Source organism: Bactrocera dorsalis, chromosome 2, assembly GCF_023373825.1.
Source record: "Bactrocera dorsalis isolate Fly_Bdor chromosome 2, ASM2337382v1, whole genome shotgun sequence".
In the NCBI taxonomy this organism is placed as follows: Eukaryota; Metazoa; Arthropoda; class Insecta; order Diptera; family Tephritidae; genus Bactrocera; species Bactrocera dorsalis.
Genome location: NC_064304.1, coordinates 52374387 through 52446475, shown reverse-complemented (window position 1 = coordinate 52446475; position 72089 = coordinate 52374387). Strand labels below are relative to the sequence as shown.

Sequence of the window (72089 nt, the reverse complement as noted above, 5' to 3'; positions counted from 1 at the left end):
TTAAGACTTTTTTCCAAAATCACCGTCGACTATGGACTTGTAATCGATGAAATAAAATTCATTTAAAGAAAGAGAAATTCAATTACGGTATGTAAAATAAATTTCCAAATTTAATAAAATAATAATAATAATTTCGGCAGATATTTTATTTGTAGAAAAATTTTAAAATCTAAAAAAAAGCAAAATTTATCAGAAGCGTTAATTATACTAAATTTGAGTTAACACCACCATCAGGAAGATTATCATTGCGGTATAGTATTCGCTTACATAGTATGTACATATGTATACAGTATTGTTAATAAACTTTGATACTTATTTATGGGTACTTATGTATGTGTACAGTATTGTTAATAAACTTTGATACTTATTTATGGGGTTCAATGCGAACGAAGCCACAGGAAAAGTTAGTGTACAATAAATTTCTAAAAGGTAAATAACAAGTTTAACAATGCTTAACCCTTGTGTTGCCACCCGGGTACCCACCGGAGTGTATTTTGTTGAATAATATTTTTTCTAAAAAAGATAGGCTAAAATCCTCTTAGATCCCCATGGTTTAACCGATTATCTAGCGAATTGTGCATTATACATAGTTTAAATTTTTTTCTAACTTCAGAAATGTTACATTTGAAAATAAAAACACGTCTCAGCCACCCGGGTACCCCGACAGAAGTTCGGCGCAGTTCGTATAATACATTATGATTATAATTTTATTTTATATCTAAAGGGAGTAAATAAGTATCTATAAGATAACTACAACAAATTATGTTCATTTTTAATTATTTATTGATAAAAAAATGCTGTATATAATAATAATTTTATTTTGCGACATGAAGTTACAAAAAAATTAATGAATTTTTTGCTTTCTGCACAGTGAAATATAAGTAATAATTTAAACAAGGAAATTTGAATAACTAAATTTTAAGAATTAATTAAAAATTTAAGAAAAAGGAAAAATTACTCATTGCATACGGGCTTATCGCACTCAACGCAGGATTTCAGTGTCTTTCGGCGTTTGCGAATGAGCTGCTCGTTACAAATATAACAAGATCCAACAACAGCTTTCCTCCCAGTGGCGCCTCGACATTTGTCATTTCTGGGTACCACCTCTGCTATTGGCCCTTCAAAGAAACTTTCGACTGGGATTTTGGTAGAGTGGTTTCGCATTATTTGCTGATTCGGGACACTCTCTTCGATCATCGGCATTGCTCATTCTTCTCACAATTGTCGAAGGAAAAGTGTTCGTCTGTTTGTTTTCTTGCAAAGCATGCTGTTATTCTGATAGTAGATGAGATAAGCAGGTACACCTGCAATGTCGAGGATGTTGAAAAAGAAAGCCAGCGGCCATCTACACGTTCGCTGTTGGGGGGAGTACCTCGTACACATTTGATCCATGGTGTCAACGCCAGCTTTTGTTTGATTATAAAACAAAATCATTTCTGTTTTTTTGTGAGAAATTTCATAAGCATAGTGCATCGTACTAATAAGTATTACAGCTTTGTTTTTCTTTTATTCTTGATTTAGGACTATGAAGGTGTCTGTACATAATTTATATGGTACATTCAAGTAGAGGTTAAACAATAAAATGGTTTTCAAACTTTCCATAAAGATTAGACAAATATTTTGCAGAGTGAAACCCAAATTTCAGTTCTATTATATAAATTAATTTGTATGTGCTTTTAGGGTTAATGTAAATTAAAGAAAAAATTAATATATATGGTATATATTATAAACGTATATTAGAGCGGATTGTTTTACAGGAAGAAAATAAAAAATTGCGCATGGGAGAAATGTTGTGCAGATCATTCTGAACAACTTTGCGTAGGAGACAACGGGTCCATTTTTGAGACAATGATTTTTAAACCAAATTGTCTTAGAGGTAATGACAACTCTTTTGTCAGTTATTTGAGATATCCGTAACCAAAAGCTCCAAAAACTAGAACGGGTAAACAGGACAAGAGTATCCCCAGAAGCAGTGCTAATGAAACCGGTAGAAGACCGCTGTTATGTCGAGGTGATACAAAGGGTACGGCAATACGTTATGGTGAATCAAAACCACAGGTCCAAAATACGCTTAAGAGCAATTTACGCAGTATAGCGTCTGTAAGTGAGCTAAATAGTCCAGTCAAAATAAGCTAAATTATGACTGAAGTTTGCATTAATTCCCAACAAGCAGGATTTTTTTGCAGGCTTTGGATCCATCATTAGAAATGACATGTGAAAAGTCCCCATCGATCCCACTTGTGGGTTGTTTTTTATTCAAGATCGAAGGTCACAAATTTGCCTTTTATTCGAATATCTCTGAAACAATGAGAGCTACCGAAAAATACGAATATTCATTCATAAAAATGTCAGAAGTTTGCTTTATTTGCAATGAATCTTTCACTGAAAGTGAAATTGTGGTAGTTGATCGTGGGCTAAAGACTTTAATGGATTCAAGTACTGAAAGGGGTGATGGGTTTGATGAATATTTGAAGGGCAAAACATCTGTAACGATACATAAGCAGTGCCGTAAAGCATACACCCGGGAAGAGTAGCATCCCTGCAGCTTAAAGACACCGTGAGGCGGAGATAGCTACCACATCTGGGATTAGTCCTCCTCGTACCAGAGCACGAGGTAATGATTCGTCTTTTTGTTTCAAGAAATACTGTTTGTTCCGTGGCAATGAAGCAGATAAAACGGCTGAAATGAAAAAAAGCTCAGCATCTTCGACGAAGAGTGTCTCAAGTTTCAACCCTTGACTTCAAGAAAACCATCTTGAAGGAAGCTCAGACTCGTTCTCTCTCAGTCGATAGACACTGACACTGATAATTATCCTCCACCTACTCAGATGTTCCAAGATATCAATAGGGATATTCCAGAATCTTTGACTTATTTGTTAGAGCAAATAATTTTGAAAAAAAACCTATGTAAATTGGAACACTTGAAATTAATATGTACAAATGTCAGCCACTGTATTGTGGCCTCGGTCTTTCAAATCACGGTTACAATTAGGTCTCCCAATTTATTTTTATCGACGGTTTGGATCAAAACATCTTATTAAAATTTTTTCATTTTTTGGTTTGTGTGCATCGTATAATGAAACTATGATGTATGAGGCATCAGAACCATCAGAAAATGGAACAATTATTCAATGTGATGCAGACAATGCTGACATCAATGTACATACTCTAGACGGTCATAACAAGCTCCACATAATGGGTATCATTCAAATTATAAATCCGAAAGCAGCAGTTATAGCCGAAAACTCCATATCACGAGTAAACAAAGTCCTTTCAGCGAAAGATTTTGCAGCAAAAGCTCATGACCGATAAAAGTCTATCAAAATGATGGTGCAGTTGGATACAGTAAAATAGTTGCACAAAATTTGGATTATGAAAGTAACATAGTCGTTTCTTTACTGAAAAAAGTTGATATTTTGTGGTTGTATGGAAAATGGAAAGATTTACTTTTCAAAGTCTGAAATTCTTTTTAAACCAATCATTCATCAACCAGCAAGTAATTACAATACTATCTACACAATACAACTTTGGAAAGGGCAAAACATTATAATCACAATGTATGCATTATTACTTTTGATCACACTTTGTATGCAAAAGCTCGAGAAATCGTATTAGCAGTACCTGAAGGATCTGAGGTATCGATAATCGTAATAGGACTTAAAGGTTCTAATTTACTCATGCCTTTTTTTGGAGCAATTGGACATACGAGGGCTGCTATATATATTTCTGGCCTAATAATGAAAATAGGCATATTTATCAACGAAAATGTTTTTTTTTTTATTTTGTTTTTTTTTTCGCTGGATTTGGCTCGTCTTGGAAGACCCACACGGTCGATTGCTGTTTTGTTTCGGGCTCATACGCATAGATCCATGATTCGTTACCTGTGAAGATCTTATAGACGTCTTTTGAAGCACCGCGATCGTATTTTTTCAGCATTTCTTTACACCACTCCACACGAGCTTTTTTGAGCGATTGTCAAATTGGCCGGGATCCAACGAGAACAAACCTTTTTTACGGTCAGGTGTTCATGCAATATCGAATGTATGCTGGTAGGAGAAATGCATAGGCATGCCTCTATCTGAAGGTATGTTACATGATGGTCTTGCATTATCAGTTCACGTACGGCATCGATGTTTTCTGGCACAACGGCTGTTTTTGGACGACCTTCACGGAATTTGTCTTTGAGCGAGCGTCGGCCACGATTGAATTCGTTGTAACAGTTTTTCACAGTGCTATAGGATGGTGCTTCATAGCCATACAAAGATTTTAGTTCATCGATGCACTCTTGTCGTGATAATCCACGTCGAAAGTTGTGAAAAATGAGCGCACGTAAATGTTCACGAGTTAATTCCATTTTTTGGCCGAGATGAATATTTTAATTCCCTGTAAATAAAACAATTCACGATTAAATGACAAAACGTTCTGAGTGATGTTATGCTAAAAAATGTCAAACTTTCCAATGGAAATGTCAGATTGCACCTGGCAACACTTAGTGTTGCCTAGTTCAGAAATATATATAGCAGCCTATGTATTATGCAAGGAAGTGGCATAAAAGAGGTGCTTCCTTTGATTTATGCCACTAATTCATTAGACAAAATGTTGAATGGCCATGCTTATGCAAGAGCAGTTAGAGCACACACATAACTCCATCTCACTTAAGCAACAATAATAACAGAAGAATTTGTCATCGATGAAGAGATGCAGGCTAATCTACAAGATACTGTAGACCTTAAAATAAATAACAAAATTTCGTACGTTAATATTGAGAATGGCAATGAGATGGTTGAGGCATTACTTGAGCAGTTCATTCAAAAATTAAAAGAAATATGAACAACGTGGACAAACTGCAAAATTGTGGACGCAGTATTTCTACATGGTATCAATTGCAAAGGGGTTTATAAGAGCTGAGCGTATGGGAGATTGGCAAACTCATTTGAATAGCATTCGAGAAATGCTTCCTTACTTCCACGCATCAGGACATTACAAGATATACTACAATTGGAAAACTTGATTGATGATCTTGAGGTTTTCGAGAGATATACACGGAAATTTTTCCCGTTCTGAAAAATAGAGTTATGGAGCTTCAACGGATATGGTCATTGAGCAATCGATGATGAAGTCAATGAAAACAGATGGAGGTATTGCTCAAGGAAGGAGTACGTAATTGTAAGAATGGACACAACAGATCAGCATGTCGATGCAAGGTTTTCCCGCGTAAAGGGAGATACTGGAGACATCAAGAAACTTTGTGAATGGTTTTCATCACATAATCATTTTTCTGAATTGAACAAAATTATGTCTATTGCCAATGGAGTCGTCGGGGATGACAAAATCAATTGCCATAATGCTTGTGAAGAGGGTATTGCGTGTATGAGTAAAATGATGGGCCAAACATTTAATAATACTAAATTGAAACGTGCAGATAAAGTACTACCTCTATTATCTGTGAACAGCACTATGAAGATTCGTGATAAGAAGGTTCCAATAGATCCTGTATTATAAATTCAACGCATGAGTATTAAGAAGACATTTAAAGATGAGCTTGAAAGATTCTTCGAGTACGAATCCCTTTACCGATCTTTGATGCAATTGGAATGCGTAAAGCGGCAAATACACGACACGAACATTTGCGCGAACATTCCCGTTATGTCATGTTTCTGCGAACTTTTCTGTCGTGTATGGTGGTGTTTGCCAGTTCGCGCGAATGTTCGCCAAAAATCAAAACATTTTAATTTTTGGCGAACATTTGCGCGAACTGTTCGTTCGTGTATGGCGAAATAGCTCATAATCGTAGTAATTTCTGAACGGAACAGACGTGCGCGGAAAAGTAAAATGGATAATAAAAAATTTCTAAGTGAATTTATTGAAATTTATAAATCTTTGCCATCATTCTGGTAAGTAAAAAACAAAGATTATTGTAACAGAATTAAAAAAAAATAATGATTATGCGACTTTAATCGAAAAATTAAAAGAAGTAGATCCTGATGCCACAAAGGATACAGTCATAAAAAAAAATAATTAATAATAATAATTAATAAATAAATAATTTCTACGCTTAATTGCCACAGCGAGCAATATTGCTGCAGCACAATTGTTGTCCGTATTCATCGCTGTCTGAAAGAGAACTAATGTTCGGCCAAAAGTTCGTATGGTGTATGGCCAAAGCTGCGAACAAGATTGCGGAATGTTCGCGCAAATGTTCGTGTCGTGTATTTGGCGCTTAAGACACAGAAGACAGCAATTTATGATTGCTTTCACTGTATGAACATTGATATCGAAAGTGCAAATGCTACCTACATATATCACTGATGAAGAATATCTGTTACATCGTGTTGTGTGGGATCGAGAGAACACATTTTGGACAAATATCTTCAGTATGTTCGCAGACAACGTCGTCGAGTTAAACAAACATCTTTATCGTTGGATATCGTTTTTGATCGATCAATGATTGTTCCGACAAACCAACAGCAGTTTCTTGCTAATCTTTTTCTTTACTGGCGTGGAAACCGCTTACGCCAGGGATGGGCACATTTTTAGCCCGCAAAGTTAGCAAAGTGCGCACGGGGGCTAGATGAGGGGAATATCAGTTTACGGAGAGAAGGGCATAACAAGTTGAGAAAAATTGCGAAAAAAATGAATTACATTCCTCCGTAACTTGATGTTCATCGCAGAGTCAGAGATAAAGAGATGTTTAACTCCTCTCTCACTGGAAGTGAGAGAGCAATTGCTAAACGTCAAAACCACCTAAACTCGATCAACTGTCAAAGTTTAGGTGGTTTTGACGTTTAGCAATTGGAAGCGAGCGATGGCCAGATTGAAATCTTACCAAAAAAATATGTAAACGGAGAGATTTTTTGCATCGTTTAAGACCACTTATAAAAATGAAAAACAATGAAAATTAAATAAATTTGTGAAATTTAAAGGTATTTGATGAAAGGTTTTGTAATTTGAAGCATCATAGTATTGTTTTCAATGGGTAATGATTAAAAACATTTAATGATTGAGAGCTAACAAGATTAAATCCTTTATTGGGTATTGAAAGGTCAAAATTCAGTTCTTCTAATATACTTTAAAAAGATTTTAATAGTTTCTCCATATATTAAATAACCACTACATAGTAATTTTTATTCGTAGTAAATGTTGGGTGTTTTAATTTAAAATGCCCAAAAATTCTTGTTTTGCCCGATCTGGCCATAATGGAAAATGTTATAAAAAACGCTTATTTTGAGGCGCTCTCACACTGGAATAAGTTAAACATCCCTTTATTCCTGGCAGAGTGGTTGCGGCAATACTGACATTGTACACAAATTTAAGGGTGGAAATTTACTTCATATCGGAATTGTACAGTTGTGTGAACAAAAAGGGGTAAACATAATTTGCAGAGTTTAGAGTTTCGCATTAAAATTTGTTTTTATTTACCTTTGCATGGTGGGAAATTTTAATCACTGTTAGGAAAAAATATATATATGTTATGTTATGTATCTAAAAACAATTTTATTTAATAAGAAAACAGCATATTTTAAAACTTCACAACACCTTATGGTTGTTTCTATTTTGTTCACACCACTGTACATGTGATAGATCAGTCGCTCATTTGTAAACATGCTGTGGGAAAATACGTTGCTCTCATTTGTAAATATGGAGTGGTAAAACGTTGCTCTCACTTCCCTCTTCATGTTTGCCCTCACCTAGCCCTCAAAATGTGCACTCGTGCCCGCACGGGCAAAATGTCACTGAGGGCTAATGTGCCTATCCCTGCCTTACGCGATCATAGCCGAGTTAATAATAGCGCGCCAGTCGTTTCTTCTTTTCGCTACGTGGCGCCAATCGGATATTCCAAGTGAAACCAGGTCCTTCACCACGTGGTTCTTCTAACGAAGTGCAGGTCTTCCTCTTCATCTGCTTCCCACAGCGGGTACTGCGTCGAATACTTTCTGAGCTGGAGTGTTTTTGTCCATTCGGACAACATGATCTAGCCAACTTAACCGCTGTCTTTTAATTCGCTGAACTATGTCAATGTCGTCGTATATCTCTTACACCCCATCGTTTCATCTTATGCGATATTTGCCGTGGCCAACGCGCAAAGGACCATAACCCTTTCGCAGAACTTTTCTCTCGAAAACTCGCAACGTCGACTCATCAGTTGTGGTCATCGTCCAAGCCTGTGCACCATATAGCAGGACGGGAATTATGAGTGATTTATTGAGTTTGGTTTTTGTTTGTCGAGAAAGGATTTACTTCTCAATTGCCTACTCAGTCCGAAGTAGCACCTGTTGGCAAGAGCTATCCTGCGTTGGGTTTCCAGGTTGACATTATTGGTGGTATTTATGCTGGTCCCTAAATAGACGAAATTATCTACAATTTGAAAGTTATAACTGTCAACGGTGACGTGAGAACTAAGTCGCGAGTGCGACGGCTGTTTTTTTGATGACAGGAGATATTTCGTCTTGCCCTCATTCACTGCCAGACCCATTTTCTTTGCTTCCTTGTCCAGTCTAAAAAAAACAGAACTAACGGCGCGGGTGTTGAGGCGGATGATGTCAATATCATCGGCATACGCCAGAAGCTGTACCATCTTATAAAAGATTGTACCTGCTCGATTAAGTTCTGCAGCTCGAATTATGTTCTTCAGAACAGAAGAAGTCACACGGTAGTCTGAAACCTCGTTTGGTATCGAATGGCTCGGAGAGGTCCTTCCCGATCCTGACGGAGCTTTTGGTGTTGCTCAACGTCAGTTTACACAGCGGTATTAGTTTTGCGGGGATACCAAATTCAGACAACGCGCATACAGGCAGCTCCTTTTGGTGCTTTGAAATCGACGAAGAGGTGGTGTGTGTGTCTATTCTCCTTTCACGGGTCTTGGGTCTTTTCCAAAATTTGGCGCATGGTGAATATCTGATCGGTTGCTGATTTGCCAGGTCTAAAGTCACACTGATAAGGTCTAATCAGTTTGTTGACGGGGGCTTTAATCTTTCACACAATACGCTCGATAAAACCTTATACGCAATGTTGAGGAGGCTTATCCCACGGTAATTGGCGTAGATTGTGGGATCCCCTTTTTTGTGGATTGGGAATAGCACACTTAAATTCCAATCGTTGGGCATGCTTTTCGTTCGTTTGTTGTAATTTCTATTCGAATTTCTTTATGATCGGGCAATGGAACGTCTGCTCCATCGTCATCGATTAGGGAATCGCCTTCTCCTAGCGTTGTACTTTCATTGCCATTCAGCAGTTTGGAGAAGTGTTCCCTCCATAGTTTTAGTATGCTCTGGGCATCGGTGGCTAGATCACCTTTAGGGGTTCTACAAGAGTATGCTCCGGTCTTGAAACCGTTTGGTAGTCGCCGCATTTTTTCGTAGAATTTTCGAGCATTACCCCTGTCGGCCAGCTGGTTAAGGTCTTCATATTCACGCATTTCGGCCTCTGCCTTTTCCGACTGTAAATGCATCTCGCTTCCCTCTTCAACTCTCGGTATCTATCATATCCCGCACGTGTTGTGGTCGACCGTAGCATTGCGAGGTAGGCAGTCTGTTTTCTCTTCGCTGCGACAAGGCACTCCTCGTCGTACCAGCTGTTCTTTTGCATTCTCCGAAAACCAATGGTTTAGATTGCAGCTGTACGTAAAGAGTTTGAAATGCCGTCCTACCGTTCCCTTATACCGAGTTGTTGACGACTGCTCTCAGAGAGCAGGAGTGCACGTCGAGTAGAAAATCGTTCGGCTATCTGCTGTGATCGCAACTTCTCGACGTCGAACCTTCCTTGTGATTGTTGACGTGCGTTCTTTGTTGCACAGAGGTAGGTGCGAATCTTGGCTGCAACAAGGTAGTCGTTCGAGTCGCTGTTAAGATCTGGGAGCGCACGCACTTCTAGAACACTGGAGACATGTCTTCCGTCTATCACAACATTATCGATCTGGTTGGTGGTATTTCGATCCGGAGACAGCCAGGTAGCTTGATGAATTTTTCTATGCTGGAATCTAGTACTACAGATAACCATATTTCGGGCCCTGGCGAAGTCAATCAGCCTCAACCCGTTTGGCGATGTTTCCTCGTGGGGTCTGAATTTACCGACGAACGGTTTGGGCATCGTTTCTTGCTAATACTCACAATAAATATCGTTTGATTAAGATATAGATTTGTTAATAATATTAACTAAACGAATACCTAGTGATAAGATCATTTACTTTTTAAAACCTGGGAGAGGTCAAGTTCAAACAAAAATATATTCTTCGCAAAGTTTAACTGCATATCCAAAATGTCAGCCTCATATATTATTCCTTCATGTGATAACTGGCTGTGATACATCAGCGATTTTCAAAAGAGGCAAAAATACAGTATTCAAATTGTTTGAATAAAGGCTTCATTGGCAAAATTATTTACAAATATTAACCCGTCAGCAGATGTTATACTCACCAATGGAATTCATGTTCTCCTTGCTATGCATGGAGCTCCAAAAAAATGGAATCGATAGACAAGAAACAATAAGAGAGAGCAGTTATCTTGTCTCCCTCCAACATCTGCTTCTGCTTATCAAAACTTGTTTCGTGTGTTCTACCAATTGCATGTGTGGCTAGGCAATGATCTAAATCCTGAAGACTGGGGCTGGAAATGGATGAAGAAAAGGCCAATCCAGACTTTAGTGCTACCTTGTCCAGAAAAATTACTCAATACAATTTTTTGTAATCGCAAAAAAGGCTGCACAAACATTTGCGGGTGCAGAAAAGTTGGATTATATTGTTCGTCGGTATGTACCAATTTTCAAGGCCAATTTTTCACGAACAATTAGGCTGTTCACGATAAGGTGGTTATCGGGTTATGTGGTTATGTGATTAAGTAAACAACAACAAAATGCGGTATGACAAAATAACCAAAGTTGACCAACCTAGACCCTTGTTTACAGATTATGTGGTTGTTTGCTTATTTCCAGTGTAAGAAAGTCGTTGGAATTTTACTAAATGGCAGCACAAAAATAAAAATAATAAAACTAAGCGAATGGCATTTCTATTTAGATCTTCTTATTGGAAAATCTGCTGTTAACAGCTGTTTTTTGTTTACAATCAGCAAATTAAAACCGAAATAAAAAGCATCGAAAAGCATCACAAAGCATTTTCTCGCCAATGAATAGACTTTGGAACATGTAGTTCATCTCCCCGTCTACTACAGATGATAAAAGATTCATCCATTGCATTATGACACTGTTCAGGGCGCAAGATGTCTGCAAATTTTATACAAAGAATTTTTTGAACCCTTAAAATTCGGATTATTTAATGAGCACATACCTTCAATAAAGTCCATATCCGGAATAGCAGAACTTATTTTAAATCCGATTATTTTGCTTTTTAAACTTTGTTTAGGCATTTTATAAGTAGGAATTTCACTGAACTAAAATTGTAAACAATGAACAGAATGTAAATTTTCCTTAAGAATGAAATGAAGATGCTAATCCATTGTGACGTCTATACAAACCAAATTCCCGACTCCCTGGAGCTGATAAATGTGGATTTTCAGGATGTTCCTGTCATATTTTACGCTCCTCCCTTACTGTCAGTAACTTTGGTCGTCCACTACGGCTCACGCTTTCTAAGTTACCGCGTTCTTTGCACCTATTTACCACACTTTCAAAAATTTGGCGACATCAACTATATTTATCACTAATATATTTTGTGGATATACCTTCATTGTGAAGTTTCAAAATAATTTTTTTCTCAGCAGTACTTAATTCTTTACCTTTAGCCATTTTTAGTGCGCCCAATCAAGATCACAATCGAAATGAATACAAAAAAAAACTAAATTAATCATGGAGCGATTATTCAATATCTGTGATTTCATTGAGTGCTATTTTTATAAACGAGAAAACTTGTATTCTATATTTATTTTTAAATACATCACATAAGCTTTCAAATTTGGTTTAAATAGTAAATAAAATTTAAAATAAAATAGAATTAAATCTAAAAAAAAAAATCGTATACAGTTGCAACTTTTGGTTACTTCTTAAACACTAATATTATATACATAACTACGACGTATTTTGGTACCATTTAAAAATATTAAAATTTTGGCTTTTTCATCTTCGTCCAAAAAAATATTGCGCTGGTAGTTCCACTGTAGGGTGGGTTCAAAACCGAACATGTGCGTTGGTACCAAGAGGTGCTACTTAATTGGTGCGGAGCAGAATATTATATTTAGTTTCACATTTATTCATATACATAATACTTAGTAAGAAAACAAATGCAATCCATTAATCATAAATATTTATGTATGTTCAAATATATTGAAATATATTTACATGTAGTATGCATGCTACAAACATACACATACGTATAGTCATTTAAGATAATTTAAAAGATTTTATATAAGGGATGAAAATACTCAAATAAAATCAGAATGAAATATGACGTGTCTATCAATTTTATTCCCCGACCATAGGTAAGATAACATTGTATAGTTCGTCATCGTTTGGAAAATGCTTCTTTAAATTTCTTAACGTTATACTTGTACCACTTCAAACATCTGCCAAAGTTCACTTATTTTATAAGAACGTTACACTTAAAAGTTAAAACCGCAATTACGAAAAATCGCTTATACGTATTTAGATATATCTACAAGAAAGCTGCTATATTTCTGCTATTATGCTATTTTGATCACAAGTAACATTAAACTACGAACTGCTTTCGCAATCACAATTCATAGAATTGACAGTAAAAACTCACCGGTAGTGAAATATTGCTTCTCACTAACGTCTACTACAGCTGTCATCAGACGATGCATAAATTTAGTGTAGGAGGCTTTGCCACCTTGTCTGCAGATTCATCCCGATGAGTGAAAGGACATGCACAATTTACAACAAGGCTAAATTCCATCACATTTGTTTAATGATCAAAACACCGCCATCAGATTGATCACTTTGATTGATCGCACGAACGTTCTACCCGATGTACCAGCTTCGACTCGGATCACTATCAGCGAGGCACGCATATGCCTCTGCGTAGCGAAGCATATCGAGAGCTGGACGTCGGAAAGCTGCAATCACAATAGATAGCCAATGATCATCGAACTCGGCTCTCAATCCAGCTTAACCAAACCAACTCCTATACAGAGGACATGTACGAACTGTGGGACTCCATCTTTCGATTCCTTCATACCGCTGCAGAAGAAGTGACAGGTTGAAGGAGAAATACTTGGTATGATGATAAATGCCGCGTATTTTCAACAAAAGGAATATAGAGGCAGAAAGACGTGATTAGGAAGAGCTTGAGATGCAGGCTAGCAGGAGTTTGGCCTGCTGAGCAGTTTAAAGCTGGCGGCGAGGAGTTGGAAAGGCGAATATTCCAGTTCCTAAGCATGATTTGTTCGGATAAATATATGCCCAATGATTGGAAAATTAGTGTACTCTGACTAAGTAAGATTCCGCACTCTGCGCTAGTTGCCGCGGTATCAGTGTTCTTAACATTGCGTATAGGGCTCTTACGGCAGTATTATGTGAAAGACTTAAGCCCATTGTAAATAAACTGATTTGACCTATATTTACATTTTCACAATTCGTCAAACACTGGAAAAGATCCTTGATAAACAGATCGACACCCATCACCTTTTTGTCGATTTTAAAGCCGCTTTCACGCCGTTCACTTAGTATTCACACAGCAAACAAACTAGTCACAGCATGCGACGCAACGATGAGTGGGACAACACATCGCAACAGGCGTACTGGTAAAATTAAGAAATTTCATCGCACAAATAAGCTTTAGTTTCAGTTAGAAAGCCTACAGCGGGCCAGTCTTCCAAAAAACGCCTGAGAGAGGGATGTAAAAAAGAGAAAAGAAACTGTTTTTGAAAAGATCTGTGAGGAAGCAAACTCAGTCCATTGGAGAATTGACGTCCAATACGACACCGACGAAGACATAAAGACCTAATCTATTTCAGTGCATTAACGCAAAGCTCAGTTTATGCTTTCTAATGAGCTTAATTATGAAGGGGTGCTAAGAAGTAATCAATCAAAAATTGTCAAACTAATCACATTTTCGGATGACCTTAAAGTAGAAGTAGTGGCTAAAAAACAAGACGGCCTAACGACCATAAAACAGAAAAGTTTTTGCTCATAAGCACAAGAAAAGTAGAGCAAAAAATATCGGTCACCAAAGGAAAGTGAAATATTACTTCACATCCGCATCTGAAGTATCTGGGAGTAATATTCGACTTAATGCCCAAATTAAAAAAAACAGGAGTGCCAGTCAGATAAAGCAAATAAAATTCGTAACGCTTTATCACGAATTTCTAATCGCAAACGTAATGAAATCCGTTATTTTGTACCCAGCTCCAATAGAGTTCCAGGCGCACGCTATATATGAAATCATATGCTAGATCAAATAACGCTTTCCGAATGGTAGTACGAACCATCCGAAATATACAGAGTGGGTAGAAAACTTTGAGCACGTATTGTTTTATTGTTCTCAGATTTTAAGTATAGAAGAAAAGCTAAATATTATATTGTATTTTCAGCGGTAGTTTTCGTTTCAAATTTTTGTAGCATTTTATTAGTCAGTTCTCTATTAAATAGAATGTTGTCAACGAAGCGGCATAGTTTCTTCTTCTTTACTGGCGTAGACACCGCTTACGCGATGATAGCCGAGTCAACAATAGCGCGCCAGTCGTTTCTTCTCTTCGCTACGTGGCGCCAATTGGATATTCCAAGCGAAGCCAGGTCCTTTTCCACTTGGTCCTTCCAACGGAGTGGAGGTCTTCCTCTTCCTCTGCTTCCCGCGGCGGGTACTGCGTCGAATACTTTCAGAGCTGGAGTGTTTTCATCCATCCGGACAACATGACCTAGCCAGCGTAGCCGCTGTCTCTTAATTCGCTGAACTATGTCAATGTCGTCGTATATCTCGTACAGCTCATCGTTCCATCGAATGCGATATTCGCCGTGGCCAACGCGCAAAGGACCATAAATCTTTCGCAGAACTTTTCTCTCGAAAACTCGCAACGTCGACTCATCGGTTGTTGTCATCGTCCAAGCCTCTGCACCATATAGCAGGACGGGAATTATGAGCGACTTATAGAGTTTGGCTTTTGTTCGTCGAGAGAGGACTTTACTTTTCAATAGCCTACTCAGTCCGAAGTAGCACCTGTTGGCAAGAGTAATCCTGCGTTGGATTTCCAGGCTGACACTGTTGGTGGTGTTAATACTGGTTCCTAAATAGACGAAATTATCTACAACTTCAAAGTTATGACTGTCAACAGTGACGTGAGTGCCAAGTCGCGAGTGCGACGACTGTTTGTTTGATGACAGGAGATATTTCGTCTTGCCCTCGTTCACTGCCAGACCCATTTGCGTTGCTTCCTTGTTCAGTCTGGAGAAAGCAGAACTAACGGCGCGGGTGTTGAGACCGATGATATCAATATCATCGGCATACGCCACCAGCTGTACACTCTTATAAAAGATTGTACCTGCTCGATTAAGTTCTGCAGCTCGAATAATTTTCTCCAGCAGCAGATTGAAGAAGTCGCACGATAGGGAGTCGCCTTGTCTGAAACCTCGTTTGGAATCGAACGGCTCGGAGAGGTCCTTCCCGATCCTGACGGAGCTTTTCGTGTTGCTCAACGTCAGTTTACACAGCCGTATTAATTTTGCGGGGATACCAAATTCAGACATCGGGGCATAAAGGCAGCTCCTTTTCGTGCTGTCGAAAGCAGCTTTGAAATCGACGAATAGATGGTGAGTGTCGATTCTCCTTTCACGGGTCTTTTCCAAGATTTGGCGCATGGTGAATATCTGGTCGGTTGTTGATTTACCAGGTCTGAAGCCACACTGATAAGGTCCAATCAGTTTGTTGACGGTGGGCTTTAATCTTTCACACAATACGCTCGACAGAACCTGAATTTACCGACCGTAGTGCCAAAGATACCTTCTTTGCCCACCCTGGCGTTGAAGTCGCCAAGCACGATTTTGACATCGTGGCGGGGGCATCTCTCATAAGTGCGCTCCAAGCACTCATAAAAGGCATCTTTGGTCACATCGTCCTTCTCTTCCGTCGGGGCGTGGGCGCAAATCAGCGATATGTTGAAGAACCTCGCTTTGATGCGGATTGTGGCTAGACGTTCATTCTCCGGAGTGAATGATAGTACTCGGCGACGGAGTCTCTCTCCAACCACGAATCCAACACCAAACTTGCGCTCCTTTATATGGCCACTGTAGTAGATGTCACAAGGACCTACTCGTCTCTGTCCTTGTCCCGTCCATCGCATTTCTTGGACGGCGGTGATGTCAGCCTTTATTTTCACGAGGACATCAACCAGCTGGGCAGCGGCACCTTCCCAATTAAGGGACCGGACATTCCAGGTGCATGCCCTCAAATCGTAGTCCTTATTTCGTTTGCCATGGTCGTCATCGAAAGGGGGGTTTCTCATCCGAGGCTTATAGTTGATTTTCATTGGGGGTGTTTTTTTACGTGGCGGGTCCCAAACCCAGCGCACAACCTTATGCAGGGTATGTTTCGCCTTCTCACGTTAGCTCGCCTTCAAACGGATGTTCTTAGGCTACCCAGAGGATACTTGGTCAAAGACCGGAAGTCGTGAGCTGCTTGAGTCACATGTAAAAGAATCGTTTCTGGCCACTCCCAAGTGAATGGCAATCAGAGAACTTTCCTCACTTGCGTGAACTTCTACACATGACTCCATCCTCCGGCATAGTTTATTATGATTAAATTTAGACATTCACAGCAGATTAGTCGTCGGTCAATCCAAATCTAAGAGGAGACTGAGAATGCCATGTTACTATCACGAAGGAATTCTAAGCCACGTTGCAACTAATTAGCTCTAGGCATAAGAAAATGATGAACTATTACAGGTACACAAGTGCATATCTCGGTTAATTTTGTCAAGCCTTATGAAACCCATAAAAAATTTAACTCTATTTTCTTATGTCCGAACCACAGCCTGGGAAGACGTGAAATTTTGTACAATTATTAGCACATTAATTCTTACAGATTCTTACAAAATTATAACATAAACTGCAATTATAGCATCATAAATTTAAAATTAAACAAATAGATGACTTAGCTAAAAAAGAATTAAGGTTGTTAATGAAGGATGTTCTAGAGCGAAAACACTTAATTAGAATTTTCTCAGATCTAGTTAAACTCACGCACTGCATAACCAGAAAATTTGGTTATATCATTTCTACAGTAAAATGGGGAAACAGATCCAATGCAACGCAGTGGAATATTGAAATTAATTTTCCCTAGCAAATAAATAATAATTGATGAAAGGCAGAGAACAGACAGTTGATTATATATAAGTTTATATATATATCGAATATGTCGGTCATGATATGATATATGTATATATAAATATATAAGGCTTGTTAGAAAAAGGAAAATGGTAATACATACATATGTATTTAGCATATAAGAGTTGGAGGTAATATCGATCCGAGTTATGTAAATTCATCTGGATGTTATTTGTTTCATGGAAGCTAGGTAATTGTATCTATTTTAGAGATAACTCACATTTTGCCGATGTATAAAGTCATCTGGAAGTTCGGAAAACATTGGATTGGGCATATGGAAGCTAAGCAAAGTATTGGCCCGATTCAATCCATTTTTACACACAGACATACCATTGCCAGGAAAGGATTAGCCATGATTTATACATCTCACACATTGACCGATATTTGAGGTAAAAAGTTAACTATACGTACTGTGGTCCAAATATAAGGTGGCATAATTTAAAGTCATTTGGGTAGATTTTTATCCTGTTATATTAATAGTTTCTTGATTTTTACACTGGAAAAAAAATTGATTGGATTTTAAAATGGTGTTGTATGGGAAGTAAGCGTGGTTACAGTTTGATTTCGCCCATCTTTGAATTGTTTAAGAAGAAAAAGCAATTGGTCAAGTGGCTCCCAAGATATGTGCGTGTGTGTAAAATGGGCGATGCCACGCTCATCGTCCAGCTTTTACCTTGGTTCCTTTTAATCTTTGCCATACAATCTCGAGTATAAAATTGTCGTATATAGTTACGGATTTATTGCGCTTTTAGTATTTTTGAATAGTAACATTATATTGGGAGTGGACGGGGTTATCTTCCGATTTTATCCAATTTTTTAGGGTCGGTAGGTGTGCTTAAGGAATTTGTCCAGGCTGCGACATGTTTTGTTTACATACATATGTATATGGATTATGCTGATTGTTGTTAATGAACAATGCCTGTTTTTGGGCACAGCTTGTGGAACCGGTAAGGAGTTTATAACGACAGAAAATCGCATCGGCAGATGTATCGCCAGGCATTGCGAATTTTTGTTAGATAATGGGCAAATGACGAACATTTATAACAAACATGTAACATAAAAAAGGCGGGTTATCTACGGTGTTGAGAAAAACTCCAGTCATGGTTTGAGATGAGTGCATGATATTCTTGTCAACTTGCCAGCGGAGCCGCGGTCTTAGGCCTAGTACATTATACCCAATTTCGTTTATAATATAATTTTGTAGACACCAGGATATATGTATTTCACACACTTTAATTTTTTCTAGTTGCTAGAATAAATACTGTATCTGTATTCCAACCTAGCTCTTATTTAATTGTTAATATTTAAATTGAGGTGATTATCAATGAATTCAAATGTCTACTACTTCCCACACCGTCCTGACCCACAAACTCGAAAAGTATGTGAGAAAATAGAGTTTATCAAGTACAAGTACAAATAATTCAACAGGTAAGACGATAGCAATGCGAAATATATTAAAATAATAATCTCTTTGCAGCTAACTATACTCGTTTACTTTATATATGATCACTCTCTAGTATTGTTGAAGTCAGTTAGAAACGTACATCAGTCGCGAGTGCACGACGAATGTTTACTCACTTTAATCAAAACAAAGCGCTTTTCGTCTTACTGTCATACCCTACTTGATGTCAACAATCCCATTCCGTGGCTTTAATTAAAATAACTACGGTGTGAACAGGTTTCAGGGGGGTTATCCGAATTTGGCCAGCTAAGTGATTCGTGTAGTGATTTGTTTAAACATAAAGAGTTATAAAGAGATATGCCTATGCATATGCTCACCCTAAATAACGTCATGTTCTAAACATATTAACCGACAGTGTTTATAATAAAAGTTTTTAGATTAAACATCACTGCGTGGTCGACCATTGTATTGCTATAAATGCGAGTATTATTGATTACATATTATATACGTATTTATATACGTTAATAAAAGAGCTAATGAAAAGTATTTTTTCCACTACAATTAAAGAAAATGCATTGATCCTAATTGATATTAGTCATGTGATTTTAAATTGATTAGAGCCACACAAAACTGTTTTACAGAATGCTGTAGACTGTAAACACACACTTACGTACATACATACATATGTACTTAGGTATAAGTATGTAAAGAATCTATGATGTGCAAACATACTACTATGAATAGTGATAGTGATCAATTCACGGTCGCTTTCAATATTTAAGTAATGGATTATGCAAATCAAACTCAAGTAATTTATCGTTGCTAATGCTTTAAGTCACGAGTGGAACATTACGCTTAAAATTTAGCTCGTTTTTTATGCCTGAAAAAACTTGTATGAGATGTACTTATGTGTATCTGTATAAGCGGTTAAGCATGTGACATTAAAGCTTAGACGTGTATATACATACATGAGCGAATAATTGCGTAGGTGGTAGTGAAACTTAATGAATTTTTCAGAAATTTATGCAAGCTTAGAAAAAACTTTCTTTACTGCAAACAAATTGAACGAAATTAAATATGAATATTTCAAAAATGGCTTTAGAAACACCAAAATCGGATTTAGATTTCAGTGATAAGGTAAGGGCGCATAACTATATTTTATATATGTATGGATGTATATACCTATACATTATACATGCATACATATATGAAATATATAAATAAATTACTATTAAGATTAAAACAGTATTTTTAAACAATTTCTTTTTACAAATAGACTTATGGTGTAAACGGTATAATTTATCCTCAAACTTTTTAAAGTAAAGTTTTGCTGACATCTTTAGTGTAATCGTTTTGTTTTCCTTACGCTTATTTGTAACACCAAAAACTAATCGCTATAAATAGATATATAACTGATCAGGAAGAAGAGGCGATTAAAATTATACAAGAGGAGAGGAAAATCTTATATCTCAGGGAAAAAATTTATCAATTTTAACAACTTCCTATATATGACAAGAAAGGAAGGGATAAGTTACGTTCAACTTTTTATACTTTTGCATCTTATAAGGTTCAAAGCCGGAAAAATAGCTTCACATAAAACTTTGTATTAAATAAAAAAGGAAGAGCTAAGTTCGGATATAACTGAAAATTTTTTATTCTCCCAACTTGTAAGAATCAAATCAGAGGAAACACGAGGAGTGTTCAAAAAGAATTGCGAATCGTAATTGACAGTTTTCTTCGATTGCAGGGGCGTGGTGCATCATGAGTTCTTGCCACAGAGAAGAACGGTCAATAAGGAATATTATAGTTGTGCGCAATTTGCGCGAAGCAATCCGCCAGAAACGCCCGGATTTGTGGAAGAACAAAAATTGGATTTTGCATCACGATAACGCCCCTGCTCACACACATCGTTGCTTGTGCGCGACTTTTTGGCCAAAAAAAAAAAACACTAATAATGCCGCAGCCACCGTATTCCCCAGATCTGGCCCCCTGTGACTTTTTCTTGTTCCCTAAACTGAAGAGGCCCATGAAAGGACGACGTTACTCTTCTCTTGACGAGATAAAGACGGCATCGAAGGAGGAGCTGAAGAAGATAAAAAAAAATTATTTTTTGAAGTGCTTCGAAGATTGGAAAAACCGTGGCACAAGTGTATAATATCTCATGGGGATTACTTTGAAGGGGACAAAATAGATATTCATGAATAAATAAATAATTTTTGAAAAAACACAAAACTCGCGATACTTTTTGAACACACCTCGTACTTTTCAGGTGTTGGCAAATCTTCATATAAAAAGTGCTGCGAAAGAAATCAACATTCATTATACGACGAAATCGCCAAATCATTTTGGTATTTTATTAAGTTATTAGACCCAATCCCTCGGCTCCGCTTGCATGGTATTTGAGTCTGGTTTATTATGAATGCCACCATCATAGCTTTGTGAGGTAATTTTTTAAAATAAAAAAATATACATGAATATTAAACGGATGCTTATATTAGAGTTTTAATTTTTTTTATATATGTATGGTATGAATTGTTTTGACTTTTAACAGAAAACGACAATCGAAACGATAATTTTCAGCTAAATCGTTTCAGCCGTTCTTGAGATATAAACCTAGGGGCTTGAACAGTTTCGGTTCGATTTGAACAGGTTTTCGTCATAAGGTGACACTTTTTGTAAAAGTTATCTCGTTATATTAATTGCTTCTTGATTTGCATACTTGTAAGTGAAAGAATCAAATGAAATTTAAAATTGTGGTATATGGGAAGTAGGAGTGTCAGAAGACCCCGAATTTGGTTGAAATCGGTCGAACGGGTAATTCAATATGTGATTTCACCTAAAGGAGGGTGGTGCCACACCCGTTGTCTAATTTTGAATCTATTTAAGGAGTTTGGCGTATTTAGTTATTGATATATTTTAGTTTTTTTTAACATTACCGTTATATGCGGAGAGAGCGGGGTTATCATCCAATTTCGTCCATTTTCACACTTTCGGTAGGAATCAATATAATACTTGTTCTAGGACAACTTGGTTTTTGTAGCTTTAGGGGTTAAGATATATAGACATTTAACCTATTGAGAAAATTTTAGCACACAGGTGCCCATACTACTGCGATCGCCTTTGCCAAAAAACAGTTCTATTTCTTACTTATGTGCTTAGTATAAGGCCTTTATGACGTTTTGTGAGCGTGGCAGTGGTCCGACTACGACCATCTACGAAATCGTCCTCACTTTTTTACCAAGAAACACTTGTTTTAAATTTCATCAAAATATTTAAATTTTTACATAAGTTACAGCTTGCACGGACAGACGGACGGACGGATACAGGTGAATAAAGCTATTACCATATACTCTGCAGCAACATGTTGCAAGAGTACGAGTATAATAACCAAACCTCTTTTTGGTATTGCGAATTTTTCATTTTGCTGAAAACTTTGACTAGGGGCCCCTCCACTCGTCACCGAGGCTAAAGTATAAATTTCATTAATTATAAACTAATTGATGGGCTGAAAGATTGATACATACCGAAAAAGTCTGTGCAATGTCTCGAAAATATTTGTCACACTACAATAGACCTTTTTATCAACGCTGTAGTTACTGCGCTATTTTTGTGCACATAATCTAGCGAAGTAGCCGCATTACCTTGTGACGAAAACTTGCGAATTTTTGTTGTGATCTTCAAAATATCTTACAGTACAATCAGTATAACCCATATGTATTAATGTTTACAAAAATTATTGTAATGCTGCATTATCACTGTATTATTATTTTTATACTATTGCAACCCTTTCCTACAGAGTATAATAGCTTTCATCTAATGGTTGTACGTATCACCTAAAATTAAGCGAGGCAGATATAGGGTTATTTAAATAAAAGACCCGGATAATGAGAAAAGGTGAAATCCGGGTGACTGTCTGTCTGTCCATCCGTCCTTGCAAGCTGTAACTTGAGTAAAAATTGATACATCTTCATGAAACTTGGTATGCGGGTTTTTTTTTGTACAATAATACGAGTTTGTAGGTGGGCGTAAACGGACCACTGCCACGCCCACAAATCGCCATTAACCGAAACCTTATAAATTGTCATAATTAAGCACTAAAAAATTAAAATAAAACTTTGAAAAAGCTTGCGTGCCCCGTCCTCTAATAAGTTTTATATACATATCTCCTAAACCACTAAAAGTGAAACAACCTAATTTATTTAGTAAAAATATTATGAAAACACTTATCGACAGTGTGAAAATGGATGAAATCGGAAGGTAACTCCACTCACTCCCAATATAACGGTACTGTTCAAAACTACATAAAAAACAATAAATCAATAACTAATTACGCTAGAGACAGTAAGTTTTACCTCAGAGATGTATTGGGAAGGCTTAATGGGAGCCAATGTGAAAATTGGACTATGGACATGGCACCACCCATTTTTTGGTGAAATCACATTTCTGGGACCCGACGGACCGATTTCCACTAAACTTAGTACGTGGCATTTTTCTATGCTAGAATGGAAAATGGGGGAAATCGGATCACAACCACGACTACTTCTCATATAACACAAATTTAAAGTCCATTTGATTCTTTCACTTTCTGGTATACAAATCAGAATGCAATCGATATAACGGGCTAAAACTTTGTATTAATAATTCCTTTAAAGTGTGCTCCCTTATGGTCAAAAATTGTCCAAAGCCCCTAGGTACCGAATATTTGGACCCCAGTATCTTTTGTTGTTTTTTTTTTTTACCGAAAATGTCGGTCAAAGTGTCAATATACAATATAAATTCAAACAAAAACCTTTCTCGACCATATACCTAATGTAAAGATTTTCGAACTTCCATGTGGCTTTATGCTGGATATATCAGCCAATATTTGCGTTATCTCAATGAAAATTACAGAACGTGTTTTACTCTTAGCAGTATATCTTTGTGCCTAAAATAGATACTATCGAGTGAAAACTTGACCAACACTTCATATAACTATTACCAGGATTTTCGAACATTTGGCTGACTTTGGTCTATATGATTGGTGATTGTAGTAAGGTACCTTAAAAAACCCAAGGAACATTTTTTCAGTATGTAGAATGATAATAGGTAATAGATAAAATCGGGGCAATACTACTCCAACTTTCATATACTGCGTAAAATGATTTTAGTTTTTCTGACGAATCTTATGCCGAATATGCCGGAGTATAAGTACAATATAAAGTATAAGTATATTCCAACGACCAATGGTTGCAACCGAACTTTGCCTTTCTTAATTGTTTTACTTATTTCTTTCTTTTATTGAATAAATAAAATATTCAAAGGATTATTTCATGAGTTTAGAACACATTCTTACGAATTAAAATAAAACTTTTGTATATATGAGTTGTATTGGTTCCAAGCCAACTCTCAAAAAATTAATGATAAAATCAGATGAAAACCACTCCTGCCACACATATAACGGTAAGTTGAAAACTATTTAAGCTTCTTAGGTTATAGTATCATGATTGGAAAAAGGACGTGGTACCGTCCGCCCACTTTAAGCTATGAATATCTCGTAAATGCTTAACTTATTCGAAAAATTTTTGTAGAATTTTGTGCTTTACAAGACTATGTGTTTCGCAATTCGTTATTTTGCCCTGTTTGCAAAACACGATGATGGTTTAGTCGAAACGTTTTAAAATGTGCTGTTTTCTTGTTAAATAAAATTGTTTTTATATAACGGGTGATTTTTTTGAGGTTAGGATTTTCATGCATTAGTATTTGACAGATCACGTGGGATTTCAGACATGGTGTCAAAGAGAAAGATGCTCAGTATGCTTTGACATTTCATCATGAATAGACTTACTAACGAGCAACGCTTGCAAATCATTGAATTTTATTACCAAAATCAGTGTTCGGTTCGAAATGTGTTTCGCGCGCGTGTTTTGTTCAGCGATGAGGCTCATTTCTGGTTGAATGGCTACGTAAATAAGCAAAATTGCCGCATTTGGGGTGAAGAGCAACCAGAAGCCGTTCAAGAACTGCCCATGCATCCCGAAAAATGCACTGTTTGGTGTGGTTTGTACGCTGGTGGAATCATTGGACCGTATTTTTTCAAAGATGCTGTTGGACGCAACGTTACGGTGAATGGCGATCGCTATCGTTCGATGCTAACAAACTTTTTGTTGCCAAAAATGGAAGAACTGAACTTGGTTGACATGTGGTTTCAACAAGATGGCGCTACATGCCACACAGCTCGCGATTCTATGGCCATTTTGAGGGAAAACTTCGGACAACAATTCATCTCAAGAAATGGACCCGTAAGTTGGCCACCAAGATCATGCGATTTAACGCCTTTAGACTATTTTTTGTGGGGCTACGTCAAGTCTAAAGTCTACAGAAATAAGCCAGCAACTATTCCAGCTTTGGAAGACAACATTTCCGAAGAAATTCGGGCTATTCCGGCCGAAATGCTCGAAAAAGTTGCCCAAAATTGGACTTTCCGAATGGACCACCTAAGACGCAGCCGCGGTCAACATTTAAATGAAATTATCTTCAAAAAGTAAATGTCATGAACCAATCTAACGTTTCAAATAAAGAACCGATGAGATTTTGCAAATTTTATGCGTTTTTTTAAAAAAAAAGTTATCAAGCTCTTAAAAAATCACCCTTTACAAGTATAATTTATATTGGTTTGTCAAAAAAGTCTTGCGGTATTTTTATTGATTTTTTTTTATTGAAATTGAAATGAATTTTTGATGACTCATGCCCAGCTCTTGACCGATGCTACGGCTGCTACTATGCCGGTCTCTTTCGACCAATTCAGCGATTTTATCGCAATTTTCGACGACAGGCCTTCCGGAGCATGGCGCATCTTCGACCACCTCTACACCAGAACGAAAACGCTGAAACCTTCGTTGTGCAGTGGAAATGGAAACTGTATTGGGCCCATAAACTGCACAAATTTTATTGGCGGCTGGAGATGCATTTTTGCCTTGTAGTAGTGCTGTAAAATATGCCGTATTTCCTCTTTATTTTGCTCCATGTTTGCGACGCTATAACTCACGAACGACTTAAAAGAAACGACAATCAAACACGTGTTAGCGCGTGAAATGAGCTTTCCAAAAAGATATAGCATGACCCGATGCGACGAATAAAACTAGAACTACGCGCTTTCAGCGCCAACTAGCAAAAATACCACAAGACTTTTTTGAGAACCCAATATAATTTTTTCCTAACAGTGATTATAATTTCTCAACATACAAAGATAAATAAAAGCAAATATTAATGCGAAACTCTAAAACCTACAAAATATTTTTTTTACGTCTTTTTGTTCACACAACTGTACAATTCCGATATGAAGTAAATTTCCGCTCTTCAATTTGTGTATAATGTCAGTATTACCGCAATCATTCTGCGATGGATTGTAGTTTCGTTAGAATGTCATTGATTTTTTCGCTCTTATCTAGCCCTCGTTCGCACTTTGCTAACTTTGTGGACTAAAAATTTGCCCATCCCTGCTCTATAAAATGAAGATTTTATGCTCTAATACTTGTATTTATTTTAGTCGTACAATGTCGTCACTCCAAAACGAATTTTGAGAAGGTCGTCCAAAATCCGTTGTTGTTGCCGAAAATATTGATGCTGTTCGTAAATCGTGGGAGACAACCATGGGTATTAATGGTACTAGCATACTTTCAATATTGCATGAACATTTGAATGAAAAAAAAAATTGGAAGCCACAAAATTTGTCAATCGATCAAAAAATGTTCGTGTTGATTTGTCGAAATAAATGTTAACAAAATACCATAGCAGCGCGCCTGTGACATCGTAACAGGTCATAAATCGTGGATTTACACGTATGAGCCCGAAAGTAAACAGTATTTGACTGTATGGTTTCAAGAAGAACTGAGTCCAACAAAAGTGTTTCGACCACGAAGAACTTCCAAGCAAATGGTTGCTGGTTTGTTTTTTGGAAAAACTACCATAGCACTGGAACAACAAAGAACAGCAAATTCTGCATACAACCATTTGTTTGCCAGCTGTTTTCAAGAAATCATGATAAAACCTTCCACCGAAGATATATCCTTCTTCACCACGAGAATGCTTTCTCTCGCACATCGACTGTGAAAACTGCACACAAAACGATTTGATGAGTCATCCTCTGTATAATCCTGACTTGGCAGAGAATAACTTATTTTCATTTCTGCTCTTAAAAAGTAAACTATCTAACTATCAAACTAAAATCGTTGATCTAGATTTTCGTCACCTGTAGAGGCGGTTGATATGTTCTAAAGGCATGTTTTAGAGATATCTCAATCAGAGTGGCAAAAGTCAATTAGACAATTGGTTGAAACGCATAAGATTATTTTGTAGAGCAGTAAATTTTCTACGAAACCATGAGTTTTCCAATTTAAAATTCATTGGATTATACAATTTTGCCTTAAAATAACCTGACGTTTATATCTTTTAAATTGTTATAATTTACGAAAATTTTTTAAAAAACTGAACTATTATTTCAAGTAGTTGATAATAAGAAAACGAAATAAATCGTCACTTAATTAATACACTTCATAAATACAAAAGATTCCTTTCAATATATTCTTCTTCTTCTTAGACAATAATTCGTACAAAATTTCGTTAAGCTATCTCGTCAAATGATGGTTTTTGATGCAAGCACTTGATTTCTATCGTTCAGTTTGCATGACAGCTCTATGCTACAGCAGATAGGCGATGTCATGCGCTGGCTTTGGGACCCGTCACGTAGAAACCACTCCCAATGACCACAGCAAACATAATAATAATTGGAAAGGCGCAGCTGCCCAACTGGCAGGCTGACAACTTGATTCCAAAATCGATGACGATGGAACTACAAAGCGGTAGGGGCACCTATGAACTACCGAGGTATTCAAATAAGGAGGCAAGGTACTGACAAGGCGCATGCATCAGCTTCTTTGCAAGATGTGGTCGGATGAAACCTTGTCCAACGATTATCTAAGTTTGCGATGCCTAAATCCACAAAAAGGAGGACCCCACAATCTGCCCCAAAAACCGTGGATTAGGCATCGCTAATATCCCATATAAGGTTTTAGTGTGTGGAAGACTGAAGCCTACCGTCAATAAACTGATTGGACCTTACGGCTTTACTTCCGAAAAATTTACAATCGACCAGATTTTCACCATGCGCCACCTCTTCGTCAATTTTAAATCCACCTTCCAGAGCTCAAAAAGAAACAGTCTCTATGCCACTTTGTCAGAACTTGACATCCACGCAAAGCTAATACGGCTGTGTAAACTGATGTTGAGTAACACCAAAAGCTCCGTCAGTATGGGCGAAATTGGATAGCTTGGGAAATGGTCATGAAAATATTTAACAACGCTGCCACTGAATATAATTATAGCGATAATGAAAAATCGAAATTGACCACACCTAGAGCAGTGACTGACAGCCTGATACCCGCGGGCACTCTCTGAGCGTACTTTAAGTATATGTAGTAAAGTTACATACATACGTGCGTTTCATACAGTCTTTCAACAATTATTTCGCCGTAGAAATGATGATGTACCGAAATGATGATGTACCAGTTGCTTCGATGATAAAATGATACGAAACTCTTGGATTGGTGAGAGCGCTGCCAAAATGCGCATTTATTAAAGTATTCATCAGTTATGCCATACTAAATAAATTGGAGTTGAGCATTATTAAATATTTATTTAGAAATTTCACATCACCATTGAGGTATGCAAAAAGTGCATTACCGAAGTTATGCCCCTATTGCGGTTTTCAACCCAACTGCATTTCAGTCGAAGTTTAAAAATTCAGTATTGCCAACTTCAACTCAATCCGTCAAAAAAATTTGCGGTTGAAGTATGATCGAACTTCAACTTTTTTTGGTATTGCGGTTTTCAACGCTGTACATATTTAAATAAAATTTAAATATATGCCTGAATAAATAGCACATTAGAAAGAATAAATGAAATTTAATATTTTAATCATTTAGAGGGAAGTCATAATATTATTGGGAATTATTCGAGCCGTATCCTCTTCTTTTCTTTCTATGTCCAAAACATTATAGGTCATTGTAAAATTTGAAGTAGATGGTATTTCTTCCGGAGATTCCACTTGAAAGTGTTGGCAAATATTGTGCAATGCGCAACAAGCATTCACAATTTGCTTAGCCTTTTCAGGAGTGTAATGTAAACCTCGTACAGATAAAAGACATCGAAATCTACTCTTGAGTACACCAATTGTCCGCTCTACAATATTCCGGGCCTTTGAGTGTACTGTATTGTAACGTGCTTGGGGTGAAGAAGCTTCCGCCAAGCGATAAGGCGTCATTAAAAATTTGTGCAGAGGATAGCCAGCGTCGCCTAAGAAATTACATTACTCCAATTATTTAGCAATAAATACGATAAAGTCTTACCCAAGATCCAAGTGTTATTCTATATATTGTTCTGTAAATGCACTTTCAAATCGCTAACATTGAAAACAAAAGAGTCATGATTTGCGCCTGCATGCCTAGCATCCACATACCGAATAGACATTTTACAATCACAAAGCTACAAATTTTAAGAAATTATACCATTTTGTTTCTAATATATTTCAGATTTTATACATACAATCATCACGTTTAAACTGTAGTAGCCCTTTCTGTCATAAAGATAGATAAAGATGTTGCACTTCTCTTCTTGGTGAAATTATGCGAACATGAGTCCCGTCGATGCAACCAACTACTCCCGGGAAAGCACTTTTTGATTAAAATGAAACTTTTGAAGCGTTTTGCTCCTCCTCAGTCATTTGATTTTTAATCCATTGGGCACAAATACGTTGTTCAATTATATTTAGAACCTCTTTAATTACTAAAGACATCGTAGGTTGCGCCAACCCAATGTTAAAATCATTTTCACTGCATTTTTGATAACCACCGTCAGCAAGGAAACGCAGAGTTGCGCATAATTTTAATATAGGAGGTATGGCTGTTCCTCGCACACTTTTGTGGAAATATTCCTTCATCTCATTCAGTAAAAAACAAAATGCTTCTTTATTTAATCGAAAATAACTTATGAATATGTAACAAATATTATTAAAAAGCCACTCTTTGGCTTACTTTGCATTTGGAAGCTCCAATGGATTTGAGTGATCACGAAGGCTTTTTCGTATACGTAAGACATCAATTGTAATATAAATCAAAACATATATCCATTTTTTATTTATTTTAATGTTTATTCACTTTTTCGCGAGTGACAACTGAATTCAATTGTTTAAATATGTCGTTTACAAAATTTTAGCTGTTTCACTATCTGTTAAATTTCCCTTTCTTAGGTTGGCAACGCCAATCATACTTCGACTGAACTTAGTTGAAGTTCGCAATACCGAAAAAGAGTTTGGTTGATCTGAAGTTGAATTGCCTTAACTTCAATTCGACCAAGTCGGGTTGAAAACCGCAAAAGGGGCATTAGGTTATGTTCGGTTCTCCAGTAGGCCTATATCGCCCATATATACAGGTTAGGTTAGGTTAGATGGTTGATCAAAGATCACACGTAGACTAATAGTAGTCCTTTGTGATGCCATTCGGACTTACAGATTGGCGAAGCGCTTTGTAGCCAATACATAGTTACACAGACGCTTAACTTCAACACCAGCCAGTTCGGTGGGATGTCCAAAGGTATGCGCCCCCAAGTGTCTAAGTCTTGACCTCCCAAACGCGGGACAGTCAAGCAGGCTTGTTTCTACCGCATCCTCTTCCAAACAGCTTCTACAGTCAGCGTCCGGTAAGATACCCATTCTTACCGCATGTCAGCCAATAGGACAGTGACCTGTAAGAGTCCCACTAATAGTGAGAGGTTGGCCTTACTAAGGGCTAGGAGATCATTAGATATCCTGCGATTTATTTTGGGCCAGAAGGCTTTTGCAACCGCACAAGTACCGATGCTGGCCCAGCGCTGGATTAGCATCCGCGTGGCACAGCTATCTAGTAGTAGGGCACAAGAAGATACAGGAGCACCGATCCCTTCCCATTCTACCGATAATGATTCTAGGGTGCTTTTCCTTGCTAATTTATCAGCTTTGCAATTGCCCGATATTCCGCTGTGGCCCGGCACCCATACTAGTCTAATCATAAAAACTCTAGCTGCTAGAGATAGCGACGTTAGACATTCTTCGACCAACCCTGAACGCACTGTGAATGTGTTTAAGGCTAGTATTGCCGCTCTACTGTCTGAGTGAATGGTCCCTTCTCTGTAGGTGGATGCACTCCGTAGCTGCAAATCTACTGCTACTTTGATGGCTGCGACCTCAGCCTGGAATTCACTACAGCAGTCGGGAAATCTAAAAGAGAGTACCCAACAGTAGACCCCTCCACCAACCTTCCCCCCAAGCTTTGACCCATCCGTGAAGAAGCTTGCTGCTCCCCTCCTAAAATGGCTTCTTCTCACCCATACCTCCCTCGTCGGTATATGGGCAGAGAAGGAGCCGCCAGAGTTCCGTATGGTGACTCCATGATCCAGATGATCCGGTATGCAGTCAAAGCTTGTGAGGATATCCGAGTGTCCAGGTACGTGTTCCTTTAAGAAACCAGATTCTCTGAGTCTAATAGCCATCTTCGCGGCTATGCACCTACCAGCAATGTCCACCGGCGTTATGTTCAACATTGCTTTAAGGGCCATAGTTGGGGTGGATCTCCCTAAAGCCCCCCACCACATGAAGACACCATAGAACAAGATGGGCTTGACTATGGTGTCATAGAGCCAGAGGACCACTTTCCTTGAGAGGCCCCATCTTTTGCCAATAGCTCCTCTACAGCAGTATAAGGCAATAGATGCCTTTTTTGTTCTCTCCTCGCTCGGCTTCCATGAAAGCTTCTTATCCTGGATGAGCCCTAAATATTTCACTGAATCTGCCGGTTGCAGGCGAATACCTCCCATCTGCGGTAACGGTGCCTCCGGGATTTTATAATTTCGGCTGAATAAAACCATATCTGTTTTGTTTGGATTAATGGCGAGTCCACTACCGACCGCCCATTTTGTTACAACGTCAACTCGTACACGGTGCTAAGGAACTTTTCTTTGACCATAAGTGGTACATCGTCTGCATAGGCAATCACCCGACAGCCATGATCTTCAAGTTTTTCGAGCAATTCGCCAACGACGAGGATCCATAGAAGAGGAGAGAGAACCCCACTTTGAGGTGTTCCCCTACTCACACTTCGCTTCGCATGCGCGCTGCCCCATTCCGTTTCGATCACTCTGTCGCACAGAAGACTGAGAATGAGGTGCTTGTGGTTCGATTCAACCCCAAGGCCGTCAAGAGCAGTTACTACTGCCTCAGGCAGGACATTGTTGAAAGCTCCCTCGATATCAAGGAAGGTCGCAACTGCGAAGTCCTTGGCTTCAATATGGTAGTATGCAAGGCAGTATCTACTGACCTGCCTTTACGATAAGCATGTTGTTTTCCTGACAGGTAGTCTCTCGGAATGCGCCTCCTTAAATACCAGTCCATCAGTCTCTCCTGAGTCTTTAGTAGGAAGGAGGAGAGGGTGATTGACCTGAAATCCTTGGCCGTGACATGGGAGCCCCTGCCAGCCTTCGGGATAAACGTCACCTTGTCTCGTCTCCAGGCTCCCGGGATGTAACCTAATCTGATGCAGTTCGCATAGGTAGGTGCCAACCAGCTGCAAGACACCCTAACAGCCTGTTGCAGCTGCGCTGGTATGATGCCGTCTGGTCCCGGGGACTTGAATGGTTTGAACGAGTTAATCGCCCACGTAAAATGTCGCTAATCCAGAATACCAACAAAGGCAGCACAATCGTCATGCGGCCCCCCGAAAGATACCCTCGCATAGGACGTGTTGCTCGGGAAGTGAGCGTCGAGAAGCATCGGAAGTGTTTCTTCACTGCTGATGGCCCACTTCCCATTTGCGTCCTTGAGATACCCCAGGGACACTGGGGTTCTTGCGGAATACGCCTAAATCTAGAGGACTCGTGACAGCCTTCCACTTTTCCATAGAAGCTCTTCCACGAGGTCCTCTTAACCTTTCTTAACTCGGACTTGTATATTGAAAGTCCTGCTTTAAACAAAGCCCAGTCACCAGATAACCAACTTTTGCGAGCCCTGTTGAATAAACGTCTACATGACGCCCTGATATCTGAGAGCTCCGTAGTCCACCAAAGAGGTTTCCCTTTGCCTTTCGGTGATTTCAGTGGACAGGACCTCTCCAGCGCAGCATTGCACGCCAATCTAAAGACTTCAACCCACTCCTCCACCGCATCGGCAGTGGCCAGCGAGTCCACTCCCGGTACGCGCGGGAGAGTTTGCCAAAGCCTCTTGCGGTAGCCTACGCAATCCGTGTTCCTGGGGTTTCTGAAAGATTTCCTAGGCGGACCCTCACCGACTAAACTAAACTCGATGTACCTGTGATCCGAAAAAGAGTGATGTGGGGCAGTGGGGCAATGCCTTGTGAGGTTAGGGTGAGGTCGAAAACCTCCTCCCTTCCTGCGGTCACGGTTTGGTAGGAGAGTTTCCTCTGTTACAAATGCGAAGATTTTCGCTAATAATGAAATCAAAAAGCGACTCACCTCTATTATTAGCATCCGAGCTACCCCAGATCTGGTGTCGCGAGTTAGCGTCGGAACCGATGATAACGCCAGTGCCAGTCTTTAGCGCTTCGGCTAAGGTCCTCCTCAGCAGTAAGGGAGGTGGCTCCACTAATGCTCAACTCCTACTAAATAAATTGGAGTTGAGCATTATTAAATATTTATTTAGAAATTTCACATCACCATTGAGGTATGCAAAAAGTGCATTACCGAAGTTATGCCCCTATTGCGGTTTTCAACCCAACTGCATTTCAGTCGAAGTTTAAAAATTCAGTATTGCCAACTTCAACTCAATCCGTCAAAAAAATTTGCGGTTGAAGTATGATCGAACTTCAACTTTTTTTGGTATTGCGGTTTTCAACGCTGTACATATTTAAATAAAATTTAAATATATGCCTGAATAAATAGCACATTAGAAAGAATAAATGAAATTTAATATTTTAATCATTTAGAGGGAAGTCATAATATTATTGGGAATTATTCGAGCCGTATCCTCTTCTTTTCCTTCTATGTCCAAAACATTATAGGTCATTGTAAAATTTGAAGTAGATGGTATTTCTTCCGGAGATTCCACTTGAAAGTGTTGGCAAATATTGTGCAATGCGCAACAAGCATTCACAATTTGCTTAGCCTTTTCAGGAGTGTAATGTAAACCTCGTACAGATAAAAGACATCGAAATCTACTCTTGAGTACACCAATTGTCCGCTCTACAATATTCCGGGCCTTTGAGTGTACTGTATTGTAACGTGCTTGGGGTGAAGAAGCTTCCGCCAAGCGATAAGGCGTCATTAAAAATTTGTGCAAAGGATAGCCAGCGTCGCCTAAGAAATTACATTACTCCAATTATTTAGCAATAAATACGATAAAGTCTTACCCAAGATCCAAGTGTTATTCTGTATGTTGTATTGTAAATGCACTTTCAAATCGCTAACATTGAAAACAAAAGAGTCATGATTTGCGCCTGCATGCCTAGCATCCACAAAGCTAAAATTTTTAAGAAATTATACCATTTTGTTTCTTATATTCAGATTTTATACATACAATCATCACGTTTAAACTGTAGTAGCCTTTTCTGTTAAGATAAAGATGTTGCACTTCTTTTCTTGGTGAAATTATGCGAACATGAGTCCCGTCGATGCAACCAACTTCTCTCGGGAAAGCACTTTTTGAATAAAATGAAACTTTTGAAGCGTTTTGCTCCTCCTCAGTCATTTGGATTTTTTACCCATTGGGCATAAATACGTTGTTCAATTATATTTAGAACCTCTTTAATTACTAAAGATATCGTAGGTTGCGCCAACCCAATGTTAAAATCATTTCCACTACATTTTTGATAACCACCGTCAGCAAGGAAACGCAGAGTTGCGCATAATTTTAATATAGGAGGTATGGCCGTTCCTTGACACGTTTGTGGAAATGTTCCTTCATCTCATTCAGTAAAAAACAAAATGCTTCTTTATTTAATCGAAAATAACTTATGAATATGTAACAAATATTATTAAAAAGCCACTCTTTGGCTTACTTTGCATTTGGAAGCTCCAATGGATTTGAGTGATCACGAAGGCTTTTTCGTATACGTAAGACATCAATTGTAATATAAATCAAAACATATATCCATTTTTTATTTATTTTAATGTTTATTCACTTTTTCGCGAGTGACAACTGAATTCAATTGTTTAAATATGTCGTTTACAAAATTTTAGCTGTTTCACTATCTGTTAAATTTCCCTTTCTTAGGTTGGCAACGCCAATCATACTTCGACTGAACTTAGTTGAAGTTCGCAATACCGAAAAAGAGTTTGGTTGATCTGAAGTTGAATTGCCTTAACTTCAATTCGACCAAGTCGGGTTGAAAACCGCAAAAGGGGCATTAGGTTATGTTCGGTTCTCCAGTAGGCCTATATCGCCCATATATACAGGTTAGGTTAGGTTAGATGGTTGATCAAAGATCACACGTAGACTAATAGTAGTCCTTTGTGATGCCATTCGGACTTACAGATTGGCGAAGCGCTTTGTAGCCAATACATAGTTACACAGACGCTTAACTTCAACACCAGCCAGTTCGGTGGGATGTCCAAAGGTATGCGCCCCCAAGTGTCTAAGTCTTGACCTCCCAAACGCGGGACAGTCAAGCAGGCTTGTTTCTACCGCATCCTCTTCCAAACAGCTTCTACAGTCAGCGTCCGGTAAGATACCCATTCTTACCGCATGTCAGCCAATAGGACAGTGACCTGTAAGAGTCCCACTAATAGTGAGAGGTTGGCCTTACTAAGGGCTAGGAGATCATTAGATATCCTGCGATTTATTTTGGGCCAGAAGGCTTTTGCAACCGCACAAGTACCGATGCTGGCCCAGCGCTGGATTAGCATCCGCGTGGCACAGCTATCTAGTAGTAGGGCACAAGAAGATACAGGAGCACCGATCCCTTCCCATTCTACCGATAATGATTCTAGGGTGCTTTTCCTTGCTAATTTATCAGCTTTGCAATTACCCGATATTCCGCTGTGGCCCGGCACCCATACTAGTCTAATCATAAAAACTCTAGCTGCTAGAGATAGCGACGTTAGACATTCTTCGACCAACCCTGAACGCACTGTGAATGTGTTTAAGCCTAGTATTGCCGCTCTACTGTCTGAGTGAATGGTCTCTTCTCTGTAGGTGGATGCACTCCGTAGCTGCAAATCTACTGCTACTTTGATGGCTGCGACCTCAGCCTGGAATTCACTACAGCAGTCGGGAAATCTAAAAGAGAGTACCCAACAGTAGACCCCTCCACCAACCTTCCCCCCAAGCTTTGACCCATCCGTGAAGAAGCTTGCTGCTCCCCTCCTAAAATGGCTTCTTCTCACCCATACCTCCCTCGTCGGTATATGGGCAGAGAAGGAGCCGCCAGAGTTCCGTATGGTGACTCCATGATCCAGATGATCCGGTATGCAGTCAAAGCTTGTGAGGATATCCGAGTGTCCAGGTACGTGTTCCTTTAAGAAACCAGATTCTCTGAGTCTAATAGCCATCTTCGCGGCTATGCACCTACCAGCAATGTCCACCGGCGTTATGTTCAAAATTGCTTTAAGGGCCATAGTTGGGGTGGATCTCCCTAAAGCCTTCCGCCACATGAAGACACCACAGAACAAGATGGGCTTGACTATGGTGTCATAGAGCCAGAGGACCACTTTCCTTGAGAGACCCCATCTTTTGCCAATAGCTCCTCTACAGCAGTATAAGGCAATAGATGCCTTTTTTGCTCTCTCCTCGCTCGGCTTCCATGAAAGCTTCTTATCCTGGATGAGCCCTAAATATTTCACTGAATCTGCCGGTTGCAGGCGAATACCTCTCATCTGCGGTAACGGTGCCTCCGGGATTTTATAATTTCGGCTGAATAAAACCATATCTGTTTTGTTTGGATTAATGGCGAGTCCACTACCGACCGCCCATTTTGTTACAACGTCAATTCGTAAACGGTGCTAAGGAACTTTCCTTAGACCATAAGTGCTACATCGTCTGCATAGCCAACCACGATCTTCAAGTTTTTTAATGCAGGTCGCTTACGACCAGGATCCATAGAAGAGTAGAGAGAACCCCACTTTGAGGTGTTCCCCTACTCACACTTCGCTTCGCATGCGCGCTGCCCCATTCCGTTTCGATCACTCTGTCGCACAGAAGACTGAAAATGAGGTGCTTGTGGTTCGATTCAACCCCAAGGCCGTCAAGAGCAGTTACTACTGCCTCAGGCAGGACATTGTTGAAAGCTCCCTCGATATCAAGGAAGGTCGCAACTGCGAAGTCCTTGGCTTTAATATGGTAGTATGCAAGGCAGTATCTACTGACCTGCCTTTACGATAAGCATGTTGTTTTCCTGACAGGTAGTCTCTCGGAATGCGCCTCCTTAAATACCAGTCCATCAGTCTCTCCTGAGTCTTTAGCAGGAAGGAGGAGAGGGTGATTGACCTGAAATCCTTGGCCGTGACATGGGAGCCCCTGCCAGCCTTCGGGATAAACGTCACCTTGTCTCGTCTCCAGGCTCCCGGGATGTAACCTAATCTGATGCAGTTCGCATAGGTAGGTGCCAACCAGCTGCAAGACACCCTAACAGCCTGTTGCAGCTGCGCTGGTATGATGCCGTCTGGTCCCGGGGACTTGAATGGTTTGAACGAGTTAATCGCCCACGTAAAATGTCGCTAATCCAGAATACCAACAAAGGCAGCACAATCGTCATGCGGCCCCCCGAAAGATACCCTCGCATAGGACGTGTTGCTCGGGAAGTGAGCGTCGAGAAGCATCGGAAGTGTTTCTTCACTGCTGATGGCCCACTTCCCATTTGCGTCCTTGAGATACCCCAGGGACACTGGGGTTCTTGCGGAATACGCCTAAATCTAGAGGACTCGTGACAGCCTTCCACTTTTCCATAGAAGCTCTTCCACAAGGTCCTCTTAACCTTTCTTAACTCGGACTTGTATATTGAAAGTCCTGCTTTAAACAAAGCCCAGTCACCAGATAACCAACTTTTGCGAGCCCTGTTGAATAAACGTCTACATGACGCCCTGATATCTGAGAGCTCCGTAGTCCACCAAAGAGGTTTCCCTTTGCCTTTCGGTGATTTCAGTGGACAGGACCTCTCCAGCGCAGCATTGCACGCCAATCTAAAGACTTCAACCCACTCCTCCACCGCATCGGCAGTGGCCAGCGAGTCCACTCCCGGTACGCGCGGGAGAGTTTGCCAAAGCCTCTTGCGGTAGCCTACGCAATCCGTGTTCCTGGGGTTTCTGAAAGATTTCCTAGGCGGACCCTCACCGACTAAACTAAACTCGATGTACCTGTGATCCGAAAAAGAGTGATGTGGGGCAGTGGGGCAATGCCTTGTGAGGTTAGGGTGAGGTCGAAAACCTCCTCCCTTCCTGCGGTCACGGTTTGGTAGGAGAGTTTCCTCTGTTACAAATGTGAAGATTTTCGCTAATAATGAAATCAAAAAGCGACTCACCTCTATTATTAGCATCCGAGCTACCCCAGATCTGGTGTCGCGAGTTAGCGTCGGAACCGATGATAACGCCAGTGCCAGTCTTTAGCGCTTCGGCTAAGGTCCTCCTCAGCAGTAAGGGAGGTGGCTCCACTAATGCTCAACTCCTACTAAATAAATTGGAGTTGAGCATTATTAAATATTTATTTAGAAATTTCACATCACCATTGAGGTATGCAAAAAGTGCATTACCGAAGTTATGCCCCTATTGCGGTTTTCAACCCAACTGCATTTCAGTCGAAGTTTAAAAATTCAGTATTGCCAACTTCAACTCAATCCGTCAAAAAAATTTGCGGTTGAAGTATGATCGAACTTCAACTTTTTTTGGTATTGCGGTTTTCAACGCTGTACATATTTAAATAAAATTTAAATATATGCCTGAATAAATAGCACATTAGAAAGAATAAATGAAATTTAATATTTTAATCATTTAGAGGGAAGTCATAATATTATTGGGAATTATTCGAGCCGTATCCTCTTCTTTTCTTTCTATGTCCAAAACATTATAGGTCATTGTAAAATTTGAAGTAGATGGTATTTCTTCCGGAGATTCCACTTGAAAGTGTTGGCAAATATTGTGCAATGCGCAACAAGCATTCACAATTTGCTTAGCCTTTTCAGGAGTGTAATGTAAACCTCGTACAGATAAAAGACATCGAAATCTACTCTTGAGTACACCAATTGTCCGCTCTACAATATTCCGGGCCTTTGAGTGTACTGTATTGTAACGTGCTTGGGGTGAAGAAGCTTCCGCCAAGCGATAAGGCGTCATTAAAAATTTGTGCAGAGGATAGCCAGCGTCGCCTAAGAAATTACATTACTCCAATTATTTAGCAATAAATACGATAAAGTCTTACCCAAGATCCAAGTGTTATTCTATATATTGTTCTGTAAATGCACTTTCAAATCGCTAACATTGAAAACAAAAGAGTCATGATTTGCGCCTGCATGCCTAGCATCCACATACCGAATAGACATTTTACAATCACAAAGCTACAAATTTTAAGAAATTATACCATTTTGTTTCTAATATATTTCAGATTTTATACATACAATCATCACGTTTAAACTGTAGTAGCCCTTTCTGTCATAAAGATAGATAAAGATGTTGCACTTCTCTTCTTGGTGAAATTATGCGAACATGAGTCCCGTCGATGCAACCAACTACTCCCGGGAAAGCACTTTTTGATTAAAATGAAACTTTTGAAGCGTTTTGCTCCTCCTTAGTCATTTGATTTTTAATCCATTGGGCACAAATACGTTGTTCAATTATATTTAGAACCTCTTTAATTACTAAAGACATCGTAGGTTGCGCCAACCCAATGTTAAAATCATTTTCACTGCATTTTTGATAACCACCGTCAGCAAGGAAACGCAGAGTTGCGCATAATTTTAATATAGGAGGTATGGCTGTTCCTCGCACACTTTTGTGGAAATATTCCTTCATCTCATTCAGTAAAAAACAAAATGCTTCTTTATTTAATCGAAAATAACTTATGAATATGTAACAAATATTATTAAAAAGCCACTCTTTGGCTTACTTTGCATTTGGAAGCTCCAATGGATTTGAGTGATCACGAAGGCTTTTTCGTATACGTAAGACATCAATTGTAATATAAATCAAAACATATATCCATTTTTTATTTATTTTAATGTTTATTCACTTTTTCGCGAGTGACAACTGAATTCAATTGTTTAAATATGTCGTTTACAAAATTTTAGCTGTTTCACTATCTGTTAAATTTCCCTTTCTTAGGTTGGCAACGCCAATCATACTTCGACTGAACTTAGTTGAAGTTCGCAATACCGAAAAAGAGTTTGGTTGATCTGAAGTTGAATTGCCTTAACTTCAATTCGACCAAGTCGGGTTGAAAACCGCAAAAGGGGCATTAGGTTATGTTCGGTTCTCCAGTAGGCCTATATCGCCCATATATACAGGTTAGGTTAGGTTAGATGGTTGATCAAAGATCACACGTAGACTAATAGTAGTCCTTTGTGATGCCATTCGGACTTACAGATTGGCGAAGCGCTTTGTAGCCAATACATAGTTACACAGACGCTTAACTTCAACACCAGCCAGTTCGGTGGGATGTCCAAAGGTATGCGCCCCCAAGTGTCTAAGTCTTGACCTCCCAAACGCGGGACAGTCAAGCAGGCTTGTTTCTACCGCATCCTCTTCCAAACAGCTTCTACAGTCAGCGTCCGGTAAGATACCCATTCTTACCGCATGTCAGCCAATAGGACAGTGACCTGTAAGAGTCCCACTAATAGTGAGAGGTTGGCCTTACTAAGGGCTAGGAGATCATTAGATATCCTGCGATTTATTTTGGGCCAGAAGGCTTTTGCAACCGCACAAGTACCGATGCTGGCCCAGCGCTGGATTAGCATCCGCGTGGCACAGCTATCTAGTAGTAGGGCACAAGAAGATACAGGAGCACCGATCCCTTCCCATTCTACCGATAATGATTCTAGGGTGCTTTTCCTTGCTAATTTATCAGCTTTGCAATTACCCGATATTCCGCTGTGGCCCGGCACCCATACTAGTCTAATCATAAAAACTCTAGCTGCTAGAGATAGCGACGTTAGACATTCTTCGACCAACCCTGAACGCACTGTGAATGTGTTTAAGCCTAGTATTGCCGCTCTACTGTCTGAGTGAATGGTCTCTTCTCTGTAGGTGGATGCACTCCGTAGCTGCAAATCTACTGCTACTTTGATGGCTGCGACCTCAGCCTGGAATTCACTACAGCAGTCGGGAAATCTAAAAGAGAGTACCCAACAGTAGACCCCTCCACCAACCTTCCCCCCAAGCTTTGACCCATCCGTGAAGAAGCTTGCTGCTCCCCTCCTAAAATGGCTTCTTCTCACCCATACCTCCCTCGTCGGTATATGGGCAGAGAAGGAGCCGCCAGAGTTCCGTATGGTGACTCCATGATCCAGATGATCCGGTATGCAGTCAAAGCTTGTGAGGATATCCGAGTGTCCAGGTACGTGTTCCTTTAAGAAACCAGATTCTCTGAGTCTAATAGCCATCTTCGCGGCTATGCACCTACCAGCAATGTCCACCGGCGTTATGTTCAAAATTGCATTAAGGGCCATAGTTGGGGTGGATCTCCCTAAAGCCCCCCACCACATGAAGACACCATAGAACAAGATGGGCTTGACTATGGTGTCATAAAGCCAGAGGACCACTTTCGGTGAGAGGCCCCATCTTTTGCCAATAGCTCCTCTATAGCAGTATAAGGCAATAGATGTCTTTTTTGCTCTCTCCTCGATATTCGGCTTCCATGAAAGCTTCTTATCCAGGATGAGCCCTAAATATTTCATTGAATCTGCCGGTTGCAGGCGAATACCTCACATCTGCAACAACGGTGCCTCCGGGATTTTATAATTTCGGCTGAATAAAACCATATCTGTTTTGTTTGGATTAATGGCGAGTCCACTACCGACCGCCCATTTTGTTACAACGTCAACTCGTACACGGTGCTAAGGAACTTTCCTTTGACCATAAGTGCTACATCGTCTGCATAGGCAATCACCCGACAGCCGCGATCTTCTAGTTTTTTGAGCAATTCGCCAACGACGAGGATCCATAGAAGAGGAGAGAGAACCCCACCTTGAGGTGTTCCCCTACTCACACTTCGCTTCGCACGCGCGCTGCCCCATTCTGTTTCGATCACTCTGTCGCACAGAAGACTGAGAATGAGGTGCTTGTGGTTCGATTCAACCCCAAGGCCGTCAAGAGCAGTTACTACTGCCTCAGGCAGGACATTGTTGAAAGCTCCCTCGATATCAAGGAAGGTCGCAACTGCGAAGTCCTTGGCTTCAATATGGTAGTATGCAAGGCAGTATCTACTGACCTGCCTTTACGATAAGCATGTTGTTTTCCTGACAGGTAGTCTCTCGGAATGCGCCTCCTTAAATACCAGTCCATCAGTCTCTCCTGAGTCTTTAGCAGGAAGGAGGAGAGGGTGATTGACCTGAAATCCTTGGCCGTGACATGGGAGCCCCTGCCAGCCTTCGGGATAAACGTCACCTTGTCTCGTCTCCAGGCTCCCGGGATGTAACCTAATCTGATGCAGTTCGCATAGGTAGGTGCCAACCAGCTGCAAGACACCCTAACAGCCTGTTGCAGCTGCGCTGGTATGATGCCGTCTGGTCCCGGGGACTTGAATGGTTTGAACGAGTTAATCGCCCACGTAAAATGTCGCTAATCCAGAATACCAACAAAGGCAGCACAATCGTCATGCGGCCCCCCGAAAGATACCCTCGCATAGGACGTGTTGCTCGGGAAGTGAGCGTCGAGAAGCATCGGAAGTGTTTCTTCACTGCTGATGGCCCACTTCCCATTTGCGTCCTTGAGATACCCCAGGGACACTGGGGTTCTTGCGGAATACGCCTAAATCTAGAGGACTCGTGACAGCCTTCCACTTTTCCATAGAAGCTCTTCCACGAGGTCCTCTTAACCTTTCTTAACTCGGACTTGTATATTGAAAGTCCTGCTTTAAACAAAGCCCAGTCACCAGATAACCAACTTTTGCGAGCCCTGTTGAATAAACGTCTACATGACGCCCTGATATCTGAGAGCTCCGTAGTCCACCAAAGAGGTTTCCCTTTGCCTTTCGGTGATTTCAGTGGACAGGACCTCTCCAGCGCAGCATTGCACGCCAATCTAAAGACTTCAACCCACTCCTCCACCGCATCGGCAGTGGCCAGCGAGTCCACTCCCGGTACGCGCGGGAGAGTTTGCCAAAGCCTCTTGCGGTAGCCTACGCAATCCGTGTTCCTGGGGTTTCTGAAAGATTTCCTAGGCGGACCCTCTCCGACTAAACTAAACTCGATGTACCTGTGATCCGAAAAAGAGTGATGTGGGGCAGTGGGGCAATGCCTTGTGAGGTTAGGGTGAGGTCGAAAACCTCCTCCCTTCCTGCGGTCACGGTTTGGTAGGAGAGTTTCCTCTGTTACAAATGCGAAGATTTTCGCTAATAATGAAATCAAAAAGCGACTCACCTCTATTATTAGCATCCGAGCTACCCCAGATCTGGTGTCGCGAGTTAGCGTCGGAACCGATGATAACGCCAGTGCCAGTCTTTAGCGCTTCGGCTAAGGTCCTCCTCAGCAGTAAGGGAGGTGGCTCCACATCACGCGGAGATTAGCCAGAAATTTCTGGTGGCCGCCTTCGCATGCTAGAGGTTAATCTGGGGGAATTTCATCCATCAGACTTTCCTCCAGGAGCGCTAATTCAGAACTCAAGTCGTGATCGACCCGCACCTCCTCAAACAGTTGTTCGAGGAACCCCCCCAGTACTCGCCACATCCGAGAGATTCGAGAGCAACCTTTGTCACATCCACCGTCGCCGGAGGTTGGGTACCATCAGCTCTGGCATCTGATGGGAGTACTTTCAGCACTAACATTTCGAAATCATAGCTAATGGCTCCCGTTGTCTTACTGAGAGGACCGATGGATTCCGTGTTTAACATTATCAGCGCTTGGCAGTACGGTTCATCGGTTTTCTCCAACCTTAACACTTTTCAGTCCTGCGTTGGAAGTAAGGGTTTGCAATATTTGACGATTTCCTCAATCTCCCTCGCTGAGGAAGGTTCGGCCGGCAGCTAAACGCGAGCCCTAGGACGAAGAGGAAGATCCTCTTTAGCCACGGCCTCCAGTCTGGCTCCCTTCCAAACCTCCCCCACCTGAGAGACTGCCTTCTTATACAAGATGGCCGATCTCTCGTCAGCACAGCTTGTGAGCTTGTGCAGCCCTTGGTGCCAACTGGCACTCACACATCTTGGGGGTGGCTCAGGGCTTTCCTTGACCACCCTCAGGAAGACCGACGAGATAGCCGCCGCTACCCTCTTCCATTCATCATGGGAGATTGCACCGTCCTCCCTACTGCGATCGAGCACCCCTAGTACTGTAGCCCCTGCGCTTTTCCCGTCCGCGGTTTCTTACCAAGGGAGGTTTCTCCCTCGTGCGACCTCTGCCGCTTGATCGCCGGTTCTGCCCTATTAGCTTCCGGTCCAACCCTATCGTCCCCGCTCAGCACTTTCTTGGCCCACTTGAGTGTACTAGCATGTTGCTCAGAAGCCTGGCCAACTTGCTTGTCACCGTAGCGCTCCACGATCTTGGCCGCCAATCGGCGGTCTGACTTTAGCTTTCTCGCTAAAGCTGTCTTACCTCCCGTGGATCCTTTCATAACTCTAGCAGAGGTTCCTCGGCTAGTGCTGGCGATTCCGCCACGTATGAAGGATCCACCTTTCGCTACTTCTGTTGCTGGCGGGTTTGCTACCCCGGCTACCCCCAGTCTGCTACCTGAGAGACCTACTGGAGTCTTCGTTCTTGTTGCAATTTCGACAGCCCTTCACCTCCCTTCGTCGTCCTTTCGTCGTTTTTGCTGTTCATTCTAAAAGGGTCCCCACTCAGAGCCGCTATCCGTCCCCCGGAAAGGTAGTCGCCTTTTACGGTCCCAAGGTAATCTCAGTGACGAGGCCAAGGCGAGGGTTGACGTATGCCCTTATGAGGCAATACGTTCAGAGCCGACCAGCGCAAAGAAGGAGTCATCTCAACATACACCTACCACGCCAACTTAACGACGACGGGGAACGTACTCTGAGGCCTGCCAGGGTTTTAACGGGATGGGGGCGGTTGCGACATTAGCCCGTCAGCCATTTCTGATGAGTGTCACCTTATCGAACTCAGGTGCCAGAATGCTGCCACCACCAGCCCAGGGTTCTACCAAATCCAATCCAATATAGAAGTTTCTCAAAAACCAGTCCAAAGCCAAAGTCGTTCAGGGAGTTGTTAGGCCGTGAAGGCCGCAGGTCATTAAGCCGTTGCACCGTCCTGTTGAATCACATGTTTTCCAATCCCAATTCATCAAGTTGCGGCAAAAAGAACTCGTTGATCATTGCTCTGTAGCGCTCACCACTCACTGTAATCTTTTGGCCCGTGACATCTTCGAAGAAAAAAGGTCCGATGACTTTGAGCGGGTGTAATGGCTCTTCTTGGGATACACGTGGATTTTCAGTGTCCCAGAAACGTAAATTTTGCTTATTTACGTACTCGCTAAGATGGATATGGGCCTCATCACTCATGATTATTTTTGATGAAAAATCATCTTCCTATTGGAGGTGATTAAGGATGGCTTGAGCGTATGTTAGACGCGATTGGCGGTCAGCAGCTAACAGCTGATGTACCGTCTGGACTTTATACGGAATCATCTTCACAACAGCAGCAATATTCTATGCAGAACGGCTACGACAACATCTCGTGTTGTGCCAGTCTTTTCGAGGCGAGCGGCTAAACGTCGCAGTGTTTCACCAGTAGGCGTAGGTCGGCCAGGAAATCTGCGACGAAATTCACGTTGTGCCAAAGTCACCGACCGATTATTGGTCAAATAAATAGTCACCAATAACCCGCGTTCTGGAGCAGTGTAGCGTACTATTGTTTATTTACGTGTATTTCGCATGTGTTTACTACACAAATGTCAAAACAGAGCTGACATTAAAAGGTCAATGCAAAATTTATAGCATCTTCTGATAGGAGGATAACTTTTGCGCCACCCTATATAAATAATTTTATAAACTACCACATCTAATTCTACAGAATTTCAACAACGCTCTGATTTTGGCAGTTCGTTTTAGCGCTATTCTTCTGGCATCCCGCCGTTTTCACTAATTACTTTGACGGGACCCTGATTGTATGCCAGCTCAGAAAAAGAGATCTGGTCCGCTGCCAGCTGCAAGGCGAGAGAGTAAGAGAAGAGGTTCATATCATTTTATCTTTGGTTGCTTTCTGACTACGCAACGAGCCAGACGTGAGCGAGTAGGAAAATATGCGCAAGTACATGTGTATGAGTAACAATTACATTTTTCCTTTGAAGAACATATAAACTTATGTACATACATATATGCGACCTAGATGTTATTTGTTCAATTAAAAATACAAATATTATGAGAACTCCTACCGACTCTTATAGAAGATTGTACCTGCTCGATTAAGCTCTGCACCTCGAATTATGTTCTCCAGCAGCAGATTGAAGAAGTCGCACCATAGGGAGTCACCTTGTCTGAAACCTTGTCAGTTTACGCAGCCGTATTATACGTAGTTTTGAGGGGATACTAAATTCTGTCATCGCGGCATAGAAGCAGCACCTTTTTGCTCTGTCAAAAGCAGCTTAAAATCGAAGAAGTGGTCATGTGTATCGATCCTCCTTTCACGGGTCTTTCCCAAGATTTGGCGCATGGTGAATATCTGGTCAGTTGTTGATTTGCCAGAACTAAAGCCACACTGATAAGGAACAATCAGTTTGTTGACGGTGGGTTTTTGTATTTCTCACAATATGCTCTATAGAACCTTATATCCGATGTTGAGTAGGCTTATCCCACGGAAGTTGGTGCAGATTGTGGGGTCTCCCTGTTTGTGGATTGGGCAGAGCACACTTCAATTCCAATCGTTGGGCATGCTTTCGTCCGACCATATTTTACCAAGAAGCTGATGCATGCTCCTTATCAGTTGTTTGCGGCCGTGTTTGAATAGCTCGGCCGATAATGCATCGCCCCCCCCCCTCGCCGCTTTGTTGTTCTTGAGGCGGGTAATTGCTATTCGAACTTTTTCGTGGTCGGTTAGTTGAACGTCTGCTTTATACTTTCACATTCATCAGACTGAAGAAGTCTTCCCTTCTGGGCATCAGTCATTTGATCACTTCTGTGGGTTCAACAAGAGTATGCCGCGGTCTTGAAACCATCTGTTAGTCGCCGCATTTTTTCATAGAATTTTCGAGCTTTACCCCTATCGGCCAGCGTACCAAGCTCTTTGTATTCATTTCGGCCTCTATCTTTTTCTTTGTCTGCAATGCAATAAAATCTGGTAGATTGGCGAAAATCAATACGTTTAATATATGAAAACTGGGGTAATTCGTACATAAACTGCGGGACTGATTAAGATATGAGTCATGCTGCCTGTTTCAGCTTTTGAGGGTTTAGGAGTTGTTTGTTGGCCACTCATAGTCCACTACAAGGAGTTGGGCCATTGATGAAAAGCTTAATCTAAAACTCACCCATCCAAACGGGGTTAGAACTTGAAAAAAAACAGCCCTTGGACGGATAAAATCCAAGTCAATTCCGGTAACGTAGAACCGGCTGTCGTGGGAATAGAAGTCCGAGCTCCTTGGAAAAAAAAGTACGAGTTTACAGATAGGCATAATCGCACCACGCCTACAAAACGCCATCAACCGAAAAAGTATAAAGTACCATAACTAAGCACTAAATTAAGATATGAAACTCTAATTTCGCGTAGGGATCGCAGAAGCAAGGGGCATCTGCGGGCAAATAATTTCGAAAAAGTAGGCGTGGCCTCGCCCTCTAATAAGTTAATTGTACGTAACTAAACCACTAAAGCTACAATCACCACATTCGCCTAGCGCAAATATAATCTCGTATCAAAAGATCTCCTACCGACAGTGTGAAATTGATTAAATCGATAAGCCCGCTCAATCCCTATATAACGGTACTGCTACAAATTACTAAATGTGTGATAAATGAATAATTAAATACAGACATTAAATTTCACTCCCGAAATAGCTTTTAATCGAGCCCGGGTCAAAATTGGACGTGTTGTGGCGAGAAAAAATGACACACCTTCGATTGGCTAGTCAAAAACAGTTGCAATTTAATTACTTAAAATTTTTGGCCAGATTATGGTATTATGTTATGAGCTTCGAAAATAACCAATGCAAATATGCTAATTTTATACTGCGGTATCGAAAAATGGATGGATGCATAATCAACTTATATTTACAATCATCCATGTTTCCTCGTACGGAATTTCAAAATCTAAAATAATATATTTAAATTAGACGACTGAGTGGCTTTATTTGGCTTTACGACATTACGGTTCACAGATTCAGATTGTTGGTAGCAGAGGTCAAAGCAGTGTTATTAAAATTTCACATTATTATTTAATTCAATTACCAAAATTATTAATTATAAAGTTTATATTGTACAAGTTGTGCAAAAAGTAGGAATATAGTTGAACCGCTATATATTTATTGAAGAATCTACTGTTATAATAATATCTATGCTAAAAATATTTACAGACCAATGAATTAATTTAATTGTTGTCTTAAACAACTTAAGGAGTTAGGTGGGTTTGAAAATTTCAAAAAATCGATTTTTATTTTTTAGCCTTCTTAAATAGTACAATACGTTACGAGTAAGAGATAGACCCTTCGGAAGTTCCGCCCACCAGGCCACGTCGGTAAATATATTTGGCCTTTTAATTTTAGGTGAACGAATAATAAATTATGCTGTCTACGGCGAAAACACTTTTTTGTGAGACACCCAGGCAGATGAGTTATCAAAATTTCAGGATACATTGTTCAAATATGTACCTTTGTTGCTCATTCCATAGCAAAGTATGTTGTCGAGCCAGCAGGATTTCAGATTCTGGGGCAAAGTTGGGGTCGACAGACTCAATCTGAAATTCGAGCCCGATATAGTCATCCATATCTTTGGCAAACACACTCCAGTCGATCTTCATGTCATAGTGTTTGTACAGCGGTTAGTTTACCAAATAATGCAGCCAGGCCTTGATTTCGATTTATGAATAAGTTTCTTTTTATATTGACATTAAAAGCAAAATCGTCGTCTATCCGCCTCGGTAATTGCTGCACCATGTTGTTTACTTCGACAGGTACATTGATTACCTGGACGACTACACCATAGTTACCTTGTAGCGTAATCGACGAATTTGCATAAATGGTAACCGCGGTGAAATCAATCGAATGCTGATCGGGTCAAGCAGCGGCAGTCCGCTCGGCTTTGGAGGATAACGAAAACCGTTTGAGCGCGTCAGCGTTGGGATTTTATTGACATCTATCGATTTGCTACAGGTACTGCATAAGCGGAACTCCGTCACATTTTCATCGGGTAATTTTGTTTAAAGGAAAGAAATGTTGCGATGTTTCACTTTCTTTATGTCTCTTTCGAACCAAAGCCGATCACAAACGCTGCAAAATAAACCAAACGGATTGGCTTCAAATACAAGTTTTGAAGCGTGTGTCCGCTGATCGCTAATGATTTTGCATTGCTTCGCTTCTACTGATATTGACATCTCTCAGTTCCGTGGCAGATCCAATAGATATATCGATCGTCTGTTCATTCGTTACGTCTATAAGTATAGGTATTCCGGTAGTAGAGGTACTCGCGAGGTCGGCGGCAGCAGCTTTGCGTCGTTCCTGAAACCGTCTCGCTCGTTCGGCGCCGGACATTGGGGTACCTATGCTTGGCCCATAGCCCCCTCTTTGTAATGATAGCCATAATTTATATTTCTGGCTGGCTCTTGCACGAGCTGAGGCCGACATATCAAAAGTTTATATATTTATTATCAATTTCTGGATATTTTAAATATAAATACTGTCCAAATTACACTTATTTTTGTATAAATGAGTCGGTTTAAATAAACTTGACGAACACACGAAAGAATCACCACGCTATAAAGTAGGAGTCACGAGTTACACTGAATAGATACAAGCGAGAGCGCCGGTTTCGCACAGTTAACGCAGTATGCCTCATCCGCCGCCCCGCTCGACCCCGACACGAACACAATGTCATAACAGCGAGCTGACTATATAAGCGAAATATTCACATCACATTTTTGTTTCTAAGACTAATAGTTTTTTAATTATTAAGGTACGATGATATAGACCTTTTTCGTTACGGTCCACTTTTTAAACCTGGTACCCGTATGTCTCGACGCGATTTTAAAGACTTTTCACGTCAAAAAAAAACAGAAGAAGTGGTATTTTCGGCAAAATCAATTTATTTTATTCAAAATAGTCTCCTTCTGCTTCAAAACAGCTTTTCTTACGGTTCAAAAGCATGTCGAACGAGTTTTTTAGCTCGTTGTTCGGCCAAAATGCGATAAATCGATGTTTTGGAGATGTTCAATTCCATTTTCATGAATTTCAATGGATGGATTTTCTGGTGATCACGGATTTTGATTGGCACACATGTCGTCACGACCACTTTGAACTTGTTTCATCAAATGTCCTGAAATTCTCGATGAACAAGCGATAAAGATAGCAGATTCTAACTCACCAGTCGACATATAGATGGCGCCACCAGGAGGCGCTAGTTTCAAAAAGTCCTGTTTACTTTAGAAAGCACCTTGTATATTGTAGTTAACTATTCAATATAGTGAATTTATTGCAGTATTTATGACCAAAGACAAAATACTCTTTACAACAATCCACGTAGAGAGAAAGATTAAGAAACAACTCCAATTTGATGAAAAAATTAATAGAGTTAATATTAAGTGTATTAATCTAAAAAAAAATATTTCTATACAGTTATGTTCAGAACTACTAAAAGTTTAATAACTCATTAAATAAATACGTCAGTATTATTTAATTCCACTCCTGAGATGGCAGATATTTTACGAAATCTGGTTTTATATCGAAAATATCATTGTACTGTCCTTCAAGACAGAGTCAGATGACCGTTCTTTATTAAATTCAAAATGCGACTAACGCTTACATGTTAAAATGAACTGATTGAAAGTAAAATGAATGCATGAATACATATATACAGTAGTATAAATAAAAATGAATGTGTATTCTAATAAATTGCAGAGATGCCAATAGTGACAAATATGGTGATGACAGCTCGGCCTCTCCTGACATTAACTCGTCCCGAGTTATTCGTCATTAATAGTATCTTCAGGATCACCATCATCGTCTATCTCTGGAAACAAGGCACTCCACGGTTTCATCTTGTCGGATGTTGCAATTTGACTGTAATAACGTTGTGTTCGCTGCATACCTTCGATATCTCCAACGACGTAACGATCGAACCTCAATACTTTCTTAACCACGTAGGGACCTTTGTATTTCGGGTGTAACTTCTTCGACTCGCACGTGTTTGGAGGAGGAGCTTCGACCAGCACCAGCGCTCCCTCATCGTATCGTACAGGTTTGGTGTGACGTGCATCAAACTTGGCCTTCCAGTTAATTCGTGCCAATTTGATGTTTCGTATAGTTTCACTTCGTCGACCATTCATTTGGAGATGTTCTTCTTCATTCTGGATGGCTGCTAGCATCAAGTTACCACTTAAATCGCGTAGGGGAAAATCATATACCAAATCAATCGGCGCAAACTTCGTTGTCGCATTCACCTTAGTATTTAAGGACCATTGTAGCATACAAACATGTGTATCCCAATCTTTAGCCTCACTGGTCGATGCTCTCAAAAATGCCAATACTGCTTGATTAACCCTTTCTGCCAAACCATTCGAACGTGGTGTACGCACAGCTACCTTAATATATTGTATCTTGTTTGCCTCGCAATAGTTACCAAATGCTGCGGACGTAAATGCGGTACCTCTATCTGTTGCAATTCGTTGCGGTAAGCCGAAGAATAGAGTCAAATCATTCAATGCATCTACGACCGGTTTGGTTTTCGTAGATCTAGTTGGGACAACTACCGAATACCTGGTGAGTGCGTCCACGATGACCAGAAGGTACTCATATCCACGTCGACTTTTCACAAAAGGCCCAAGATGATCCAAGTGTAAAGTGTGAAACGGTAATTTTGGAACCTCCATGCCATAGAGTTCGCATTCCTTGCGAATCGGTTCGCGACTGTAACAGCATTCAATACACGACTTGATAAAGCCCTTTGTAAAGTTCCTCATGCGCGGAAACCAAAAATGTTGCATGATCCTTTTCAAAGTACCGTCGACACCGGGATGACCCACATCGTCATGGCAGAGTTTGAGTATCCGCCATCGCATGCCTTTTGGAACAACTAACAAATTACTCCCATTCTTAATTAAGCGAAACAACCGGTGATTCTTCAAACAGAAACTTTTCTTTATGTCACTGCGTTATTTATCATCGTCTTTACCCTCGATTATGCGTATAATTTCATTAAGCTTGCTATCTTGCCTCTGCATGGTGCAAACCTAATCGTCAACTGTCAGCGTCAAAATTTTACTAGATACGTCTTCTATCTGTTCGTCCCCTCTTATTGGTGCACGACTTAGAGCATCAACGTGACTCATCGTTGACCCGGCACGATGTATTATGTCATAGTCGTATTACAACAATCGTAGTAGCCAACGCGCTACTTTTGGAATCATAGGTTTTGACACTTTTCTTCGCCTGACAATCTGTTACGATGGTAAAACGTTTACCGAGCAAGAACATTCAACCACAGCAAGCACTTCAAGCTCATATGCATGCCAATTATTTTCCTGTTGCGTACATGCCCTACTATAATATGCAATTGGTTTCAATCCACTCTCATCTCGTTGCATAAGGATAGCGGCTATACCCATACTTGATGCGTCTGTATGGAGCTCGTGGTCCTTCGTGATGTCGTAGATTGTCAAAATTGGGGCTTTACTTATCAACTCGATTAAACGCTGGAATGACTCTTCACATGTCGAGTCCCAAACGAAACTTGCGTCCTTCTTCGTAAGCTGGGTGAGAGGCTTAGCGATCAATGCATATTCGGGAACAAACTTCCGGAAAAACCCTGTCAACCCTAAAAACCTTCTAACTACCTGATTTCGCGGCGTTGGAAAGTGTTCTATCGCCGATGACAGACGATAGACAATACCCGGTCTAATACCATTTTTATCTACTTGATGCCGTAGAAAAGTAACCTCACATTTCATGAATGAACACTTTGATAATCTTAGCGTTAACCCTTCTTTCTGAACAATTTTTAAAAACTCTTCTAAGTGAAATAAATTTTCTTCTTCCGTATCAGTAGCTATAATCACCTCATCCACATAACTTACAACTGCTTTATTCAATGGTGCAATCAGCTGAGTCATCATTTTTTGGAATATACACGGAGCATTCCGCAAACCAAATGGCATTCTATTGAACTCATAATGGCCATTGTGCGTTACAAAGGCGGTAAACGGTTTTGCTTCTTCTTCTAACTCGATCTGGTAGTAGCCAGACATTAAATCCAGCGTGGTAAAAAACTTTTTACCAGACAGTGTCGCCAAAACACCATCAACTGTCGGCATCAACCACGGTTGTTTTTCAGTTACAGCATTTAACTCACGGAAATCGACGCACAACCTATCCTCCCCATTTTTCTTAGACATCATAACTACTGGTGATGCATATGTGGATTCAGATCTACACACAATACCCAACTGCATTAACTCATCTACGATTTCCTCAACAACACGCTGTTTAGGAATTGGAATACTATATGGTTTCGATGACGTTAACTTGATATTCATTCTGAATCGCTTTGATATACCTAGTTCAGGTAACTTTTCACCGAAACAATTCGCATATATATTCACCATTTCAACTAATTTTTGCTCCATCCCTGCCCTCAACTCAGCACCTCTAAAACATCTCTTTTAATTTGCATGATTGCACATGCACATGCCTTCTTCAATGACTACAGTGCCTTTGGATAGGACGTCAATACCAACAATTGCTTCGTAAGTCATCACTGAGTCGTCTATTACCCATAATTCGACAGATCGTGTAGCTTTATTCATTCTAATATGCGCTAACATTTTTCCGTGGCAGGTAATCTGACTACCTCCAAAACCAATTAATCTTTCATCGCACTCAGTGATACACAAACCACACTTTGTTGCTATTGATTTCCTAACCAGTGATCTGCTATTGCCTGAATCAATTAGTGCCTTGCACCTTACATTTTCGTTGCCAAAAATTTCAATGTCCATGCACAACTCTTTGCACTGATTTCTTTCTATTTCTATTTTATTCACAGACATATCGTTTTCTTCAACTTCTACTCTTTTAGCACTTTCCCCACTTTCACTATCTTTTATTCGATGCACTCGCTCATTCTGTTTAACCTCTCTCTTTTTCCGAGGCTTCAGACAATTCCTTGCAATCTGCTTTCCTGACAATTAAAACATATAGGGCCATTTACACTCTTGCTTACCCTACTTGCCACTTCTGGCGTTTGCTGTTGTTTGTAGTGAAATTCATTTAGCTTAAATTTACGAGGGCTGTCCGATAAATAATCGACCTAACCATGATGCACGCGACTTTTTCAAATTTTTTTTTTTTTATTTTTCTACATAGTCTCCTTGTAACTCCACACACTTCTCCCAGCGATGCTCCCATCTCTGCAACCCTTCCAAATAGTACTGGGCGTCTTTGTCTGCAAAATACGAGTTCACGAAAGAGATTGCCTCCTCATTTGACGAAAATCTCTGGCCGCCGAGCGCAGTTTTAAGTTGAGGAAACAAAAAAAAGTCGCTTGGTCCGGTGAATAAGGTGGATGGTCAAGCAGTTCGAACCGCAATTCGTGAATTTTCGCCATGGCGACTGTTGAGGTGTGAGATGGTGCGTTGTCTTGGTGGAACAAGACTTTCTTTTTTTGCAAATGTGACCGATTTTTCGAAATTTCTTCCTTTAGCTTGTCCAATAATGAAGCGTAGTATGCTCCTGTTATAGTTTTTCCTTTTTCAAGATAGTCGATAAAAATAATTCCATGGCTGTCCCAAAAAACTCTCGCCATCACTTTCCCAGCCGAATACACAGCTTTAGGTTTTTTTGGGGCTGGTTCCCCCTTTTCAATCCACTGTTTAGATTGGTTTTTTGTTTCGGGCGTATAATGATGAATCCAAGTTTCGTCTACAGTTATCAATCGGCGCCAATACTCGGTCTTATTGCCTCTAAACTGAGCCAACAGAGCGCTGGAAATGTTCATGCGCGCACGTTTGTGGTCTAGCGTAAGCAAACGCGGCACCCAACGCGCGGACAGCTTTCTCATGCCCAAATCTTGGTTTAATATGTGACAAACAGTTTCTTTTGACATCTTCATAATCTCAGCTATTTCCCTAATTTTAATCCGGGGGTCGTCTAGTACTAGTAGTTAGTGGTTACATGTTTTGGACGCCCAGGACGTTCATCATCTTCCAAGCTCCTGCGACCACGTTTAAATTCAGCTGCCCAAAATTTTACGGTGGTAAATGATGGTGCAGAGTCACCATACACAGAGTCCAACTCATTTTTGATTTGTGAAGGCGTATTGCCTTTCAAAAATAAATATATAAATATTACAGCTCGATATTAAATTTTTTCCATTTTGGGGAATCACCGAAATAGACTCACAAAAACGACTGTCAACAGATAATTGCGCAAGATAAATTTCTGAAATTTTGGCGAGTAGCTATTATAATATGCACAATTTGAAGTAGAAACTTTTTTTTTCAGATGTGCCGCTAGCTTCACGTTGAGGTCGGTTATTTATCGGACAGCCCTCGTATTCTCCCCGCTCGGTGGTATACTCAACAGCGATTGTAATAAATCAGAACACTGTAAATTTCATTGCACTTAAAATCCTACTCAAATTATCGTCCACTAATCCATTAATAATATATCGTATTATAGACATATTGTCAATATTATCTCGTCGGCCTATTGCTAGCATTTTATAATAAAATTCATCAATTTTCTCACCCTTACTCCTTTTTGTATTCATCATTCTTATATGTGTGTCTGCAGAATTTCTAATGCACGGAAAATCTGCCAAAAAAGAGACTACAAAATCACTCCACTCGCGATAAACTGGTTGTGCATCAGCCCATCGCTTAGCCACTCCCCGCAGCCTACTGAGAACAGCGAATATGACGAAAGTGTCTTCCCAATGATATGCTGCTTTGAACTCAGGCAGAATCGCTGCTATTTCGCTTGGTGTATAACATCTGCCTCTTGTTGCTTGTGCTCTCTCTCCCGCTCTCGTGCATGTTTCATCGAACCAAGGCGCTGATCGGTCTCTATGTTCTGCGTTTCTGTTTGTGGCGTAGTTAGCAAGTGCGCATTTGACGCATTAATTTCTTGTGTCACAATTACTGGTAACGGTTGTTGCATGATGAACGATTGATTCGGATGCCACGACGTAGGTGGTTGCTGCGTACTTGGCTGCATTGTAGCGTGTGACCGCTCATACATACTATGCATATATGACGACGGTTGCATATATGCGTGCGACTGTACATATCCATACGGTTGCGCAATTAAATTGCGTTCTCCTTGCGACGCAAATGATGCTGACGCCTTTGGTATCGGCGCTCGCGTAACTGGGTGCACTGTTTCCCGATTGTCCGGAACTGTTGAACGTAGAGTATGCAGTTGTGCAGTTAGCATTTCCACTGCGCCCAATAACGCACTAACCTGCACCTCCAACTGCGTCCTTACCCGATCGTTATTCAATGATGGCCCACCATTCTCCTCCTCATTTTCACCACTTCTCTGCGCTAACTCTGCGCCACATGATTCACCTGACGCCATAACCTGCTTTAGCAAATTTGGATTGACGTCTTGGAGTCGGCTTATTAATTCGGGTTTTGTCCCGCTGGTCTTTAAGTTTAACTTTTTTAACGCTTCTTTTAGTTTCACTACCGTTTAATTATTTAGGTCCATCCCACTTCTGAAGTCTGTCCTTCAAGACAGAGTCAGATGACCGTTCTTTATTAAATTCAAAATGCGACTAAAGCTTACATGTTAAAATGAACTGATTGAAAGTAAAATGAATGCATGAATACATATATACAGTAGTATAAATAAAAATGAATGTGTATTCTAATAAATTGCAGAGATGCCAATAGTGACAAATATGGTGATGACAGTACGTATAAATATAATATTAACGGAGTTCCTACAGTCATTTTGTAAAAATGGGTAAAATCGGGTAAATGGGTAAAATCGGTAATTGAATGAGCTATCTAACTAGACCATACTCTAGCGCAAATATACCCGATATATGTGTTCCCGACTTTCCATCTGATTTTGTACCCTATGTAGTAATTTTGAACTTTTGTTAGCGAAAATACCGCAAAACTTTTTTGACAACCTAATATTTCAAATCGTTTTCCATTTTCAATATGTACTATTGAACCTAAACTTAACTTTTCCGTGTTTTCTAAAACATAATGTGAATAAGTACTGAAAACTAATGATAGCTGCTTTAGTCTAAACCTCATATCCTCATCGAATAGTGATGAGCGATATTTCACTACCGGTGATTTTTTCACTGTGATTGAAAAATCGCAAATCGCAACTGCGATCACTTTTTATAAATAGCAGTGATTGCGATCGCAGTTCGAAACTGTGAAACAGGGTATTGTATATATCGTATATGCTATTTTTCGTCATAGCGGTTTGAAGTTTTGAGTGTAACGTTCTTATAATTTTTAATAATGGCAGGAAATGTATCAAGGAAAAGAAGTGATCACACTTCACTTCTTTGAAGTGGTAGATGAAATATAATCAAAATGGAATATTTTAATTTGTTTTAATAAAATTTTTAATTTTACTTATTGTTAAAACCAAATTTGAAAGCTTTTTGTGATGAAAACAAGAATTGTAACTAATTAATTTCAGAAAAAATGATGAAATAAAAAAATTACGGGTTTTTAATATTTTCCCAAAGATTAGGAAACTCGCGTTAATTATTTGGTCTTGAAAATATTAAAAGCTAGTATTCTAAACAAACAAATTATCAACCACACTAATGGTAATTCCTTCTAAGAAATGTGTGAAACCATCATACCAACATATAAATGAACTATGCAATACGCTCTAAGTGTCAGGTAGCCGAACCACTCCAACATTTGCGAAAATGTAATGAAAAGAAAGGCGGAAAAACTTGACTCGAGTTACAGGACCCAAAAGATAATTTGCCGCCAATAACGACAAAATGTTTCCGTCGTTCCCATGACAGTCGGGTCTACGTAAGTGGAACAGACCCGGACTTTTATTCGGCCAAACAGTGTCAAATTGGCAGAATCTGCCGCTACAACAACAACAACGATGTTCGAACGTCGACTTAGTTGCGATCGCAATAGCAATATAAAATCACAGTGATTTAAAAATAGCAATCACTGAAATCACAGTGATTTAAAAATCGCAATATCGCTCATCTCTATCATCGAATGATTTTCGATATATAAAATTTAGCCACTTTGTGTTGAGTCCATGACATATACATATGTATATCTCATTTCGGTAAATTAGCCCTGCCAACCATGAGCGGGTAAAACACCAGATAATCAGCGGGTAACATGGTGGTAAACGTAGTGGTAAACATATAGAGTGTTTCTTAGGCCGGGCGAATATTTTACCTACTCACGTACGTATACATGTGATCATACATCTTTGTTGCGCTCATTCAGCAGTGTCATATAAAAAGTATATCTGTTCTGCTCTAATATCCCCAATTGAAGGCTGATTCAGGGTTGCATTTTAAACAGCTGATGCAGGGTTGCATTTTTTAATTCCTATTTTAAAAATGTATTAAAATTTCAAAGAAAATTTTTTAATTTTTAAATTATTAATTTCATTACTTTTAATATATATTTACATTTATACAATATATTTAATTAACAATAATAATTTGATCTAAAAAAAAATTAATTAAAGAAAGGATTATTAATAGCTGAAAATAAAATAGTGAAAAAATATAAAAGACAAATACTTGAAAATAAAGTAAAAGTAATAAAACCTGAAAATAAATAATAATTACATTGAATTTGTAATATCTAAAAGAAAAAGAAAGATTAATTGTATAAAATGGTAATAATATCTGAAAGAAAAGATTAATATTATCTGAAAAATAAAATATATTAAATACAAATAGAATTTTCTCTGCAAGCAAAGATTAATTAAATAAAAATAGTGATAAAATCTGAAAAGAAAGAATAATTAAATAAAAATAATAATAACATCTGAAAGAAAAGATAAATATTGTTTGATCATTTAAAATATAAAACAAACATTAGTTTTCACATATTATATTGGATTGCGCAGGCCGCCTTAAACGCATAAAATACATATGTACATACATATGTATGTATTTATTTTTGCGTATTACCTTGGACTGCGCAGTCCAATTTGAAAGTACACACACTTTTTTCACATACTTACTTAACAATTGATATTTGCCGCTTCTGATGATATACATAGCTGCTGCTGCTACTTCCAATTCAGTTCTGATTTCCAATGCTATAAAAATAAATGAAGTAATTATTTTCAAAATATTGTTAAAAAATCACATAAAATTCATTTACTTACCTTCTTGTTGTACGAGTCTCCTTCACCATGGTACGATCACGAACGACATGCGTCTTTCAATCGTTTTTTTTTTATTACCCTTTTTGGGATTTTCTATTGTCACTATTGACAATTATGTTTTCTCCTTCGCACTCATTCAAATAAATCAAGAAATGAAAGAAACTTTTTTTCATCGCATTTTGGTAAACAAAAAATAACCCGAAAATGTGCGTTGGTGTTAGTGTATGGAGAAAAAAGGGTAAGTTGTATTGGAATATTTGTCTCAAGCGGGTAGCCGTGGTTGGCAGGGTAGTAATGATTGTAAATGTATCTATGACCTATAATCAGTGGTGTAGCTACAACTTTTGGGCGCCCGGGGCCAAGGATGTTCTGCCGCCCCCTTTATCTACCTACCTACAAGTTTCTTGAGGTGGTTCAAACAAAAGTGAATATTTACAAAATATCTTCGATATTAAGTATATAAAATTTAGAATCTAGAAGCCACGCAAATTCTGAAGTTCCATAATTCTCACAATATGTTTTTTGAGGAAATTGATAGTAAATTTACAAGACATCTTATTAAAAGCCATAGAAAAAAACCCAATTTTTCCTATATCTTGTACACTTTTGACACAATTTGGAAAAATTTTTGCCCGAATTGAAGATTTTAAATACTATTTTTGAAATTTTGGAGAAATAAAAGTATTTGTTACAATCAAAGCATAGGGTAACTGTAGGAGTAACATGTCGCGACGACAAAGTAACAATAAAGATACTGTTGCGATCAAAGCTAGAAAAGTGCACATTTAAGTTCTATCACTATTTTTAAGAAAGATATAAGCCAAAAGATATAAGACAAATTCAAAGACTGAAGAGTATTCGAGTAAAAATTAATATTTTCAATTGTTATTCAGATTATGAGATTGTGAATATACAACTCTTCGCCTCGCCGTTGGAAGTTTTCGAAAAAGGCCCAAAAATAATAATTAGGGGAATGTCAATTTTTCATTTTATTTTTTTATATTTATCAACATTTTTTTATGACTCTAGTAGGGACGATAACCATTCACGTACGTTTTAAGAATAAATTGGGTTTTTGTGTTTCAGATGATCCAAACATGAGAAATCGTGTTCACCAGTGAAAAAACGCAACTCATTCACCCAGCCATTTCTCCCGCAGATGTCATCGAAAAATCCGAAAAAATTTGTTATACACTCCACGATATACCTCATGATATGTGAAAAAAGTTCTATTGTAGAATAAAAATTTCTATAAAAAAAAATGTCAAAAAACAGGCCAGATTACCCTACTGACCCCTTAATATCGAAATTTGCGAGCACTTGCGAGGGTATACAATGTTTGGTTGTTTCCTAATTGTTAACAATAATATTTATTGTTTTGAATTATAAACATTTTCAAGTTTAATTTAATTCTGCATTAATCCGTGCTTTAATCCGGAACAGTATTGATTTATTTAAAATTCACTGGATGGATTTCAAATTCAAAGGAACATTTTTATAACAGCTTATTTTATCGTGTGCTATGTTCCTAACTGTTAATTAGAAACTAAGAGTTATTATCTCACCCCTCTCTAAACATTGGTTAATATTTATATGATTTGTTTTATAGCAAGAAGCTAAGCAACCGAGTGCTTTGAAAATGGCCAGTATGACCAGAAGACGTTCCTCAGCAGCATCTACATGTTCATATAGCTCAGGTTAATTTGCTCTATTTAAAATTTACTTAAAGTAATGAAAGTTTTTATAAATACTTAGCATGCTATACTGGTAGCTCAGATGAAGATAATGTGTCCCCTCGCGAAAACAGGCAGCGGAACAGCACAGGTAGCTCAGATTTTTGTGTAAAAAATATAAATGCACAACAAGCTTTCGGAAGAAGAGAAATCGAAATAGCAGAAAAAGAAATGCCGGGGATATTGGCATTGCGAAAGCGCGCCTCAGAGGATAAGCCCCTCAAAAATGCACAGATTGTAGGTTGCACACATATAAATGCCCAAACAGCTGTGCTTATTGAAACATTAGTAGAGTTGGGAGCTTCCGTTCGCTGGGCAGCGTGTAATATATACTCTACACAGGTAATTTTATATATTATGCTGAATTAGATATTTATTGTTTATCACAGTAAAAACCAACAAGTTTACTATAGTTAAAACATATATGCGACTTTTAGTCTTTCGCACTTTTGATAGAAAATGTTGTAAATACATATATGGATCAAAGTAACAGAAGACTCCATATCAAACTTTCCAGGCAGTTTTCAGCAAAAATCATGGTCTGCAGTAAAAACTGAACTTATTACATATTACAGCTTTGAATATTAGACTGTAAAAAAAATTTTCTCGCTCGATCCTACACAATTTATCAATCGCTCAAACAAAGGTGCTTTGAAACACGTCTATGACATTAGGAAAGGTGATGAATCGTGGATTTACTCATATGAGCCGTAAAATAAACAGCAGTGGAATGTAGGGTATTTCAAAATGAGCTGAATACAACAAAAGTTGTTCGCGCACGAAGCACTTCCAAATAGTTGCCTGTTTGTTGGAAAAACGGGACATGTTCACTGTTTACCACGACCATGTTAGCTATCACACATCGACTGTGACCACTGCATTTTAGAGCACTCTCAACATAGGTTTGATTTGTTATTCTCTATATAGCCCTGAGTTGGCACCGAATGACTTCAAGAGGCATGTTTTGGAGAATCAAAGACCAAATGTAGTTCGACAATTGATTCAAACGCGTGCGAAAGTTTATGTTGTAGATCTTAATGGATAGTATTTTGAAGAACAATAAAGCGAATTTTCGATGTTTAAAATTTATTGCTCTCGATTGCCGAAATATAATAGGAAACCTACGTCTAAGTAGTGAATTATCAAATAACAAATCCTTTGAACGAATTTAAGAAATTACTAATACAAGACAAATAGCAACTCATAGTAAGTGGCCGAAATCAGTTTATAATATCGCAGACTTTCCAAAAACAAAATACATACTTTGTTGTCATTTGTTAAACTCTTACATATTCGAGCAAATAAGAATTAATACAATATATCCTCATATTACTATGTATATGTATATAGTATGTACATCTTTTTTCCATATCTTTCCTATTCATTAAATCACTCTTTACCTTCATATGGACATGTTCGCATATCTATTTATTCCCATAATATTATACATAATAGAATGCGGTAGCTGCAGCTCTTGCTGAGGTTGGTATTCCTATATTTGCATGGCGTGGTGAGACTGAAGAAGATTTCTGGTGGTGCCTTGACAAATGTGTCAACTCTGAAAATTGGCATCCAAATATGATATTGGATGATGGTGGTGATGCCACTCATTTAATGTGGAAGAAATATCCAATTATTTTCAAGGCGATTAAGGGCATTGTCGAAGAGAGTGTGACTGGTGTTCATAGATTGTATCAATTGGTAAAGACAGGAAAACTAACCGTGCCTGCAATAAATGTTAACGATTCCGTAACAAAAGCAAGGTTCGACAACTTCTATAACTCAAAAGATTCAATTTTGGACAGGTATGTCAATTTCGTAACTTCATCGAAAGTAAAAAAGGAATAAACATCTCACTTCTAGTCTGAAACGATCAACAGATATTATGTTTGCTGGCAAACAAGTAGTTGTTTGCGGCTATGGAGATGTTGGAAAAGGTTGTGCACAAAGTCTTCGAGGACAAGGCTGCATAGTATATGTAACCGAAATTGATCCAATATGTGCGTTGCAAGCAAGGTAAGTGCTTAAATACTATAAGGATAGCATTTATATCGGTATTCTGCTAGAGACGATTGTCTCATGTCTCTAATTGTCACAATCTTCATTTAGTGACTCTGTTAGTCAGGAGTCTCATTTTGGTATTCTGGCAAATACAGTATACTACTATACAGTATACTACTTTACTGTATCTGCCAGAATACCAAAATGAGACTCCTGACTAACAGAATCACTAAATTACGATATTAATTTGAAAAATTTGTACATGTTTCCAGTATGGATGGATTTCGCGTAGTTCGCTTAAATGAAATTGTTCGTCAAGTGGACATTGTTGTTACGGCTACAGGCAACAAGAATGTGGTTAACCGAGAGCACATGGATCGTATGAAATCTGGTTGCATTGTTTGTAATATGGGACATTCTAATTCCGAGATCGATGTGGTATGTGTTTTTGTATGTTTTCCCGATATAACAATTTATTTTAATGTAATATAACAACGAAATTTATATTTCCCCAATCGTGTATGCGTATGAAAATATGTCTCCACGCTTTTTTTCCTCTTTCAAAATAAATGCGAAAAAAAACTTTAGAATAGTTTGCACTCTGCTGAACTGTCGTGGCTGAGAGTGCGCTCTCAGGTAGACCACGTAATTTGGCCCGATGGTCGAACAATTATCCTTTTAGCAGAAGGACGTCTTGTTAATTTGGCTTGTTCGACAGTTCCATCATTTGTGGTATCAGTTACAGCTGCAGCGCAAGCGTTGGCTCTAATAGAGTTATTCAATGCACCGGTTGGTCGTTATAAATCTGATGTCTACCTGTTGCCTAAAAAAATGGGTATGAATGAGATTGAGTATTTAAATATTCGTTTTATGTTGGAATTTTATTTGTTTCAGATGAATATGTCGCAAGTTTACATTTACCCATACTAGATGCTCATTTGACAGAACTTACCGATGAGCAAGCCAAGTACCTAGGTCTAAATAAGGCTGGGCCATTTAAGCCTAACTATTATAGGTATGGTATCTACATACACAATATTCTGAAAAAATTTGAAGTACATATATTTTTTTTAGATATTAAATATAATAAGGCTTTAGTAACAAACTCTTGTTACATTCTATATACTTGCACGTATGTATAGCTATGTGATTATTATTGTATTATATGTATTTTATATATGTGCCAAAAGCTGATATACGTCTGAGTTATTCTAATTTGGTTACAAAAATATAACTTCCATGTTTACATAGAGATCGTTGTATAATTAATATAGGAATGGGAAAGGTAAGAATTTTGCATAATGTTGAAGGTATCAAGACGACAACTATATTATGAAAATAAAAACAAATCCAATAACAACTTACACTGGTTAGAAGTCATTTAATATGAAAACGTATCAATTGAAACGCCAATTCAATACTTTTGTTAGTAACATTTACAAGATTGTGTCCTTCCAGACAGAGTCAGATGACCGTTCTTTATTGAATTCAAAATTCGACTGCCGCTTACATTTTAAAATTAATTTTTTACATTTTTAAAAATATGGTGATGACAGCTTGGCTCTCCTCCACTCGTCCCGAGTTATTCGTTATTATTGGCGTCTTCAGGATCACCATCATCGTCTATTTCTGGAAACAAGGCACACCACGGTTTCATCTTGTCGGATGTTGCAATTTGACTGTTGTGACGTTGCTTTCGCTGCATGCCTTCAATATCTTCAACGACGTGACGATCGAACCTCAATAGTTTCTTAACTACGTAGGGACCCTTGGATTTCGGGTGCAACTTCTTCGACTTGTCCGTGTTTGGAAAAGAGCTTCGACCAGTACCAGCCTACCTCTTCGTACCGTATTGCTTTGGTGTGATGTGCGTCAAATTTGGCCTTCCACTTGACTGGTGCCAATTTGATGTTTCGAATAGTTTCACTTCGTCAATCATTTATTTGCAGATGTTCCTCTTCGTTCTGGATCGCTGCTAGCATCAAGTTACCACTAAAATCGCATAAGGGAATGTCGTATACCAAATCAATCGGCGCAAACTTCGTTGTCGCGTTCACCTTAGTATTTAAGCACCATTGCAGCATACAAACATGTGTATCTCAATCTTTCGCCTCACTGGTCGATGCTCTCAAAAACATCAATACTGCTTGATTAAACCGTTCTGCCAAACCATTCGAACGTAGTGTACGCACAGCTAGCTTAACATGTTGTATCTTGTTTACCTCGCAATAATTACCAAATGCTGCGGACGTAAATGCGGTACCTCTATCTGTTACAATTCGTTGCTGTAAGCCGAAGAAAAGAGTCAAATCATTCAATGCATCTACGACCGGTTTGGTTTTCGTAGATCTAGTAGGTACAACTACCGAATACCTGGTGCGTGCGTCCACGATGACCAGTACTCATGACCACGTCGACTTTTCACAAAAGACCCAAGATGATCCAAGTGTAAAGTGTGAAACGGTAATTTTAGAACCTCCGTACCATAGAGCTTGAATTCCTTGCGAATCGGTTCGCGACTGTAACAGCATTCAATACACGACTTGATAAAGCCCTTTGTAAAGTTCTTCATGCGCGGAAACCAAAAATGTAGCATGATCCTTTTTAAAGTACCGTCGACACCGGGATGACCCACATCGTCATGGAAGAGTTTAAGTATCCGCCATTGCATGCCTTTTGGAACAATTAACAAATTACTTAGGGTTACCAGATCGGTCCAGCGAAAAATCAGTACATCTCCATCAAAAAAGCAAAAAAAAAAAGTAAAAAGAAAAGGAGCAGGGTACAGATAGATCACAAATTCCAGCGTCTCAAATAGGTAGAATTTAATTATCTACCAGCATCGTACAATTTACATTTTTTTTGTCATATTTTTTGGCACTGCTGATTGCTTTTACCATATCAACATTTTCAGTTTTCATTATATACATACATATTTATGGAAATCGTTGCATGGCATGTTCTTATAATTATATTTAGTGACAATCATGTTGTGACCATTTTCAACAAGTAGACGATTGCGTTCATCACTCCATTGGATATTGATGAGAGAGAAAATTCTTTTACAATTAGCATTATGTCCGGGAATAGAAAAAATGTACTGCGCAATTTTCAAAATTTCAGAAAAGGAATCAATGTTTGAATTCGCTTTAAAAAATGTACAAATCTGGGCATTTGAAGTTTGTGAAAAAAATTTTATAGAACCCTCGTCACTCTCTTTTTTCTTTTCTATAAAATTGTTCAAATTCACCAATTGATCAGTTATCTTCTCTTCATGGATATGAACATGTTTTGACTCAAGAAACTGTATTGTTTGCACAACTTCTTCATATAGAACTTCTTGTGATGTGCGATCAAATTTCAACCATTGGAAAACTTTTAATGCGGACAAAGATAAAGTCCATTTCAACAAGTATTCAACAGCTTCCTGATAAACACTAACGGTTCTTTCATGGAAATCAAGGCATTCCTTTTCTTTTCCTCTGATTTCAAAGTGTCAAGATTTGAAAGTAGATTAAGAGGCAAAAACTTGTGCTTGATTCTTTCGCGCAAGGAATTAGCAACGGATTCAATGATTGCCATCGGTTTCTATTGATGCTATTTTACATTGAAAAATGAACATAAATGAGTGGACAAAAAAAAGATAGCTTTCAGCCAAATCATCAGAAAGAAATTTTCCATAAATTTTGTAGGTTTTTCGATTGATACAAGTAAGTTTTTAATGGAGGGAACAGTTTGAGAATTCGTTGCACTGCAGGAAACAAACTAAGCCATCGAGTCTTGCTGTGTGAAAGTAAAGGTTGATATTGGACATCACCGAACTCACAGAATTCTTTAAATTCAGCTGTTTTGACGGTGTACACCGAGAAATGCTTGAAACGTTTAAAAACGAGGGCATCAATATCATATTTTCCGAATTGATCTAATCCATGCTGGGCGCATTTATGAAGAATATGGACAGGGCACCCAACACCAATGACACGAGAATTTACTTTTTCTTTGAGTAGGGCCAACACATTGTTAGACCCCTTGCGATTCAAGCCACCAAAATTGATTGGAGCGTTATCTGCTACAAAAGCTGTAATTTTTTCAGTCAAATTTTGTGTCTCGAGAACGCTTTCAATCAAATTTGTAATCGTTTCAGCCTTCTCGTTATTTGTTTCTTGTAAATCCAGCAATTTCACTTGAATACAAAATCAAAGTATTCAGTAACAATGGGGAAAAGCTTATGATGACCATAATTAGAAGCATCTGTGCTCAAACTTATGAACTGAATTCCTTCTAAAGATTTTTGTACATCGTATATCGCACGTGGAGCCAAAACGCCATAAATAGCCACAGTTTTTGTTCTCGCACAAGACAATTGTTTGGCTATTTCAGAATCTACGAATAACGTACGAAGAAGAGGTGCAGTACAATCCATTACATTATAACTAGAGTGGTGTTTTACAGTGTGGAATGCCAGAGTTCCTACTGCAGCTCTGACTTTAAGTGCCGTTGGAGATGATTTTGTGACCATAAAAGTATCCAAGGTCATTTTCATGTCATACCGTATACGGCATGAAAAACAAAGTATTATTGATCTTAGAAAAGAAATTAGAAAGGGCACCCACCGCCATGAGCAAAAGAAAAAGAACAAGAACAAACTTGCCTTTTCATTTCCTTTTTGCTTCAGTTGCCATTGATAACTGCAAGTACTCCAAATATTATCTCTAAAATTAATTTAATTTTCGAAATAATTTCATTTCACATCATCTTTATAACCTCACAAGTCTTGGTCTGTACACTTACCGATAACTTGGGAACGTCGACAAATTCCAAAAGTTTGAAAACTGGAGCTTGCAATATAATTACATTCACATCCGTTTTCGTTCGACAAGTATGTAAATTAAACGAAAACACGATTGATTTGAAAGAATTATAAACGTTGTTGGCAATGATGGTGGAGCTTTTCCTTATGTCACTGCGTTGATTGCCAGTGTCTTTACCTACGATCACGCGTATAATTTCATTCAGCTTGCTAACTTGCTTCTACATGGTGCAAACTCAATCGTCAACTGTCAGCGTCAAAATCTTACTAGATACATCTTCTACCTGTTTGTCACCTCTTATTCCTGCACGACTTAGAGTATTAACGTGACTCATCGTTGACCCGGCTCGATGTATTATGTGATAGTTGTATTCCAACAATCGTAGTAGCCAACGCGCTACTTTCGGAATCATAGGTTTTGACATCTCTGCTGTCATCATCGCCTGACAATCTATTACGATGGTAAAACGTTTAACGAGCAAGAACATTCTTGAAGCGTTCACATGCCTCAACCACAGCGAGCACTTCCAGCTCATATGCATGCCAATTCTTTTCCAGTTGCATACATGCCCTACTGTAATACCATGTTCATCTACCTGATGCCCTAGAAAAGTAACCTCATTTCTCATGAATGAACATTTTGATAACCTTAGCGTTAATCCTTCCTTCTGAACGATTTTTAAAAACTCTTCTAAGTAAAATAAATTTTCTTCCTCCGTATCAGTAACTATAATCACACAGCTTACAACTGCTTTATTCAACAGTGCAACCAGCTGAGTCATCACCTTTTGGAATGTACAAGGAGCATTCCGCAAACCAAATGGCATTCTATTGAATTCATAATGGCCATTATGCGTTACAAATGGGGTAAAAGATTTTGCCTCTTCTTTTAATTCAATCTGGTAGTAGCCAGACATTAAATCCGACGTGGTGAACAACTTTTTAACAGACAGTGCCGCCAAAACGCCATCAACATCGTAGGCATCAGCCACGGTTGTTTTTCAGTTACAGCATTTAACTCAAGGAAATCGACGCACAACCTGTCCTCCCCATTTTTCTCACGCACCATAACTACTGGTGATGCATACTTATGTGGATTCACATCTGAGCACAATTCCCAACTGCATTAACTCATCTACGATTTCCTCAACAACACGCTGTTTAGGAATAGGAATTGGAATATACATATATGGTTTCTTATATATTGGTTTTGTTGACGTTAATTTGATCGCCTTGATGTACCCAGTTCAGGTAACTTCTCACCGAAACAATTCGCGTATACATTCACCATTTCAACTAACTTTTGCTCCATCTTCCTACCCTTAAAGTGCCCTGGAGACGATCAAATAATTGCGTCAAACAGTGCATATGTGTTAGTGATGTTCAATCGTGTGTTGCCCGCAAACGTTCAAATTAACACGTCAAACATCAGTTCATTTTTGATCTCGTAGCGAACGGTCGTCATGTCATCGTCGGATGATGGTTATCTTTTAGTGGCGGGTGCTGCAATTCTTATGAAAAAAAAATTGAAAATTTTATTATTTTAATTTATTTGATTTGATTTGATTTTATTTTAGTTTATTTATTTTATTTTAGTTTATTTATTTTAATTTATTTGATTTTACTTTAATTATTTTATTATTGTAATTTATTTGATTTTATTTTATTTTATTTTAGTTTATTTATTGTATTTGATTTGATTTTATTTATTTTAAAATTTTACGTTTATTTCACTTAACTTTTTTCTTCTTCACTTCACTTTTCCGCAAGTATGTATGTCCTCTTCGCTTGAAGTCTTCACTGCAAATGAGTCATGCTTGTCAAACATGAGTGGAGACGATCAAATTATCGTCCGTCAAATAGAAATATCAAACATTTTTGATTTTCATCAAACAGAGCCGACAACAAGTCGGTGTAGCGTACGTGTAGCCGATGAGAGCCGACGACACCAACAAAATTAAAGTGTTTGACGCAATTATTTGATCGTCTCCAGGGCACTTAACTCAGCACCGATATCTAAGACATCCCTTTCAATTTGTATAATTGTGCACATGCTTTGGATAGGACATCAATACCAACAATTGCTTTGTAAGTCATCACTGAGTCGTCTATTACCCATAATTCTACAGATCGTGTAGCTTTATTCGTTGTAATATGCGCTAACATTTTTCCGTGACAGGTAATCTGACTACCTCCAAAACCAATTAATCTTTCATCTCACTCAGTGATACACAAACCACACTTTGTTGCTATTGATTTCCAGTGATCTGCTACTGCCTGAGTCAATTAGGTCCTTGCATCTTACATTTTCGTTGCCCAAAATTTCAATGTCCATGCACAACTCTTTGCACCAGTGGCGTAGCTAGCGGGGCCGAAGGGGGCCGTCGCCCCGCGACGTGTCACTCTATGCTTTGAATGTAACAAATACTTTTATTTCTCCAAATTTTCAAAAATGGTATTTAAAAACTCCAATTCGGGCAAAAATTACTGAAAATTGTGTCAAAAGTGTACAAAATATAGGGCGAAAATGGGTTTTTTGTAAGGCTTTTAATAATATGTTATATAATTTTCAATTTCCTCAAAAACCGTATTTTGGAACTTCAGAATTTGGGTGGCTTCTAGTTCCTAAATTTTATATACTTAATATCGAAGATATTTTGTAAAAATTCACTTTTGTTCCAACCACCTAATAAAACTTGTAATTAGGTAGATAAAGGGGGGCGGAAGTTGTAGCTACGCCACTGCTTTGCACTGATTTCTTTCTAAAATTTTATTCACTGACATATCGTTTTCTTCAACTTCTACTCATTTAGCACTTTCACTATATTTTATTCGATGCACTCTCTCATTCTGTTTAACCTCTCTCTTTTTCCGAGGCTTCATGGGCTGAACACAATGGCTGCAAACGACATCTGTCAAATATTAAAATACACACTTTCTTAAGGACACAGTTATTTTGACAACTGCACGACTACACGACTGCAGGCTGACAGTTGTCGCTCTCGCTAACTTCAATATATTCTTATATTTGCCAACGACATAAGGACGACAGTAGAGTTCAAGGTAGAGAGATGAGGTAGAGTGGTGATGCCACTACTATGTAAAGTGTAAAAACAACCCTGACGTTATTTTACAAATAAAAGCATAAAATAAGCATTTGTAATAACAATTGATAATTTAAAACAAATAAATTTACATATTTACTTATTTTTTGCATAAAAAATTTCATTTTGAACAAAATATTAAAATTTCATTGAAGTGCAAGGTATTAGTATGGATACAACGAAATTGTGTACATGCAAAATGGAGAGCTGTGTTGTCTTGTGTACATGCCGGCCATTATTATGTTGCTGCCTTCTGACAAATATTCATGTGGAAGGATTCACAACGCCATTTTCAGTTCACTGTCGTGCTGCTGCAGTCTGTCGCGCTCATTGTGTTCAGCACATGATGAATGGTTGATTCGGATACCACGCCGTAAATGGTTGCTGCGTACTTGGCTGCGTTGGCGCGCATGACCGCTTATACATATCAAGATATGACGACGGTTCCATAGTGTGTTATTACACGCGTCAACTCTTGTTGCGGCAATTATTGGCTTATAGGCAAGGGGGCGACGAGGAGAGGAGAATCGCGCCGAGATTCCAGTGTTCAGCAACACGCTTTGTGTTCTTATTCGTAACAGTTCGCTGCGACGTTTTTCGGCAATCGTGTTCTCTCTTTCGTAGTACATAGTTGCATTTTCGTATATTTTTTTGAAATTAATATTTTGAATATATTTAAAAACTTTAATTTCATCTTTTGGTAAGTAATTTGCAAATATGTATACAAATATACATAAAATAATATAAATATTTTGGAAAATGGAGTATGACGAAAAAAATCGAATTAATTAAAGATATTTTGAAATGTATGGAGGAAGCCAAATTGATTCAGACGATAGTGGAAAGTGTGATATACATATGTGAAGGTCTGTTATATAATCTTTGTTTTAATTTTAAATTATAAATAAAATGTATTTCTTAATTGACAGCACTGATTAATATATGTGATAGAGTGGCCCAAATACATATTAGGAAAAAGAAAAGACAATGGGTTAAAGTAAAGTGAAAGAGAATGACAAAAAAAAATCGAACAGAGTTGCGCAACACAAATTGCTCGTGTGAACGTAATGGGCGCCAGTAAAAAGAGAATCGCCCGAGAATTAGTA

General features: G+C 39.0%; 1 protein-coding gene across 8 annotated transcripts; it reads left to right on the top strand.

The window, feature by feature from the left end:
* Window positions 1-18795: 18795 nt before the first annotated feature.
* On the top strand, window positions 18796-64321 carry LOC105225417 (adenosylhomocysteinase-like 1). 8 transcript variants are annotated; one of them, XM_049448058.1, is made up of 10 exons: window positions 18796-18948; window positions 19700-19819; window positions 60945-61032; window positions 61091-61410; window positions 62524-62873; window positions 62932-63084; window positions 63342-63507; window positions 63658-63904; window positions 63964-64084; window positions 64144-64321. In XM_049448058.1, exons 2-10 carry the CDS (start codon window positions 19760-19762, stop codon window positions 64148-64150), a joined length of 1512 nt encoding a protein of 503 aa, XP_049304015.1. In that variant the 5' UTR covers window positions 18796-18948; window positions 19700-19759; the 3' UTR covers window positions 64151-64321. The 8 variants fall into 8 exon arrangements, with proteins under 8 accessions (XP_049304015.1, XP_049304016.1, XP_049304011.1 ...); XM_049448059.1 differs by having other exon boundaries at window positions 18802-18999; XM_049448054.1 differs by having other exon boundaries at window positions 18802-19161.
* The last annotated feature ends 7768 nt before the right edge of the window (window positions 64322-72089 follow it).

Bases quoted from the DNA above. Each gene is read 5' to 3' on its own strand.
- LOC105225417 (XM_049448058.1), top strand. From the start codon at position 19,760: ATGAATATTTCAAAAATGGCTTTAGAAACACCAAAATCGGATTTAGAT. The intron at 61,411-62,523 runs GTAATTTTATAT...TATACATAATAG, and splicing joins GTAATATATACTCTACACAG to AATGCGGTAGCTGCAGCTCT. The intron at 62,874-62,931 runs GTATGTCAATTT...TCTCACTTCTAG, and splicing joins AAAGATTCAATTTTGGACAG to TCTGAAACGATCAACAGATA.